The 62,640-nt window shown below is 41.4% G+C and overlaps 1 protein-coding gene across 1 annotated transcript; it reads left to right on the forward strand.

The window, feature by feature from the left end:
* The first annotated feature begins 967 nt into the window (after positions 1 to 967).
* On the forward strand, positions 968 to 36,301 carry LOC128745150 (zinc finger protein 660-like). Its single transcript, XM_053842151.1, has 3 exons — positions 968 to 1,063; positions 1,115 to 2,178; positions 36,053 to 36,301. Exons 1-3 carry the CDS (start codon positions 1,040 to 1,042, stop codon positions 36,183 to 36,185), a joined length of 1,221 nt encoding a protein of 406 aa, XP_053698126.1. The 5' UTR covers positions 968 to 1,039; the 3' UTR covers positions 36,186 to 36,301.
* The last annotated feature ends 26,339 nt before the right edge of the window (positions 36,302 to 62,640 follow it).

Below are 62,640 nucleotides of genomic sequence, written 5' to 3' on the forward strand. Positions count from 1 at the left end.
CTCTTTAACAAACCTGTGCACAGACTTCACAAATAGAACAAACTTGGGAAGGTGGCAGCACCGTTTCGCGCACATAGCGAATAGCGCACCCCATCGGCAGACAACCATGTTTTCGCTGCCAACATCTCGTGTGTGCGAAAATGAGATAGCATGTCAGCACTGCGTTTCACTCAACTGCCAGCAGTCTGATTTGGGCCCGCTGTCAAATTTTGAGCCCCGGACATGCTGTCACTGACGTTTACTGCAGTTCGATATAGAGATGTCGATGGGTTGGAATAGCGCGTGAAAAGCTGATGGATTCGCTATGTGCGCGAAACGGTGCTGCCACCTTCCCAAGTTTGTTCTATTTGTGAAGTCTGTGCACAGGTTTGTTAAAGAGTGAAAAGGATAGACAAAACTTTGCACCAAATCTTCACAAACTTTCCATATGGCAGCAGAGCTGCCATAAATACAGATATTTGTGCATGCATAAATTTGGGACCCTGCCGTTTTCTCCGGAGTATTTAATTTTCTCGATCTAATCTTTTAAATAACATAAACAGTTTATGGACTACTTTAAAATTCAGGAACATTAGTAGAGCCAGAAATCACAGCAACTGAAATAATTGATGGGTCCCAAATTAATGTATGCACAAATATCTGTATTTGTGGCAGCTCTGTATGGCAGTTCCATGAGAGTACAAGAGATCGATTTGTGCTTACATTCGCTATGTAAGCACAAATCGATCTCTTGTACTCTCATGGAACTGCCATATGGAAAGTTTGTGAAGATTTGGTGCAAAGTTTTGTCTATCCTTTTCACTCTTTAACAAACCTGTGCACAGACTTCACAAATAGATCAAACTTGGGAAGGTGGCAGCACCGTTTCGCGCACATAGCGAATAGCGAATAGGCCCAAAAGTATCGATTATTTTTGATACCGACACAGGACACAGTATCGCGCATCGCCTAATGGTATTTACCACCGGCTGGAAAATATAAACGAAAAATTTATTCAGTTGTTTTTGTTTATTGAATACGTTTCATATTTTAGCTAATAATGGCATCTGACACAATTCCCGAAGTAAGTAGTGATATGGCTTGGTAAATGTGACTTGAAATGTTTTGTTTTCAGCATCCTATTCGTCAAAATCTTGTTCACTGTTTTATACCTGGCTGTACAGCTTATGTTGGTTGGAATGATGTCGCCTTTTTTAATATGTCCTTTGGCGATTTACCGCATTGGTGGAAAGGTACAGCCTGGGCGGAAAAATATCAAACTGAGCTGCCGATAGATGCAAAGATTTGTGAAATGCATTTCGAAGAACGCTTTATTGATCGCAGCAAGAAAAAACCTCGTCTTATAATGGGCACTATACCTACATTGCGATTGGCTCTACTGGAAAAAATAACTGAGGATAGTAATTGCAAAGAATACCTTTGTCGTTTGTGTGCCAAAAAGAGCAATCAAAGGCTTAATGCTAGACTGGATAAACTACCAGGCTTAGAAAAGATTGTTGAATGTTGCTTGGGAATGTATAAAAATCAATTTGGTCTTCCCATAGAAGTTTGCGATCATTGTATGCAAACTATAAACAAATTTTCAAATTTTGTTAAAAATTGCGAGAAATCGCAAGCATTGTTGTTACAGGCTATGGAGACTGATATGGAAAAAATAACTGAAGAGGTGAAAAACGCATCATCTACCACAAATGAAATCGATGAAAGGTTATCTATAAACATAAGTCGCGAAAAAAATACTGAATCAGATATGCGAAATGCAAATAATTCATTGTCCAATGTTTGTGAGAATAAAATGAGAAGAAAATCAGTTTGGAATTCATGTTTAGATTGTGGAAAAACATTCAAAAATTCAACAAATTATTATATTCATTTGGAGACTCGCAATGACAATGAAAATGATTTCGTGTGTCAAGTGTGCGATAAAAAATTCAAGCAGCGATGTGGGCTTGAGTATCATTTGCGAAGAAATCATAACGAGAAACAATCTGATTGTAAAGATACGCGTGGGCAAAAGAACAATTCTAATGAAAAAGACTCAAATTTTGAACCAGTTTCGGACGAGCACAAGTGTACTCAATGTGCTAAAACGTTTTCTTCTCCAGCCAATTTAAGAGTTCATCTTTTGTCTCATAATGTACCAAAATTGAAGTGTGAAATTTGTGATGCAGTTTTTCGGTAAGTGTAATTGTAATTTATAATATTAAAATCAACGAGTTAGCATGCATATCTAGCCTATAAACATGAATTTCTGTCTGTTTGTATGTAAGGTGGGACGGGGCAAAGTGTTCAATGAAGCTTTCTAAGTTCTATGACATTATTCCAAGTTTGAAATATTTTCCTTTCGAATATCTTATCAGCACCCTTTTCTACCAGGGAAGTTTTGAGTTTCTATTTAAAAATCATTGAAATTTTTGGCACCGTCGCTTATGCGATACTTCAAAACGGAAAACTAGTAATCATATGATAATTCAATGTCTTCACCCCATATTATAGATACATTATTTATTTAAGTTTAACGACTGCATAGAAAAGTGATTTATCGGCTATTTATTTGCAAGCAAGCGTTAGTTTTCATGTTTGTTCAAATAACATGCTTCGGGACAGGTGTTAAAGGTAAAGTTAGAAAAACATTGCTTTGAATACGTTTTAAACAACTGCTGTTTAATCTAGATTACCTATATGGCATAAGTGTGTACAACATAACAACGATTGAGAAAAGAACGCATGAGCTGCTAAATAGACCAAGCGATAAAATGTTCAAAACAATGTGTCGAAAATATTGAATGCACGTTGCGGGAAACTGCAAGGCTTGCATTGATTGACTTGAACATGCAACTACAATTGTTTTCACTATTTTAAATAACTTTGTTGCATACTACAAATTTAAACCATCCTATTTAAGAACGTGACACTCTACCCTATTGATTGACACACTTTGCCCCGGTGTTTTTCTACTACCAGAAAAAGGGTCTTTTTCAAATCTCTTGGAAAAATAGAAAAAACATCTAATGCTCAATATTTCCAGGATTGTTTAGAAAATATCCTGCAATGTTATATACATAGCGCATTGCGGTTAAAATACTGATATTTTTCAATCTAGCACAGTTGGAGCTTAAGTGACACTCTTTGCCCCGTCTTACCCTACATTGAAAATATGCTTGTCAAGCAAGGAGGGGTGCAGTGGGGAGGCAATAACGAAAAACTGATGGTTCAAATCGCTAAATTTCAAACATGTGTGCAACACGCAAAAAATAATCACACTAATAATTTTCGCGTGGGAGTCTGAAAAGGTGGAATCTCCGCAATAATTTAGATCTCTTTTTCCTTAGGTAATTTTTTTCCTGTAAACTACTGAAAATTGTTTTCTGTGATTCACTTTGTGTGACGATTTATCCCAAGAAATCCGCAAAATATAACCTATTTTTCACACATCCCTGGCACGAACGTCATTCTCATACATTTTTCTTGAAGCCGTTTGAGCCAGGCTTGCTGGCTCGATTTTACGTCAAATTTGACAGCAGCTGTAAGAATTACGCAATCATATGCGGTTTGATGCTTCAGAAAATTTGTTGCATGTGGGATGTAGATACTGAAACATGCTCGTTTTGTTTATTATCGGCAACGTAAGAAAGGAAAAATTCTGACTTTTGATAGTTTTATTTTTTACGATAAACGAAAGAGGGGAAAGAACACGCTGCATTCGTCATACTGCGCAGCATTAAATACATGCGTTGTCTCGTATAAATTTTGTTTAAAAGTTTGTTGTCTACCTCTATTACCACCACTATCGGAAGCGGCTTCAGCTGGCAACTGTCGTGACAGGGATCTGATTTTTCATAGATATCAGCCAGAACGCTTTGACATTAAGGGGAAACCGAAAATGGCTCAAAGATGGCAGGATAAATGGCTACCGTTTGGTGCATGTATTGTTTCGTGCCTTAAAAATGCATCTGTATTGGCAGAGCACGCTTTCGCCACGTAATCAGTGTTTCCAGTGCTGTTATAATTTCCTAAAACTTATCATTTCATTTATCGATCCGCTATATATCAACAAACGCTCAGCAAAACATAATTGCTAATAGAAAATAAATTTAACTGATCATATAGATCATTAAGTGTTCATAAAACGTATAATCTGGAATTATTTAATAGATATTTGCTTGCGCACATATTTCGTTGCACTAGCGATTTCCGCAAAAACAGCACCACGGTCTCAAAGTTTCGCCACATCTAGAGAGCCTTAGAGAGTCGCCATCTTAAACCGAAAATTCCAATCGAACAGAATCAGTTGTCAAAAGTAAGTCCAATCGAACCAATGAGATTTAAAAAGGTGTGGCAGATGAAGACATTTGATGGTATTAGTAGCGAAAAATCAGAAAACGACGTCCAACTACAAAAACAAACCGCGTCGGACAATGGGGTTTGTTTTTGGAGTTTGACGTCACGCTTCATCGTGATTGGTCGATTTACGATTTCACTCACACCATGATGAAATTTCTTCATTGCACTAACACCACTTAATCAACTTTGCCACACCTGTATATAACACATTGCAATCGAACAGGAGACTTGTCAAAACACCGATTAGAGAGCCTTAAAAAGAGTAACGACTAGAGAGCCTGTTAAACATAGAGAGACGCCATCTCAGATCAAGAACATTTTTTGAGTAGATTTTTCTAACTTTTTAGCAGCTTTTTATGAATTATCAAAGATAAACGCTTCAGAGGAAGGTTCCTTGAGGATGTTATTATTATATGTAGCATCGAGAAACTCGAAATCTTTAATTTAAATCGCTGGTTCTCAAAAGAATTGTTAATTGTTAATGGAAAATAGTATTCTGGCGATTAATTCCTTCTGGAGAATAGTATTTTGGAAATTAGTACATTCTGGATATTAGTTTTCCGGGGATTAATGCGTTCCGGTCAATGGTTTTCTGGTTATTGGTGCTTTCCGTGGTTTGGTTTTCTAGGAAAAAAGCTTCGGCGTTTAATTTTCTGGGGAATAGTTTTCCGGGAATTGTTATACAATCATGTACGGATGTTTAACATATAACAAATTTGTTTATTCAACCCGAAAGGAAATGAGATAAATTTTATCTATCAAATAGGAGCAGGACTGTCATTCGCTCACACTATGCGCCCAATGTTCCAAGATTATGCCTTGTCGCACAGAGCGATTCGGCAAGACGCCTCTACAGCTAATATGCACACAGCGTACGAGCGAAACCGGAGAACGACAGCACTCGGTGAAAATCGCCCAGTGAGTTATCATCCAAACAGCACTTGGTGCTGCCGTTTGTCACACTCCGTGCGGAATTAACGCAAAAAAAAATTGTTTTGTATTTTTAAATTTCTGCCCTTTTAAAAGAGAAAATGCACGCTGCACTGAACAACTAATATGGTCTATGTTAAGTTAGTACGGATCAGGTGACGCAACAATAAAAATGTTTTTTTTCAATCACACCGCTTCAATTGACCTAGCGCAGGGTGTACAATCCATTCGCGCAGAGTGCGTCTCTTGGTGTGGTAAAGCACGCAGCAAATTTATCACTTTGTGTTTGCGACTGCCTTTTCTTGGTGCGCGTAAAACACGAAAGAGCGTGTTTAGCAAAAGAGACGCTGAAGGGAATTTGTGGGCGAACACACACCGCATGGCGAGTGTTGTGTTGTTTAAGAATGTGTGTCTTTTGGTCTGTGCTGCGGTTTATGCCATCTCTGAATAGGAGCAAATGAACACCAAAAATTCATCCAACTCCAACCTGGACTGAATAAATAAATTCGCTGTTATAGAAACATAGAAACTCTCATTGAGTAAAACAACTATCATTCTGTCAAATATGCAAATCTCTAAATTAAGGATAATATGTGGTTCTTAAGTAATTTTGGCGTGCTGAGCCCGAATTTCAGGTTTATTTTGCATTGTGTTAGGGAGAATTTTCAACTATTTTTGTATTTTTTAAGTATAATGACGTATTAGAAATAAGGCTCATTTGGAAAACTATTGCAGATGGATTTTTACAGGACAAACCATTTTATAAAACAATACAAAGCAAGTATGTGCTTTAATAAACAATACAAAATTACATATAAGTTAATATTAATCAAAAATCAAAACTTTTTACTTTTTAATTTTCTTAAACTTCTTTATTTCCATCTTCTTTTTGTTGTTGTTTATTCTTCTTGGTATTCTTCTTCTTCTGCAGAATCACTCGTTTCACATTTCGTCTTCAATAGTAATATAGCGTTCTCAGAAAGATTTTTCTAATTACACTTTTCCGTTTCGAAGAAGCTATAAACTTTATCCGGAGAAATAAGAAGACGAATAATCTATACCTATAAAAATGGATTTCTGTCTGTCTGTCCTGTGTTCCTTATAGAATCAAAAACTACTGAACCAATCGGCGTGAAAATTTGCATGTAGAGGTTTTTGGGGCCAGGAAAGATTTTAGTGATGGTTAGAGACCCCTCCCCCCACTAAGAGGGGGGGCTCCCATACAAATGAAACACAAATTTCTGCATAACTCGAGAACTAATCAAGCAAATAGAACCAAATTTGGCATGTGGGTGTTTTCGGTGACAAGAATTTATTCTAGGGTAATTTGAGACCCCTCCCCTCTTTATAAGGGGAATTATAACTCCTCTCCCCTTTAAGAGGGGGGGTTTCCATACAAATTTCCTCATAACTCGTGAACTAATCAAGCAAATGGAACCAAATTTGGCATGTGAAGGTTTTCGAGGGCAAGAAAATTTTCTATGTTGAATTAGGACCCCTCCTCACTTTAAGAGGGGGGGCTCCTGTACAAATGAAATACCAATTTCCTCATAACTCGAGAACTAATCAAGCAAATGGAACCAAATTTGGCATGTGTGTGTTTTTGAAGACAAATTTTTTTTCTATGATGAATTGGGACCCCTCCCCACTTTAAGAGGGGGGGGGGGCTCCTATACAAACGAAATACAAATTTCCTTATAACTCGAGAGCTAATCCAGCAAATGGAACCAAATTTGGCATGTAGGTGTTTTTGGAGGCAAGAATGTTTTCTATGATGAATAAGAACCTCTCCCCACTTTAGGAGGGGGGCTCCTATACAAATGAAATACAAATTTCCTCATAACTCGAGAACTAATCAAGCAAATAGAACCAAATTTGGCATGTGGGTGTTTTCGGTGACAAGAATTTATTCTATGGTAAATTGAGACCCCTCCCTCTTTATAAGGGGAATTGTAACTCCTAAAGGGGGGGCTTCCATACAAATTTCCTCATAACTCGAGAACTAATCAAGCAAATGGAACCAACTTTGGCATGTGAAGGTTTTCGAGGGCAAGAAAATTTTCTACGGTGAATTAGGACCCCTCCCCACCCTAAGAGGGGGGGCTCCTATACAAATGAAATACAAATTTCCTCCTAACTCGAGAACTAATCAAGCAAATAGAACAACATTTGGCATGTGGGTGTTTTTTTGGTGACAAGAATTTATTCTATGGTGAATTGAGACCCCTCCTCTCTTTATAAGAGGAATTATAACTCCTCTCCCCTTTAAGAGGGGGGACTTCCATACAAATTTCCTCATAACTCGAGAACTAATCAAGCGAATTGAACCAAATTTGGCATGTGTGTGTTTTTGGAGACAATTTTTTTTCAATGATGAATTGGGACCCCTCCCCACATTAGGAGGGGGGGTCCTATACAAACGAAATACAAATTTCCTCATAACTCGAGAACTAATCCAGCAAATAGAACCAAATTTGGCGTGTAGGTGTTTTTGGAGGCAAGAATTTTTTCTGTGATGAATTAGGACCTCTTCCCACATTAGGACGGGGGGCTCCAATACAAATGAAATACAAATTTCCCCATAACTCGAGAACTAATCAAGCAAATAGAACCAAATTCGGCATGTGGAGGTTTTTGGAGGCAAAAATATTTTCTACGGTGAATTAGGATCCTTCCACACTTCAAGAGGGGGGGCTTCTACACAAATGAAATACAAATTTCCTCATAATTCGAGAACTAATCAAGCAAATGGAACCATATTTGGCATGTGGGTGTTTTTGGAGGCAACCATTTTTCCCATGATGAATTAGGACTTCTTACCTTTTTAGGAGGGGGGGGGGGGCTCCCATTCAAACGAAATACAAATTTGCTCATAACTTTAGAACTAATCAAGCAAATGGAACCAAATTTGGCATGTGAGAGTTTTAGATGGCAGAATTTTTTTTCTGTGGTGTATTACGACCCCTTTCCCTTTTAAGAGGGTGGGCTCCCATACAAATGAAATACAAATTTCCTTATAATTTGAGTACTAATCAAGCAAATGGAACCAAATTTAGCATGTAGGAGATTTTTGAGTCTTGAATTTATTTTATGATAGTTAGAGACCTCTCACCCCTGTGGTAGGGGGATATGGACTCTCATACAAATAAAACAGAAATTTTTGCGAAACTCAAAAACTAATCCAACTCGAGAAATTCGAGACTCTTCCATGAAACATTAATCAATAACAAGACCACAAAAACTATCTATAGTAACACTAGATCATTCAGGACGAGCCGGTCGCGAGTGTTGCCGGTGACCCGCCGTCGGAAGCGCCGCCCACTGGGGGGCTTGCAAAACTCGAGAAGTGACAAAGATCATCCGAGATTCATGATTTATGTACAACACAGGTTAATTTGTGGCAATACGAAGTTTGTCGGGTCAGCTAGTTTTATCAATAATTTTTACACTCATTTTTGCGTGTAAAATATTCGCTTGTATTTTTATCACTATCATAAGGCAATAACCTTATTTTAGTGGGGATCAATCCCGGTGTAGTGGTTAGAATTCACGCCTCTCACGCCGAGGACCTGGGGCCAATTCCCAACCCCGCAGAAGTCACGAAAGACCCAAGCTGTTAAAGAGACTATAATTAAACAAAAAAAACTTATTTTTGTACTTCTTCTGTCATTCGTTCTATCAGCAATATAGTTGTCTAGGTTCATTTATGACCGCGAATTCAAATTCCTAAATTGACCTAAAATTTTGGATTTGAACACTTCAATAGTATAGAATTATAGGAAAAATATAACGGAGAGTCGAAATGAACTTTCATTTTTTGGCTGCTGGCCAGCGATTCCCCACTGTGCGCTGCAGCGGAACGGCAACGGCTAGTGGGATACGGCATTTAGTGTCCTCCAGCTCAGTCATTAATCATCGGTTTATTATTCTTTCGAAAAGTTTACCTATACAACTGAAAAGCGTAAAGCGTTATTGGGTGGTATCCTTCCGGTTTGCTACGATCACCATCTGGTTTAGGTATGGGAATAATGATTCCCTGCTTCCACTGTGTTGGGAACTTCCCACTCGCCCAAATTTCGTTATATATTTCGTAGATTTCTATATGCCGTATTGCATACTACTGGCAGTTTTTGTAGTAGTAGGTAATGTTGATGTTGTCGCTCCCTGTTGAGGAGTTGCCGCATTTAGATAGTGCCCCAATAAGTTCGTCCATAGTTCGATCGACGTTATATCGTTTAAAAAGGTTTGAACGTTTATTTTTACAGATAATTTTTTGACGTAGGACTACTTCACGGAGCGTCACGAAAATTAGAAAGATTTTGAACGCTAATAGCACAGACAAACAGATGAGACACTCGCGATAATTCCATCGTCCAATCAAAAATCACTCATTTTCCAAAAAAGCATGTTTCGCAACATGACCACACCGCGGCGCGCGAGTGTTGCCTTGAGTTTTCGATATAAAACCATTCAAATGTACAAAACCCTACAGCATAAAACCCTGCAAATGCATGCTACTCCGGCGCGACATGCATAACAGAGGGTGCTAGCACAAACTATACAGACAACACGCGAACGATTTTTCCAGGTACCAGAAGGGACGTGAGAAAGTCACTCACGGTCCCTTCACTGGTACTCATTTGTCTCACTTTTCAATACAGATATTAGTTCATTAACAAGTTGCATAGTAACGTTAAATAAACTTTATTGCCCAAGTAACAATTTCAGTCTGATCAAACGCTTTTATAGCTGATTTTATTCAACCAGTGGCTTATCTATGGTTTAGGTTTAGAAATGAAAACCTTTTTTCAGATCTTAAACATCTAAATCTGGTGATTTTATCAAGCTTCAGGCTAATTAATAGCTGCATTCGAAGCCGCAATGAAGCTTAAAAGAAACTTTTTTGCACTTTTAAATAGCCAATTTGCGCAATGCTGTCAATTCTATTTTTAGAACGAGAAATAGTTTTGCAATCTACTTTTCCAATCGCTTAATCAACGCTTCATCAACCTTTATGCAGCCAAAAAAAATCTATTTTTAAATTTAAAAAAATGGAACGCGTCAATTTTTATTTCGCCGTGAACGCGATTATTTTTAGTTTCGACTAACTTTAATTCGTACAAGTAAGCTAAGCTAATTAAAAATGCATGTCTTTTTTCCGGGAATTGAACCCGCCATCTTTTGATCCATAAGCACTCACCGTATGATCCGCCCCATTTGCATCTGCAGAACAGACAGTGAGAATATCTTTACATCTGAAGCCTAGCCCGTCTAGCGTGTAGCAGTCGATAATGTCGATAACTGACAAACTTTTGCTGTCAGCCGAATTGCGAAATTCTATGATCTGACAGTATGTGTGCTGTGAGCCGAATGAAAACTTGGTAGAAGTTTGTAAAGCCACTTTAACACCCTTAAGCAGACTTAAGGTAGTTTGAAAGCTGTGAGCATAACGAAAGCTTCCACTCTACATTTTAACACCTTTAAGCAGCCGTAAAACGGTTTGATGTTTATGGCTGTTTAGAAGCAGATTGTTTAGCAAAAAAAATCCACTATTAAGCTTTTTTATCAGCTTTTGAGAGAGAACTGGTTTGAAAAACTTAAAGTAGCTTACACATCGCTTATTTAAACACCATTTGAGCGCTTACTTTATGCAGCTTTGATCGCCTTAAACCAACCCGTAAACAGCCATTGCTCTTGCAATTCAGCTACCGTTGTTACTTGGGTGGTTACCATGCAAAATATAAACACGCGGTTACTGGCAAAAGAAATGGAAACGCATGAAGAATGTTTTCCTGTGCATTAAAATCCGTATCAATAGTATCGACACGGATTTTATGTCGGAACTGAGACTCCAGCCGGGACGATTGCTACCGTCCAGGTAGAACCGGCATGGCAAAGGCTTTAAATTATCAAGCATGTGGACCCGAAACAAATGATTACAACTAGGCAGGTGATCGAGAAAGAGATGCAGCTGATGGTGAACCAATCATCATCAGTCGGCAGCATAAATCACAGCTAATACCAGATGCGCACATCTTTGCACCAGCAAACCTACAGTATAGGCAAGCACTTTCAACAAACAAATAGCTGCGTAGGTGGAAACATCAAGCTGCCACCGGAATGACATTGTCTCAAGTGAAAAAGTATCAGCAATCAAAGACAACTCCGAAAAAGTGGAGGCAAAATTACTGAAATCACCCAAATGACCAGAGAGGCAGGCCAACCGATACAACTTTAAGTGCAGAATCCAAAGAGTCTACCCGCAGGAACGGTAACAGTTTTGCAGATACGCAAGTCATTTGAAACACCCAACCGGTTTTCTTTGAAAACGGCGGGCAGATCGTATTTGGTAAAACCAGCGTAGGAAAGGCTATTCCGGTCTCCATTTTCCAGCAAACCAACCAACGCCTGATTAAACCGTCTATATCTAATCTACATCCCGGACAAAGAGGCTGTTGGGCCATACAAGACTTCCCCGTATTATTTCCATCTCACAGCAAAAGGACACTTTCTGAACAATCTCTGAAAAACTTAGAGCAGATGCCCCCAAGAAAAAAGCTATATGTGGCAGATGTGGCGCTATCCTGCCGCAGTGCCGATCGATGTTCAAGTTAAACAGATTATAATGCAAATAATAATGTTACTTCCAAAGTCTATAATTGCATGAATTCCCTTCGAATCAACGGCATTCGCGAGCAATTCGAGCTAATTTCTCTAGTCGATAGATACGGATTCAGCACGATCCGTCGTGGTATCTTCTGAAAGTAATCCGGTATACGCGATGTCGTAGCCAGTTTGATGACTGTCGTCTTTTCGTACCAAACAACAATCCTGTCAGGCTTCGATGCTGTTGTCAAATTTATTCTGGCTATAGCTGCCGCTAGTTCCGGTAGCGCAGTCACTAGATATACAACTGCCCGATGAGCTACCAGCTCCAGCCGATAGTATTGGGACTTCTTACAGTCGACTTTCAGACTTTCCTAACCGAGTGGCCCGAGTGGATAATTGTATCCTGGTATTCTTGAGCCCGACACATTCTAGCAGAACTTCTTCGATTTTTGATGCACGTCGCTGTAATTGAAAGTTAGCGATTGCTTACAGAAATCATTTAGTTGCTGCGTCTACATATAAAAAGGTTAAAAGGTAATTAGAAAAACTGCAAATATAGTATTAATTTTGTTAATGATTTACCTTGTCATTTCGTAAAAAATGCTCATTTGGGGTAAGAAAACAACATGTAAATAACCGGGTTACTGAGTTGTATACGCGACCGAGTTTCCTATTTTGCTGTACGAGTAAAAGGGATAGATAGCATTTGAGACATGTGTAGGAACGAGGGAGGGAATCTAATTACAAACGAGCGCGAGGTGGTCGACAGGTGGAAGCAGTTCTTCGATGAACACCTCAATGGCGAAGTCGCAGAAGGAGGCGGAACGGAAATTAACCTAGGAGCGCCCATGGAAGATAGTGATGTCCTAGCACCTGATCTCCAAGAAGTCAAACGAGAAATCAGGCTGCTGAAGACCAATAAAGCCGCTGGGAAGGACCGCCTACCGGCAGAGCTTTATAAACATGGCGGAGAAACGCTAGCAAAGGCTCTACACTGGGTTATTTCTAGGATTTGGGAGGAGGAAAAGCTACCGGAGGAATGGATGGAAGGAGTGGTTTGTCCCATCTACAAAAAGGGTGATCGGCTAGACTGCTGCAACTATCGTGGTATAACGCTGGTAAACGCCGCCTACAAGATACTCTCCCAGATCCTGTTACGCCGGCTGTCACCGATAGCACAAGGTTTCGTAGGGAATTATCAGGCGGGTTTCATGGGGGCTCGCGCAACTACGGACCAAATTTTTACTATCCGACAGATCTTGCAGAAATGTCGGGAATACAACGTTCCCACGCATCACATCTTTATTGATCTCAAAGCAGCATACGATACAGTCGATCGAGACAAGTTATGGCAGATAATGCACGAATACGGTTTTCCGGACAAACTGACGCGACTGATCAGAGCTACATTGGATCGAGTGATGTGTTTCGTACGCATCTCTGGGACACTCTCGAGTCCCTTCGTGACGCGACGAGGATTGAGACAAGGTGACGGTCTATCCTGCATGCTGTTCAACATCGCTCTTGAGGGGGTGATCCGACGAGCGGGCACGAGAGGCACGATTTTTACCAAGAGTAGCCAACTTCTAGGCTTTGCAGATGACTTCGATATCATTGCCAGGAACTTTGCGACGGCGGAGGCAATCTACGCCAGACTGAAAGTGGAGTCCAGGAGAATTGAGTTAAAAATAAATGCGTCGAGGACCAAATACATGAAAGGAAGAGGCTCAAAGGAAACAAATGCGTGCTTCCCACGGACGGTAACCGTTGACAGCGACGAACTAGAAGTGGTAGAGGAGTTCGTGTATTTGGGATCGCTGGTGACCGCGGACAACAACACTAGTAAGGAGATCCAGCGGCGCATCCAAGCGGGAAATCGGGCCTACTTTGCCCTTCGTAGAACGCTACGATCAGGAAGCATACGCCGCCGCACGAAGCTAACAATGTACAAAACCATTATTAGACCGGTAGTTCTATATGGACTTGAAGCCGTGACGCTGCTTACGGAGGACATACGCGCCCTTGCCGTGTTTGAGCGGAAAGTGCTGCGGACGATATTTGGCGGAGTACAAACTGAAAGCGGAGAGTGGCGGAGGCGTATGAATCACGAGCTGCAGGCACTGCTTGGGGAGCTTCCCGTCGTACATCTAGTGAAAGTTAGCAGGCTACGGTGGGCCGGACACGTCGTAAGGATGCCGGACGACAGTGCGGCGAAAATAGTCCTCTTCAACAACCCCACCGGCACCAGGAACAGGGGGGCCCAACGTGCACGATGGCTCGACCAGGTCGAAAGCGATTTGCGACTTCTGAGACTACTAGGAAATTGGCGATGAGTGGCCCAAGACCGAGTTGAATGGAGACGAGTGCTTGAAACAGCAAGAGCCACCCCGGCTCTATGCTGCTGAAGAAGAAGAAGAAGAAGAAGATGTCCAGGATTTGTCCTTTATATGAATATAAGTGTATATGTGAAAATAAATAATGTATGCTTTATAGACACAATAAACAACCCGACCTCTACTGTTCTTTATTACTTTACTTACTTTACTTTACCGTCGTGCGGGGCTTCTTTTGAAATGCGGAGCTACTTTGGACACTTTAAATTTTTAATTAATTTCAACAGAAAGCCTGATAGATGTCATGTTACATCCATGTCATTTTATGAAACAACATTTAATCTACCTCTAGGCGTACAATTAGTTTTAAAAATCTGCCGCCGCTGTTTGTCAAAGCAAAAAGAACTCTGAAAGTCGCACGGAGGTAATTATCAGCTACTGGAACTTCTTCTGTGTAAACATTGTTCACGCTATTCCAGATAACGGTAATATCTCAATTTAGATTCAAAAACTATTCTTTTATCATATTCTGGAAATTGCTGTGTAAATTGCAAATCGAAATCAATTGATTTTTTGTGAAAATTCCAAAGCGCTCAATATTTCGTTAGCAGCCATATTGCACAGTTATATTTGTTTACTTCCTCTGGGTTGAAAAAATAGTGCGGAATTATCGTAAAGCTAACAATAGTCTCTCCATAGTTTTTGCATCGCAATAGTTTTTGCTCCATTGAAGCGGCAATGGCGAAAAATTATAGGGCGATGGCGCGCTTCTAGTGAGGCGTCAAAGAATCAACGGTACTAAAAATCCGACTCCGAAGTCTAATAAATGAGCTGTTGAAAGCACTAGCACCACATACTAGTCGTATTCTAGTTTCAGGCTACAAAAAGTGTGGTATCGTACCATGGAGAACGCTGAGAGCGATTTGGCTGAGGAATCATTCAAGGAATTTCTAAAGAGTCATCGGGACGACGTCATTGGCTGTTCAGCTGGCTCTAAACCAAAGAAAAAATTGAAAGTGCTCCCTGGAAAAGCGTTTCGCCAGATGAAATACCTAAACAAGACACGAAAATTTAATCTAAAACTGCCAACAAGCAAACAAAGAAGTCCAAAACGGTGGCGTTGTGAAGAATATAATCTAACTCAAATGTGGTTTTCTTCTAAATGAAATAAAGTCAGCTAATAGAAAATATCTAGAAATATATGAATCTTAATTAATTCTTTAAAATTAATCATAATTTGACCAAATAATATTGTTGTTATAATAAAATTTATTCATTTACTTAGAGGTGTCAAAAGTAGCCCCCAGCTATCTCTAAAGGAGATTTTTTAATCGCTATGGGAACAAAATTTTTATTTTTCAAGTAGTTTAGCTAATATTTTGCCTAAGTGTTGCATATACATACACAATGAATATACATTAAAATTGTGGCAATATACCCATCATTACGAAAGTTACATTTTCTTAAAGTCAGAAAATTTGAAAAAAGTGCCAAAAGAAGCCCCGCACGACGATACCTCAAAATATGGTTTAAATTGATTTGAAATAGATGTCTCAGTATGCAATACTCGTTGCCTCACTCTTCCCCCCTATTGGTTCACAATGAGACAAGTAACACCTTCACATTTGTGGTTGTAACTTATTTAGCTTATAACCAAAGTGAATGAAACTTTTTGACGTAGGACTACGTCTTTGTTTACCATACTGGGACTGGGTAGCACTTTGTGAAAACGAAAATACAATTTATATGTCGTTGGATAGATAAAATGATCAGCAATTTTATGGAGCGGGTAAGAGAGCAATTTTATGGAGGGCGTAAGAGGGGGGCTCCTATACAATTGAAACACAAATTTTCTCAGAACTCAAAAACTAATCAAGCAAATGGAACCAAATTTGGCATTGGGGTTTTTTTGAAGGTAGGATTTTTTTCTATGGTGTACTGAGCCCCCTCCATTTCTAAGAGGGAGGGGGGCTCCCATACAAATTAAATACAAATTTCTTCATAACTCTAGAACTAATTAAGCAAATGGAACCAAATTTGGCATGTGGGGGGTTTTGGAGGCATGCATTTATTTTATGATGGTTTGAGACTCCTCACTCCTGTAGTAGTAGGATAAGGACGCACATACAAATGAAACAAAATTTTTTGCGTATGCGCCATATTTTCTGCTATTTTCTGCAACCTTTATGATGCACACAAGTGATTTTTAAAAGAAATCTCTATGTCTCAATGGTTGCAGGCGTTGTACTTATGAACCCCCGTCCACGTATTTTCAAAGCCACCATTGCATTCAATGAAGAATTGAATCTGAATATTTCGCTCTTCTCTTTTAAACATTCACTCAAACAATGGCACTCACAGATTCTTATAAACCTGCATATGCTAGAAATGCAGTTAACATTAGTCTTTGATCTAAGGATCTGATATAGTCCTACGTCACCCTTTCGTACAACCCTAAGGGCTGTATACCTAGTAGTTTTTTCAAACAACTAGAAGGATATATGGATGGAAGAGCTCGTTGGTAGCTATCATCAAAAAAAAATTTTAAATTTTTGGAAAAAAGTGGCTCACTGTAGACGTCTCTCCCCTACTGTAAACATGAGAAATTTTATGACGAACAACTTTACCGAAGAAAGTATGGACCTATGTTCAAATCTCGCTGAGACATTCACGTTTATCTGAGACGGAACAAAACATATTTTCGCAATTTTTAAATTTTAGCAGTTCCACGTGAAAAAGGTAAATGATAAAATTTAAACTATTTATTCTAAACGTTCCTACGTGTTTGATGGGAGGAAAAGTGCACCTTCCATAGAATTTAGGGCCACTTAGGCTGTTCCGTCTCCAGCCGAAAATAACCCGCACCCAGCAGCATACACTGCTGGCATCGCGCAACACACACTGTCATCATACCGCAGCTATAAAAGCAGCCCACCCAGCGAAAATCACCCCATTCCATTTTTAACCATCCAGCCGTTCACCTCGCAGCAATAGCAATAAGCCGAAGAAGAGTAGAATAAAGTTTTGTTAGCATAGCAGCCGGTGTTTGTTTGGTCCACCGTCCACTTCCCCACTGGATTTTCCCACTGAAAGGAGAGCGAGCAAAGTCAACCCCCAGCCCTTATAAGCGCTATATGAAGAGTTAATTTCTCACCGAGACTTTTGCTTTTGCTTTCGCTGCCGCTACCATACAGTCCACTGCCAGAAGATCGTTCAAAGGCGAACATCTTTTTGGTCCAACCCGAACCGGATTAGAAGCCATCCCGACGCCGCACCTAGGCGTGCCGGAAAGGAATGAACCTGGTGGAAACAGACAGAATTCGGATCTGTGCTAACAACTTGTTACCGAACCGAATTGCTACCGCTGCGGCGTGCACGCACGAGTTTGTTTGAACGTGTTCGCGTTCGAAACGTGCCACACCGCTACCGATATTGAAGTGAACTTGTTTGAACGTGTTCATTCATACCGAATTGTGTTCGTTTGCGCCCGCGTTCGAAACCTTCCACCATTATTGAAAAGTGAACTTTTTGAACGTGTTCGTTCCTCCTGGACGTGTTCGATCGCGTTTCGATTTGTCGAGGAAAACCGACAACCGTTATTGACTGAACATTTTGAAAAAGTGAACGTGTTTAAACGTGTGGCGTGTCACGATTTTCGCTTGTCGCGTTGCGATTAATTCGTCAAAAATATTTTTGATTAAGCGATGCCCGTAATGCATTCGCCGTCGCGTTCGGAAAACGGTGAAAAAGAGGACTCAGCATCATTTCACGGATTTGAAGAAGCTGTTGCTGTTGCTATGGATCCTGTCACCGGAAAGGAATATCATGTGGTCTGCCGCCAGCGCTCTCAAGTAAAGCAGAAATTAGTGCGTATTCAACGAACGCTCATCACCAGTGCAGCAATTGGTTTAGCACAATTAAATGTGCTATCCAAAACGCTTTCTGCTGTATACACGGAGTACAGTGGATTCCATAGCAAGGTGCTATCGTTAGTATCGGATGAAGGCCTGTTCCAGGAGGAAAATGAATATGCTGCCTTCGAAGATATCTACAACAATGTGGGCAACGCCGTGGAAGAGCTGCTGCTGGAAGCAAAGAACCGTGCAGTACCAACATCTGCATCTAACCCGTCATCTCAACAAGTGATTATCCAGCAACAAGCCGTCAAGATGCAAATTCCAACGTTCAGTGGAAGCTATACTGAATGGCCGAAGTTTAAGGCCATTTTTACCGATCTGATGGCCAATTCGGGTGATACAGACGCCATAAAACTGTACCATCTGGACAAAGCGCTTATCGGAAATGCCGCAGATGTACTAGATGCCAAAATCCTGAGTGAAGGGAACTACCAACAGGCCTGGAACGTCTTAATGGACCGCTACGACAACAAACGAGCCATAGTGGAGAGCCATTTCCGAGGACTACTGACATTAAAAAAGATGTCTTCCACCGCCAATAAAGAACTTCGTGCCCTTGTTGATGAAGCAGTCAACCACATCGAAAGCCTGCGCTACCTGCAGCAGGAGATCAATGGAACGGCAGAGCTTCTTCTTCGTTTTCTTGATCGTGTCAGCTCTCGACAAGAGTGCACGCCAGGCTTGGGAAGCAACGCAGAAGAAGGGTGAGTTACCGAATTACCAGCAGACCATCGACTTCCTGAAATCCAGATGCCAAGTTCTGGAGAATTGTGAAGCCTGTCCAGCCAGCCCCGTCGAATCCAAAGCCCCATCCACCATAAAGAAGTGTACCACAAAGAAGCCATGCTGCATCGACCGGCCCATCCCAACCACCAGTCTCCTGTGAAATTTGCGGCGGTCCCCATCGAAACGTCCAGTGTTCGGCCCTATCTAGCCTAACCCCAGCCCAGCAGTACGAGAAGATCCGAGCAGCTGGAGTCTGTTTCAACTGCCTGCGCAAAGGCCATCGCTCCAAAGATTGCCCTTCCGATAAGACATGCCACAAGTGTCAACGCCGATATCACACGTTGCTCCATAAGAATGAAGAACCCAGCCGAGGTACGAAGCCCAACGTATCACTTCCCACCGACACGATGGCGATCCCGCCACCGATACCAGCTGCAAGATCATCGCAGATGCCAGCACCAGTGAACCAACCGGTTTCAACAACGTTTCCGGTTTCCGCAAACTTCGCCCAATCCACCAAAACTGTACTGCTGTTGACTGCGGTGGTTCAGGTCTACGACAGGAGAAATCAAGCACATCCATGCCGTGTGCTGTTGGATAGCGGTTCCCAGGTCAACTTTATCACCGAAGAGATGGCCAACCGTCTTGGAATCCCAAGGAAGCCAGCCAACATCCCAATTGTTGGCATTAACGCCCTACGAACCCACGCTCGTGATAAGGTGACCATCAAGTTTCGATACCGTGTATCAACGTTCCACGCCAGCCTGGAGTGTCTGGTAACTCCAAGAGTGACTGGGATAATTCCAACTTCCAAGATCGACATCGCCCATTGGATGATCCCAGAAGGACTGGTTCTTGTCGATCCCAAGTTCCACATTCCCGACAAAGTGGACTTGCTGATTGGTGGGGAATCAATCTTCGACTTGCTGAAGCCAGGTCACCTCAGCCTAGCAGATGGATTACCACAGCTACGTGACACACAGCTTGGGTGGATAATAGCTGGCGTCATCATCGAACCACCACATAGTTCCAACGTTTTTCCCATGTACGTCCACGCATCGGTTGCAGACATCGAGCGTATCATGCAACAGTTTTGGCAAATTGAGGAAGTACCAGACGTCCCCAACCTGTCGGCCGAAGAGATGGCATGCGAAGCCCACTTTCTACTTAACTATCAGCGTGATGAATCTGGAAGATTCATGGTCCAGCTCCCGTTCAATAGTGATCTTCCCCTCCTGGACGACTGTCGTGCTCTGGCCCTAAAGCGTTTTCTGATGTTGGAGAAACGACTCGTCCGCAATCCAGAACTTCGAATTCAGTATGTGAATTTCATCCGGGAGTACGAGGCTCTCGGTCACTGCCGGGAAATCATGGAATCTGAAAACCCGCCCAACCAGTAGAGCTACTACCTTCCTCACCATGCCGTACTTCGACCTTCCAGCTCGAGCACGAAATGCCGTGTCGTGTTCGACGCAAGTGCCAAATCTTCGCCGTCGCATCTTTCGCTGAACGAGGTACTCCACGTCGGTCCAGTAATGCAAAACGATCTACATCACATCATGCTACGATTCCGTAAATTCAAGGTAGCATTTACCGGAGACATCTGTAAAATGTACCGTCAAGTAGTCGAAGCCCCATCGGATCGTCGATTCTTGCGCATTTTCTGGCGAGAGCAGCCGTCGTTGCCTTTGCGTGTCTTGGAGTTGTGCACTGTCACCTACGGTACCGCATCGGCTCCCTATCAAGCAACCAGGTGCTTGGTACAGCTCGTCAAGGAAGATGGCGAGAACTTTCCCATCGCCGCTCGTATTGTGAAGGAGGAGACCTATATGGACGACGTACTGTCAGGAGCTGACTCGGTGGAAGATGCTATCGTGGCAAAAGAGCAGTTGAAGAAACGGTTGTATAACATTTCGCCGAAGACCATATCGCGGAGTATCGTTTTGCGGAATACCATTTCGCGGAAAGTACCAAAACGCCGAAAACCCTTTCGTGGAAAGGACTATTCCGCGGAAAACTGTTTGGCGGAAAGAACCATTTCGCGGAAAACCATTTGGCAGAAAATATTGTTTCACGGAAAACCATGTTAGTAGCAAACGTTTCCTAGATGATTCAGGGTGAGCCGGCCGCAGGCAACGGCGAGTGTTCGCCGGTGACCCGCCGTCGGAAGCGCCGGCCACTGCCGGGGGGGCCGCCCCCCCGCAGAGATCACATCTGCAGGCCTAGACATTCGTTTTCCTAGGTCTACTGACCTCTAGTTAGTTTTCCCTAGTCCTCGCATCGATTTAACTTTCGTTGAATACAAAGCGGCAAAGCCGCTTTTTGCGGCTTCCAAACTGAATGAGCGGTGGTTCTCCGCCAAATAGTACTTTCGGCGAAAATTTTTTCCGCGAAATAGTACTTTCCGCAAAAATGTTTTCCGCGAAATGGTACTTTCCGCGAAATGGTTTTCCACGAAACAGCATATTCCGCGTTATGGTCATCCGCGAATTGGTTTTCCGCGAAATGGTATTCGGCGAAATGTTATACAATTGAAGAAACTCCTAGGTCGAGGAGGTTTTCCTATACGGAAATGGTGCTCTAACCCCCAGCAGCTGATGGAGAACATTCCTATCGATGAACGTGAGATGATGACCTCGGGGGAGCAAGGAGTGAACGAAACCATAAAAGTGTTAGGCCTGCGTTGGGACCCAACCGCCGATACGCTGAAGATCGCCTATCATCCGAATCCACCTGTGAAACAACCACCAGCGAAACGTACGGTGTACTCCGAGATCGCCAAATTCTTCGACCCCCTTGGACTGGTTTCGCCGGTGATCGTCTTGGCGAAACTCCTCGCGCAGAAGCTGTGGCAGTTTAAAATCAACTGGGACGATCCGGTGGATGAAAATATTGCCAAGCAGTGGCAAAATCTTCAACTTTCCCTAATGCATCTCCACGACATCGAGATCCCTCGGTGTGTTATTTTGGACAATGCAGTCGCCTACGAGTTGCATGGTTTTCGGATGCCTCCACAGCGGCATACGGAGCATGCATCTACCTACGGTCCCTTTTTGCTGATGGTTCGGCAAAGCTTCGTCTTCTCACCAGCAAATCCAAACTGGCGCCTTTGAGTGAGCTCACCATTCCACGGAAAGAATTGTGTGCCGCCCTCCTGTTGACCCGTTTACTGGCGAAGGTACTGCCAGCGCTAGATATGCCGGTTCAGAAAGTTGTGCTGCGGAGCGACAGTACGATTGTCTTAGCCTGGCTAAAGAAACCCCTCAACCAGTTGCAGCTATTCGTCCGAAATCGAGTCGCTGTGATCCAGCAGCACACAGACAAGTTCCGGTGGGAACATGTCCGATCCCATCAGAATCCAGCCGATGTCATCTCTCGCGGGCAGCTTCCAAAAGATTTAGCAACCAACATCCTCTAGTGGCATGGTCCGAGTTACCTTGAAGTGGTGTGCTACGAAGTGGCTATTCCGGACGAGACACCTGAGGAAGCGCTACCGGAACTCAAACCTGCCGTCGCCATCTCCGATGTAAGAATGGATATGCCTTTATTCTTCTCCAATTACAGCAATTTCCGCAAACTACAACGAATTGTTGGCTACATCTGTCGGTTTGCTAATAATTGCCCTAAGCAGAATCCAACCGACCGAGAACTGAGACCCCATCTGACCGTCCATGAGCTTCGCCGTGTAACAGAATCCATCATCCATGTCATACAACATGCACACTTTGCTGACGAAATCAAACGAGTCCTCGACAACGAACCCTGTAAGAGGTTAGGAAATCTTCGTCCTATTTACACCAATGGTTGCTCCGTGTTGGTGGCCGACTTGACCGATCGCAACTACCATTTGAAAGTCGCCATCAAATTATCTTACCGGATAAGGATCCGGTGATTCATCGTTTTATCCAGCAGATGCACGTCGAACTTCTTCACGTTGGGCAAACAGGTTTGCTGAATGCTCTTCGCCAAAGGTACTGGCTCCTGAAAGGTCGATCCATCATCCGTTTCATCACCCGTAGATGCGTTAAATGCTTCCGAACCAACCCTACGACACCCAATCAACTTATGGGAAACCTGCCATCGTCGAGAGTGATGCCATCGCCCCCATTCGCCATAACCGGTGTGGATTACGCCGGCCCCTTCTGGATTAAACAAGGGTCACGTCGTCCAACGCTGACCAAGGCGTACATAGCAGTCTTCGTTTGCATGGCAACTAAGGCTGTGCACCTTGAAGCCGTCTCCGATTTGAGCACCGATGCTTTCCTAGCATCTCTAAGAAGATTAATTGCTCGCCGTGGAATGATTCATGAATTGCACTCGGACAACGCCACCAACTTCCGAGGTGCGAATCATGAATTGAACAGCTTATATCAACAGTTCCAGAATCAGCAGGCTCTAAACGCCATCGAATCCTTTTGTCGCAGCCGTGAAATCGAGTGGCACTTCATCCCGCCAGACGCACCGGAGTTCGGCGGCCTCTGGGAGGCGGCCGTGAAATCCTGTAAAACACATCTGAAGCGTGTCGTCGGCAACGTGAAGCTGACATTTGAGGAGCTTTCAACTGTCATGGCTCAAATCGTGGCCGTCTTGAATTCCCGCCCTTTATTCACCATCTCGAATGACCCGGCGGATCCACGAGTTATCACCTCGGCTGACTACCTCATCGGACGACCACCCACCGCTCCAGCTGAGCCCTCCTTAGAAGACGTCAAGGTTTCCCGCTTGGCGCGCTGGCAACATCTTCAACTACTTCGTGAACAGTTTTGGAGTACTTGGAGCAGAGATTATCTGAACACTGTAACCCCGAAAGAAGAACCAACGAGAGATGCCAAATGTTCGCGAGGGCATGATCGTCCTGCTTCATGACCGGAACCAACCACCCCTCAACTGGAAATTAGGACGCAGTCTACCCTGGTGACGATGGACTTGTTCGTGCAGTCGATGTATTCTCCAAAGGCTGCAAGTATCGTCGTCCAATCAACAAGGTATCCATCCTGCCTATCGAAGACAACGAGTTAGTTGAAAAACCCGGCGATGTCCAGAGAACCGCGGATCCTTCAGCCGGGGGAGGATGTTCCGTCTCCAGCCGAAAATAACCCGCACCCAGCAGCATACACTGCTGGCATCACCCCATTCCATTTTTAACCATCCAGCCGTTCACCTCGCAGCAGTAGCAATAAGCCGAAGAAGAGTAGAATAAAGTTTTGTTAGCATAGCAGCCGGTGTTTGTTTGGTCCACCGTCCACTTCCCCACTGGATTTTCCCACTGAAAGGAGAGCGAGCAAAGTCAACCCCCAGCCCTTATAAGCGCTATATGAAGAGTTAATTTTCTCACCGAGACTTTTGCTTTTGCTTTCGCTGCCGCTACCATACAGTCCACTGCCAGAAGATCGTTCAGAGGCGAACATAGGCACAAGAATCACTTTTAAAAAAGGCGTATTCATTTTAATAGGTACTCTGTTTGAAAAATCGTATCTCCCGAAACTAGGGTTACTCCAAAATGATGCCTAAGCGTGAGTTGTAGAAAATTGATTTTGAATTTTTTTTACCCGTTTTGTACTATGGTTGATGGTAGAATCAGCAAGATGTATTCGGACAAATTGAAAGGTAATATTTATTCTAGTTGCTAACAATTTCATAGCTTGGTAATATAACACAGATCTACCTATAAAAATGGTTTCTGTCTATCTGTTTGTCTGTCTGTCTGTCCCTATGTTCCTTATAGAATCGAAAACTACTGAACCGATCGGTGTGAAAATTTGCATGTAGAGGTTTCTGGGGCTACGGAAGGTTTTCTCGATGGCAAAAGACGCCTCCCCCCACTAAGAGGGGGGGCTCCCATACAAATCTATGCCTATAAAAATGGATTTCTGTCTGCTCTATGTTCCTTATAGAATCGAAAACTATTGAACCCATCGCAGTGAAAATTTGCATGTAGGGGTTTTTGGTGCCAGGGAAGGTTTTTATGATGGATAGAGATCCCTCCCCCCACTAAGAGGGGGGCTCCTATACAAATTTATACCTATAAAAATTGTTGTTGTTGTTGTTTTTTATTTACGACACTTTACACTCGTTAGTGCATTCGTGTCGGATCTACAAAAATTGTTGTTGTTGTTGTTTTTTATTTACGACACTTTACACCTATAAAAATGGATTTCTGTCTGTCTTCCCGAATGTTCCTTATAGAATCGAAAACTACTGAACCCATCGGCATGAAAATTTGCATATAGGGGTTTTTGGGGCCAGGGAAGGTTCTTATGATGGTTAGAGACCCCTCCTCTCACTAAGAGGGGGGCTCCCATTCAAATGAAACACAAATTTCTGCATAACTCGAGAATTAATCAAGCAAATGGAACAAAGTTTTACATGTGGGTCTCTTTGGAGACAAGAATTTTTTTATGGTGAATTGACCCCTCCCCACTTTAAGAGGGGGGACTCCTATACACATGAAATACAAATTTCCTCATAACTCGAAAACTAATTGATCAAATGGAACCATATATGGCATGTGGGTGTTTTTGTAGGCAATTTTTTTTCTATGATGAATTGAGACCCATCCCCTCTCCCTTTTAAGAGGGGGGGGGGGCTTCCATACACATGAAATACAAATTTTCTCATAACTCGAGAACTAATCAAGCAAATGACGCAAAATTTGGCATGTGGGTGTTTTTGGAGACAAGAATGTTTTTTATGGTTAATTGAAACCTCTCCCCACTTTAGAAGGGGGGGATCCTATACAAATGAAATACGAATTTCCTCGTAACTCGAGAACTAATTAATCAAATGGAACCATATTTGGCATGTGGGTGTTTTTGGAAGCATGAATTTTTTCTATGATAAAGTAGGACCCCTCTCCCTTTTTAGGAGGGGGGCTCCCATACAAATGAAATAAAAGTTTCCTCATAAGTCGAATAGTAATCAAGCAAATGGAACCAAATTTGGCATGTGGGGGGTTTTGGAGGCATGAATTTTTTTAATGATGGTTTGAGACCGCTCACCCCTGTGGTAGGGGGACTAGCATACAAATAAAACAGACATTTTTGCGTAACTCATAAACTAATCGAACTCGAGAAATTTTAGAATCTTTCATAAAACATTAATCAATAACAAGACCACCAAAATTTTCAATAGTAATCTTAGATAATTCAACGCGAGACGGCCACAGGCAGGGGCAGTCCCCCGTTAAGATCACCTCTAGCTAGGTTTATTTATTTTCCTAGATCTACTGACCTCTATTACTTTCCTTCAGTTGGGTCACCCCTGCGAAATGGTACTTTCTACGAAAAGATTTTCCGTGAAATGGTAAATACATCCCGCGTAAGCTTTTCGCGAAATGGTATTCTGCGAAACTCTATATTCCGCGTTATGGTCAACCGAGAAGTGGTGTTCCGCAAAATGGAATCGGGAGAAATGGTTTGTAATGATGGCGAATATTTAAATGCTATCCGCTATATTTTATCAGGCTAAGCAATGGAGGGAGTTGTTTTCTACTTTACTGTGAGGAAAATTTGTATATTAAGACACCCATGAACTCCTCAGAAACTTGCTAAACTCAAGATTGTGACAAAGGTCACCAAAGATTCACGATTTATGTACAACACAGTTTAAATTGTGGCGATACAAAGTTTGTCGGGTCAGCTAGTTTTTTATAAATTATGAAAAATAATTACACTACATTTTGTAGGGTCCAACGGGGCAAAGCGTATCATTTAAGCTTAACCTGTGCACTGAGAAGGCATTGCATGCTTTTCATCTCGTTTCAATGTGTTCCAGCGAATTTTTACAATGATCCCATGTTTATGTGCCAAACACGTATCTTTTTATACGCATAAAATTTGCACATAATCAAATGCGTCTGTTTTCTGGTCATATCACTTTTCCCCAAAAACTTTTTTCACGAAAACGATTTTCCCGAATAAATTACCCTAATAAAGTCTTTCCCTAATAGACTACTTCATCGAATTTTTCCTCGAACTCACTGTTTTTTTCCGAAGCTGTACCTCGAATAATATTGATAAGAATAGTTTAACCCCCTTTACTGAATAAGTGCAGTATTTAGCTTGGTGAGCTCAGTAAGCTGTCATCAAAATAATCAAAAGTTATTTTCGTGCGTTTCAGTAAGATAATGAAATGAATTGAAACATTTCGTAAAATTCTGCACCTTAGTCTCAGAAAAACGAGATACACATACACTACACCTTATTTTTATTTTACTTTTTTTGTGTAGTACAAACAGTAGAGTATAGATGATTAAGGCTTCTTTTATTCCCTTAAGCGCAAATGAGTTACGCTAATTCAGGGTGCGAGACCTATTTGTCGGTTCAGTAGTAAACGTTTCCTAGATGATTCAGGGCGAGCAGGCCGCGAGTGTTCGCCGGCGACCCGCCGTCGGAAGCGCCAGACACTGCGGGGAGGCAGCCACCTCTATTTAGATGCAAGCATTTTCCTAGGTTTACTGACTAGTAGGGGTTATTCCTTAGTTGAATTCGAACGAGCGGCAGCGAGTAAGGACAGCATATAACGAACACTTGACCAGGCAGAAAGCCGCGAAAGTTTTATATGACATACTCGCCCGTATGAATAAACAGTTCTGTTTGCTTTGCTTTCCCCTGGCAAACCTTATAGACGAAGTAAAGCATACTCATTCACAGGCATCAAATTGTTGTCATCGATACTCAATCACCGATTCAACTCACACAACCATCACCTTTTATACGCTCACTCAGAGAGACCAAGCGTGCTCTCATAGCAGTTTGCATCATTTGTTGCAAACGAACCAAATTGAATATGTGCTGAACTGATTGCGATCATGCCTACTCTGTTTTTTCACTCTCTGACCCTAACAAAGTGCCACTGAGCAAATCTGATCCGATTGTACCGAAAATGATTGCAATCATCATTTGAATCAGCTTTTGCTGATTCCGAAATTTTGCTCCAATAAGTTATGTAACTTCTGATTAAGTTACATAACTTATTGAGTGTTTGAATATTTGAAACATATGGAGAATAATTACAATATATTTTAATAGCAGAAGTGTGAATACCATTGAGTTAAAACTGAACGATCAGTGAGCGTAAGTGAACCAAGTTCAAACCGATTCCCTTCGCTTACGTTCGTCTTGCTATTGTGTCGGTTCTGATCCAATCACTATTTTTTTATATCACATATGAATTATTTCTCTTTCGTGACCGGTTCGTGCACAGCGAAGAGCGAGAGCGAATCAGCACAGTTCTGGATCACTGCTGAGCATTAGCGGTAGTAATCTTTTTGCCTTCGACAACTTATGATCGTAAATCAGCGATGCTCACTTGAGTGAATGACTTTCCATCCTTGCTCATTCGCTCATACGGGAATTTTTTAACTGCCATAGTTAAATCCATCCGAACTATTCCATTCTATAAATCACAAATTAATGCTTTGCCACTGCTTAACTGATTTTTGGGACGCTGTTGATCAATAAATATTTTCAAAGAAATTTTGCACGAAAAAGCGAGGTTTAAAGAACTGTAATGCAATAGGTCAAGTTATATGTTCTGAGAACGATTTTTTCTTAAACATTTGAAAGTATAAGTATTAAGGGACTCAAGAAAGCTAAGTATTTTAACTGAAAATTACCTTAAAGTACTCAAACACGAAACAGCACTACCTTGGCGGATATTCTATTCTCGTAACGAATTGCAATGTTATAATCTTACTGATAATATATATTTAGCGGTTTATGGGGTTTTTAAGCGAATTTCAGGAATTGCGCGATTTTTTACGCGAATTCTGAAATTTACGCATCTTTTTACGCGAATTTCGGGATTTTCGCAGAACGCACTCTTTGTGTAAAAGGTGACTTGACTATACAATATTACCGCGTAGCGCCACTTATATTGCTTACTATTAAAAAAGTTTCTTGGAGAAAAAAAAGCATGGAATTGCTATTTCCTAGCAAAGTAAAATATCGCTTCCAAGTCTAGAAGGAAAACCTATCCGTTTTAAAATGGTGTTCTATGAAAGTAGTCACTCATTTTCAACAACCTGCTTTCCGGGGAACTGGCATTCGAGAAACTTATACTTAAAATATTTTTCGGGGATATTGTTTTCGAGAAAAAGCGTTTCGGGAAATATTCGCGAATACGAAACTGTAAGGTGGCGGACACGAATTTCCTATAGACGGGCATGTCGATTCTCGTTTGTCGCTCCGTCTGCAGAGTGCTTTAATTTTAATTCCGAACGAGCGGCAGTGAACAAGGACAACACGTACTGGGTCATTGAACAGGCCAGCTGGCGAATATTTTCTGCTAGATTGTTGAAATTTGGTAGAAACAGCAATCATACTGCATACTGATTACAAGTATTACTTCAGGCATTGACGGCTTATTACCGGGAGAGAGGGGTGGGGCTGGCTAATCCTCCGCAATTTTTAACGTAGAACTACGTCTTTGTTTACTATACTGGGACTGGGTAGCACTTTGTGAAAACGAAAATAGAAGTGTAACGTTTGAATGAAAGATTTCAAATGCTAATAACTACTAAATTACTGAACGAAACTGAACAATTTATAAGTCGTTGGATAGATAAAATGACCAGCAATTTTATAGGGAGCAATTTTAAGGAGGGCGTAAGAGGGGGGCTCCTATACAAATGAAACACAAATTTCTTCCAAACTCGAGAACTAATCAAGAAAATGGAACCAAATTTGGCATATAGGGGTTTCAGAAGGAAAAAAAAATTTCTATGGTGAATTGAGACCCTTCCCCTCTTTAAGAAGGGGGCTCCCATACAAGTAATATTCAAATTTCCTCATAATTCGAAAAGTAATCAAGCAAAAGGAACCAAATTTGGTATGTAGGGGTTTTTGGAAGTGAGAATTTTTTCTATGGTATACTGAGAACCCTTCCACTTTTAAGAGGGGGGGGGGGGGTTCCATACAAATGAAATACTAATTTCTTCATAACTCCAGAGCTAAATAAGCAAATGGAACCGAATTTGGCATATGAGCATTTCAGAAGGCAAAAATTTTTTCTATGGTGAATTGAGACTCCTCCCCTCTTTAAGAAGGGGGGCTCCCATACAAATAATATTCAAATTTCCTCATAATTCGACAACTAATCAAGCAAAAGAAACCAAATTTGGCATGTGGGGGTTTTTGGAGGTAAGCATTTTTTCTATAATGAATTGGGACCTTTGCCTTTTTTATGAAGGGGGGATCCCATACAAATGAAATACAAATTTCCTCATAACTCTAGATCTAATCAAGCAAATGAAACCAAATTTGGCATGTGTGGGTTTTTGGAGGCATGAATTTGTTTTATGATGGATCGAAGCCTCTCACCCCTGTGGTAAGAAGATAAGGAATCTCGTACAAATAAAACAAAAATTTTTGCGGATGTGCCATATTTTATGCTATGTAACAAGCGGTAAGATGTGAAAGTAAACTAGTAAAGCCTTCTCGTAGCAAAAGACAGTAAAACAACGACGCTAACCTATGTGTCTGTTGCCATTCATGTCAAAAGAGAAGCACATTCGAATGGCACGTCATATTTGCGATGAACGTGCTTTGGCTTTAATGTTATTTGTAACCAATGGCCCTTTTAAAGGCCACAAGCGTTAAAGTTAGATTATTGAAACATATCAACTTACGCATAATCATACTTACTTACTTAATTGGCCTAACGTCTTATGACAAGGCCTGCGCAGTATAATTTCTCCATCTGTTTCGGTCCATGGCAACTGATCTCCAGTTCCGCGGGCACCCAGTGCTCGCCAGATCTCGCTCCACCTGGTCTTGCCACCTCGCTCACTGTGCCCCTCTTCGTCTTGTTCCTACCGGATTTGATGCGAAAACCATTTTTGCAGGATAGTTGTCCGGCATTCTAGCAACATGTCCTGCCCAACGTATCCGTCCAGCTTTAACCACTTTCTGAATACTTGGTTCGCCGTAGAGACGCGCGAGCTCGTGGTTCATTCTTCGCCTCCATACACCGTTCTCTTGCACTCCGCCAAAGATGGTTCTTAGCACCCGCCGTTCGAAAACTCCGAGTGCTCGTAGGTCCTCTTCTAGCAGTGTCCACGTTTCGTGCCCGTAGAGGACAACCGGTCTAATTAGCGTTTTGTACAGGGTGCACTTTGTACGGGGGCTCAAATTGTTCGACCGCAAGTGTTTGTGGAGTCCGTAGTAGGCCCGGCTTCCGCTGATAATACGTCTTTTAATCTCACGGCTGGTATTGTTGTCCTCTGTTGCCAGTGAGCTAAGGTATACGAACTCGTCGACTACCTCGAACTCATCCCCGTTGATTACCACGGTACTGCCCAAGCGAGCCCTGTCGCGCTCGGTCCCGTCCGCCAGCATATACTTCGTTTTAGACGTATTTATCTTCAATGCAATCTTCTCTGCTTCGCGTTTCAGTCTGGTGTGCTGATCTTCCACCGCCTCAAATGTTCTGCCGACAGCATCCACGTCATCAGCAAAGCAGATAAATTGACTGGATTTATTGAAAATCGTGTCCCGCATTTCGATCGCCGCTCGCCTTATAACACTTTCAAGCGCAATGTTGAATAGCAGGCAGGAAAGACCATCTCCTTGTCGAAGTCCCTTGCGAGATTCGAATGGGTCCGACAATCCACCCGAGATTCTCACACAGCACTGGATCCCATCCATCGTATCCATGATAAGTCTAGTAAGCTTACCCGGAAAGCCGTTTTCGTCCAAAATTTTCCATAGCTCTTGTCGGTTTACGCTATCACATGCGGCTTTGAACTCGATGAACAGGTGGTGCGTGGGAACTCGGAATTCGCGGCACTTCTGGAGGATCTGCCGCAGGGTGAAGATTTGGTCCGTTGTAGACCGACCCTCCATGAAGCCGGCCTGGTAACTTCCCACAAATCTATTGGCTATTGGCGATAGTCGATGAAAGAGGACTTGGGACAGCACTTTGTAGGCGGCATTCAGGATAGTGATTGCTCGGTAGTTCTCACAATCCAGCTTATCACCTTTCTTGTAGATAGGGCAGATAATCTCGTCTTTCCACTCCTCCGGTAGTCGTTCCGTATCCCAAATCTTGACAATCAGTTGATGCAGACAGCCGGCCAACTTGTCCGGGCCCATTTTAATAAGTTCCGCTCCAATGCCATCCTTTCCCGCTGCTTTGTTGTTCTTCAGCCGCTGGATGGCTTCTTTAACTTCCCTTATCGATGGGGGTGGCACATCTTCGTCGCTTGCTGCACCAATGTGGTCACTTCCTCCGCTATCATGGTCTTCCGCCTGCACACCATTCAGGTGTTCATCGTAGTGCTGCTTCCACCTTTCGATAACCGCACGGTCGTTAGTCAAGATACCTCCTTCTTTATCTCTGCACATGTCGGCCCGCGGCACGAAGCCTTTGCGAGATCCGTTGAGTCTCTGATAGAACTTCCGTGTCTCGTGAAAGCGGTACAGCTGTTCGAGTTTTTCGCACTCCTTCTCCTCTTGGTGGCGCTTCTTCTCCTTGAAGAGTCGGGTTTGCTGCCTCCGCTTCTGTTTGTATTGCTCCACATTCTGATGGGTGGCTCTACGCAGCATTTGTACCCGCGCTGCGTTCTTCTCAGCCAATATCTGCTGGCATTCCTCGTCAAACCATTCGTTACGTCGACTCGGTTCCACACTGCCTAGGACGTTCTCCGCTACGCTGTTAATGGCTGTTTTCACGGCATTCCAACAGTTCTCAAGAGGGGCTTCATCCAGCTCACCCTCTTCCGGCAGCGCGGTTTCGAGAGATAACGCGTATAGTTTTCGGCGACCTCCGGTTGCTTCAGTCGCGCTAGATTATACCGTGGCGGGCGGCGGTATCGTATGTTGTTCACAACAGATAGTTTTTGACGTATCCTTACCATCACTAGGTAGTGATCCGAATTAATGTTAGCGCCCGGATAGGTTCTGACGTCGATAATGTCTGAAAAGTGCCGACCATCTATCAGAACGTGGTCGATTTGTGATTCTGTCTGGTTGGGTGATCTCCAGGTGTACCAATAGTAGAGGTTATGCTGGAAGAAGGTACTACGTATGACCATGTCCTTGGAGGCGGCGAAGTCGACAAGTCTTAGGCTGTTTTCGTTCGTTTGCGGGTGGGCGCTGAACCGTCCAATCACCGGTTTGAATTCCTCCTCCTGACCAACCTGAGCATTACAGTCCCCGATGATAATTTTGACATCATGTCTTGGGCAGCGGTCGTATTCACGCTCCAGCTGCGCGTAGAATTCGTCTTTGTCATCATCGGTACTTCCGAGGTGAGGGCTGTGCACGTTAATTATGCTTATATTGAAGAATCGGCCCTTGATTCTTAATCTGCACATTCGGGGGTTGATCGACCACCACCCGATCACCCGCTTCTGCATCTCGCCCATCACTATAAAAGCTGTGCCCAGCTCGTGTGTATTACCGCAGCTCTGGTAGATGGTATGACCATCTCTATACGTACGTACCATCGTTCCTTTCCAGCATACCTCCTGCAGCGCTACGATGTTGAACTTGCGGCTCTTCACTTCTTTAGAAAGCACGTGAGTACTTCCGAGGAAATTTAGAGACCGACAGTTCCATGATGCTAATTTCCAATCAGTCCGTTTTCGTCGCCTGGGTCTTTGCCGATTGTTCCGATTAGAGTTATTATTATTACTTACGGAGTCCATTGCTTTGGTTTTTTTAGTGGTTCAGGCTTTCAAAGCCCGCAACCAACCCCACAGTATCGCCGGAGGGCCAACGTAGCTCGAAGCTCGCATAATCATATTTAATATCATTCATTACTATTTCAACCTTTATGATGCACTCAAGTGATTTTTAAAAGAAATGTCTATGTCTCGATGGTTGCAGGCGTTGTACTTATGAATGCCCGTTCACGTATTTTCGAAGACACCATTGCATTCAATGAAGAATTTAATCTGAATATTTCGCTCTTCTCTTTTAAACATTCATTTAAACAATGGCACTCACAGATTCTCAAAAACGTACATATGCCAGAAATGCAGTTAACATTAGTCTTTGATCTAATGATCTGACATAGTCCTACGTCACCCTATCGTACAACCCGTAGGGCTGTATACCTTGTAGTTTTTAACAGTTTTTCGACAGCATATTAAAATTAAATGCTAAATAAGAGTAGAATCAATATATATAGAAAGCCAGTGTCGCTGCAGTGCTCGTGGTAAACATCACACATTTGAAAATTATGTATTTACATTGTATGCGCATATGTGTGAGTGATCGATTCGAAACGGGAATCTGATTGTCAAACTAAAAAGGCAACCCAATAAAAAATCTTTCTGCTTTTTCGTAAATCACGTAGGATAAATCACCCGATTTGGTCGTTTTAAGGTATTTCGTCGGCAGGAAAATTTTCTATTGGGCAATTTGACAATGTAGTTCCCGTATCCAAGACACGAACCAGCAACATGTTTGCCACCAAAATATCCATGAAACACCAGCGACACTGGCATTCTATATATATATTGATTATACTTAAATAAGTAATTGAGTCTTATTACAGCGACTTAATTTTGCGTCTTAATTTTTCATTTAAGGGGACATGAACGACGAAAAATTTTGAAAAATCTATTTTTTTATTTCAGATTTTGATTTTGCAGTATTTTCCGCTTATTTTGATACTAAATTTGTAATGATCCGACCACGGGAAGTGGTTAAAAAACGATCATACACATAAGCATTCCAGTGCGGCGTAGAACAACCTCGACGTAATAACACGCCGCTCCTGGAAAACCATGATTCTTAAACTTTATGTACCTTTTTCTCAGAAACTATACAACGTATCGGTACAAACTTTTTTTTGTTTTGTTGGTAGTAGCTTGGCTTTTATAACTTTTCAGTTTCGTAAACAAAATACAGGTTGAGGAAAACGAAAAAGAAGAAAAATAGATGCCTGTAAAAATAAAATGTTGTCTTCTTTTTCTTTTTTCGCTGGCTGTGTTTCGTTTACAAACCTCAAAAGTTATAAAAGTCTTTGCCAAGCTACTACCAACAAAACAAAAAAAAAAAGTTTGTTCCAATACGTTGTGTAGTTTCTGAGAAAAAGGTACATAAAATTTGAAAATCGTGGTTTTCCAGGAGCGGCGTTTTATTACGCTGAAGTTGTTCCACGCTGTACTGGAATACTTTTGTGAATGATCGTTTTTCGGCCACTTCCCGTGGTCGGATCATTACAAAATTAGTATCAAAATAAGCGGAAAAGACTGCAGAATTGAAATCTGAAATAAAAAAATAATGAATTTTTCAAAAATTTTACTCTTATGTCCCCTTAAAACAATTAGCTAAACTTATACTTATGTCTTAAGTTTTAGCCCAAATTTTTCTATGGGGGCTAATTCTTTTCTATGAATAGCAAGGAATTTTTCAACTGTTTCAAAAACTTAACGTTAATTTTTTTTGTATATTTGTGTGTACTCCATCCAACTATGAATGGCAAATAATAACTGTAGCAGAAGAATTTGACTGAGAAATAATCTTTATGTTAATAAAGCTGTAATATTTGGCAAAAGTCTGTGAAACAATGCGCTTCTTTTCAGCCTTATGATGTTTCAGCCTTACGTAATATTCAGCCTTTTGATTTTCAGCCTTTCGTAGGTTACAGCCTTTCGAGATATACATGCTTTATTGTTGAATCCTCATGATCCTTATTGTTTACCTCGTCCTACTAACACGATCCTCTGTTTTCCTGTAACATCTATGAAAGTAGTATGGGTTGCTTGCACTTTCAAAAGTAGATGCTATCACTAATATTCCTACTCACTTCCTCTGCGGTTGTTCGGACGTAGCCAGGTATATACATAATGCGATTATATAGCCATCTATGATGTGTGCAACCTCGTATGCTAATGGTGAAAGCTGCTTCCGAAATTGGGCTCTCTGACGAAAAGTTTATGACTACTAGTTTGCCGTTAAACGCTGCTAAAACATTAGATGTATTTTTGAACGTTTTTCAGTTTATAGTTAAGTACACGTGTTTTATTTTATATAATAGTAATACCTCGAGCAACATATGAGGCATTTATGTGCAAATGAGAAGTTCTCTTCGTGTCTCCTCTTTTCCGCTTATCGCAGCGGTGCAAATGCACTGCGTCAGCGTGATAAGCGTAAGAGAGTAGACACAGAATCCCTCATTTGCACATAAACCCTTTTCGAAATACGTTTTATTATCAATTTTTATTTTCTTCTGTTTCAGATCTAAACACTTGCATATGCAACATATTCTTCAAGTGCATACTTTGGAAATAAAAAGAGACAAGGATCTGGAAACTCCACGAAAACGGCCAAAGAAAGGAATTCAAATAATTCGTTTGGCAGAGAAAAAATGAAGTGTTCAATAACTTGATTACTCTCATATACTGCGAAATTTCGATTGTCTTGAAGAATTACTTCTAATAATCATCATTAACATTAACAACATAAACATGAAAATGACGTTGTACAATAAAATGGTTAACTTTGTAATTTCTAAACAATAAAATTGTCGAACATTTCCGTTTCCTTCTATCTGCAAGGTTATGATTTTTGAGCTACTAGCTGTTTCTTCCGACCTTTGCCATCTATCTATCTGAAAGTGATTGGATGGTATCAACACCAGAAAATATTTGGTGGGGGAGACGGGGGGCGGCGGGGAGGGTGCTGAGTTTTCTTAACAAAATCTGAAATAATCCAACTTTAACAAAAGTCTAATCTCATGTTTTTAGTCTTGACCTTGAAATTCGGTCATACATATATATTATTATTTTTTGAAACGGTGGTTCTACAATTGATGAAGGGACGGTAGGGGAAAGAAAAGAAAAAACTGGTAGGAGTCAAAACGACTACTTGTGAAGCGTTGCTACCAATACCCCCCCCCCCCCCTCCACACTTTTCCGCTTTTTCCCCTCCTTTACCAAAAATTTTCATTTCTTTCCCCTACCGTGCCGTAGAACCACTGTTTCAAAAAATAGCAATTTTAACAAGTTTTTTCAAAAATTCAGAGTTTGCTTTTAGTCAAGAAATTTTTAGACTAAATCCCATTTTCGTTTGCAAATTGCAACACAAAGCAGGACAATTAGAGCCAAGGCTGAGAGAAGGAGTTAGCGATAATGGCGAAAGACTCCGGACCACACTAGCGCCAAAATGAGTTGATGATGAATTGCTCAGATATAGGAAAGGACAGAACTTTTCCCAGACCCCTCAATAGATTATATGACCTTTTGTATGAATTTTTTTTATACATATTGTAATCCCCAAGAAACAGGGTATGAAATGGGGAAGGCACACAAGAAAGCGACCAACATAGCTCTTGCCATCTCAAGCCCCTACCTAGCGCCTCCACGCGGCCATATACCCGGTACTGCTCTTTTGAGTAGCTAAGCTAGGAGGTGCGATCCTGCGTGGCTTTCGATTGTCTGATGTCAAAACAGCGATTTTGGGCAGACGGCTGAGCTAGGTAAGCGTAATATGTTATTCTAATGATTTATTTCGTTCTAGCTCATCAAGCACCTCCTACTGTACAGTGAAAACTTTGGCCGTACAAGTTTAAATAATGCACATGGGTATCAGAAGGAAAAATTAAATTTATTGTTGGATATTAGATGCACTGATGGAAACTGAAATGTCGCAATTATATTTCATTCGAAGGATTGCTAGTTAGATGGTTCTACCCAGGTAATATATTCATATGAGTTGAGCTCGAATCTTACGATCCGGAAAATATAAATGTTTGTTCAGAATTCCGAAGACTGCGGATTAGAGTGTCCCAAAATAGCACTATGTCAGAAAGCCCGGGGGCTCACCCCTCAAATGATAGCTTGAGGTGTCGCAACAAAACTTTTATATGACGTCAACATTGGTTGCCGCGATTTAGGGGTCGCACATTTGACTTTTATGAAAAAATGGCATTTTCCAGGAGTAAATTCAGAAAAATATTTTTAGAAATGCTAAAATAGGTGAAAAAAGCTTCTTAACTATTTTTTTCACAATCATTGGGATCTGATACATTCAGAAAAAAGTTATGATGGCATGTCTGGAGTCATATTGGGTTACAAAAATTTATTGAATTTAACAAAAATTTAAAATTTCATTTAAATAAACATCAAAACAGGGTATTAAACAGTATCTCAGAGTAACGTACGTATACTGTATAGATGGGAAATTTAATGTCGAACAACTTTGCCGAAAAAAGTATGGACGTATGTTCAAATCTCGCTGAGGTATTCACGTTTTTCTGAAGGCGGGACCAAACATATTTTCGCAATTTTCAAATTTTAGTAGTTCCACGTGAAAAAGGTAAATGAAAAAACTTGTAGTATTTATTCTAAACGTTACCTAGGTGTTTTATAGGAAGCAATATGCACCTTCCACAGAATTTAGCACCATTTAGGCTCAAGAATCACTTTAAAAAAGGACGTATTTATTTTAATAGGTACTATGTTTGAAAAATCGTATCTCCCGAAACTAGGGTTGCTCCAAAATGATGGCTAAGCGTGAGTTGTAGAAAATTGATTTTTAAACCTGAAAAAATAAACTGAATTTTTTTTGACCCTTTTTGTACTATCAGTAGATGGTAGAATCAGCAAGGTGTATTCAGACGAATTGAAAAGTAATATTTATTTTAGTTGCAAACATGGTAATATAACACGGATAACATATGAAAAGGACACATTTAAAATAAAAAATAAAATATATTAACCTTTTTTTTTTTAATTATCTTAAATACGGCACCACTATTTTTCCAAAAAAATCGAAGTTACTATTTCCTGTATATTTTAATTTTACATTTTTTCCTGACTTTAGAACTTAGTGAATTTTTTTTCAGTGTTTATTTTTTCATGTTTAAAACTAAATTTTCAAAGCTCACGCTTATTCTTCATTATGGAGCAAACCTAGTTTCAGGAGATACGATTTTTCAAACATAGTAACTATTAAAATATATACGCTCTTTTTAAAAGTGATTCTTGAGCCTAAATGGTGTCAAATTCTTTGGAAGGTGCATTTCCTCTTATCAAAAACGTAAGTGACGTTTAGAGTATATAGTTCAAGTTTTTTCATTTACCTCTTTCATATGAAACAGCTAAAATTTGAAAATTACAGAAATGTGTTTTGTTCTGCCTTCAGAAAACGGCAAATATCTCAGCTACTTTCTTCGGCAAAGTTGTTCGTCATAAAATTTCCCAACTATACAGTATAGTTACGTTGCGCTGAGACACTGTTTGATACCCTGTTTTGATGTTTATTTAAATGAAATTTCGAAAATTTTTAATTTTTGCCAAATTCAATAAATTTTTGTAACCAAATATGACTCCAGATATGCCACTATAACTTTTTTCTGAATGTATCAGATCCCAATGATTGTGAAAAAATCGTTAAGCACCTTTTTTCACCTATTTTAGCATTTCTAAAAATATTTTTTTGAATTTACTCCTGACAAATGCCATTTTTTCATAAAACTCAAATGTGCGACCCCTAAATCGCGGCAACGGTTGAGCAATGGTTGACGTCATACAAAAGTTTTGTTGTGACACCCTAAGCTATCATTTGAGGGGTGAGCCTCACCCTCTACTGCGGATACATTCCATTGGCCAGTGTTTGCGAAGATGTTTAATCTTTGTATTAGTTCTTTGAGTTTTTATATTGCATAATATAGCTCTAAGATGTTGTACATAAAAGAGGCATAGCCGTAAACTGAAACAAATAGTTTTCATGGCCGTATTGGATTTTATTTAACTGAATAAAAACTATTTCCACTGTGCTAATTCTATAGGTGGGCAATATGGCTCTTTTGTGTGATTGGCTCTGAACCGTCTATTGTCTGCCGCAAACCGATTCATATGGTCGTTGTTAAGTCAAACAGAACAGAGTTGCAAAATTCTGACATCGAGAAAAAGGTATTCAAAGTTTGCTGGATTCGAAATCATCTATCTCTGGCTGTTTGCAACATTTATGTAGTCTGATTAGAGTAAAATGTTGCTTAGAAAATTCTTGATTGTTTGCTATCATTAACTTATTTTTTAAAATTTTGCAACTTGGTCCGGTCTGATTTAACACTGACCATATGATATCGCGACAAGCAATCGAGGTGAGCAGGCAAGTCGAGCAGTCGAATCAATCAATCAAGTCAAGCAGTTGGGTCGAGCAGCCGAGTCGAACAGTCAAGTCGAGCAGGCAAATCAAGCTGTTCAGTCAAGCAATCCGGTCGAGCAGTTTAATCAAGTGGTTGAGTCAAGTAGTCAAGTCGAGCAGTGAAATCGAGCAGTCCAGTCGAGCAGTTTAATCGAGCAGTTAAGTCGAGTAGTTCAGTCGAGCAGTTCAATCGAGTAGTCTAGTCGAGCACTTCAGTCAAGCAGTCGGGTCAAGCGGTTTAGTCGAGCAATTCATTCCAGCAGTTGAGTCGAGTAGTCTATTCGAGTAGTCCAGCCGAGCAGTCGAGTCGAGTAGTCATGCCGAGCAGTTGAGTCGAGTAGTCCAGTCGAGCAGTTGAATCGAGCAGTTAAGTCGAGCTGTCGAATCAAACAGAAGTCTAGCAATTGAGTCGAGCAGATTTGTCTGCAAATTCCAGATTTTTGGAACGGTCTTGCAGATCATTATAAATTTGCAGTTTTTATGACTTTTATTGTTTTGGTGCAGATTTTTGTTCGAAGCTCTTTAAACTTTCACAGACTTCCTGAAAAAGTGTGAAGATTTTTGCAGATTATTTTTAAACCAGAAAATTCGAGTAGCCGGAAAACTGCTCGATTTTTTCGGTTTTCGAGCAGTTCCAGACATTTTTTAGAAAATATGGCATTTCTGGTCGAGTGTCTAGTCAAGTTGTTGAATCAAGGTGTCAGTTGAGTCTAGCAATCAAATCGAGTAGTCTAGTCGAGCTGTTGAATCGAGCAATCGGTTTGAGCAGTTGAGTCGAGCAGCCGATTCGAATAGTCCAATCGAGTAGTTGAGTCAAGCAATTCATTCGAGTAGTCGAGTCGAGCAGTTGACTCGAGCAGTCCAGTCGAGCAGAATACCTGATCCAGATATTTTTGGTGAATAACTGCATATCTGAATTTGGTGTTGACGAGCTTGACATAAGAGGTAAAATAGCTAAAAATGTTCTACAAACACTTGAATAATAACTGGTTTTGTTATTGCAATATCCTAATAATAACAAATGGTTTTACGACACGGGACGACATTTGTCGTAATATCCCGAGCAGGAGCGAAGAGCAAACTAATATCAAGATATGTCATGGAAATCGAATAACACATCAAAATTTGATCTTGTTTTGACTGACATAGTTGGTCAAATAACGAAAAATAATATCAAAGTTTTCCTCCTTTAAGGCCAAAAGAATAACTACTTGTGTTATTTGAATAACAAAGCAATAACATGACTGTATTCAGAGTTTAGAATAACATATTTTAAGGTATTGAATAACAAGTGCAGTAGCATGAGATATTAACAAATCATTTTATAAAATATTTATAATCTAAAATCTCTTTAATCAATAAAAAAAAATCATGGAATATATCGAATGTCATTTTAAGGCGTAATATGTTATTCTAATTCTAATGGGTATGAAATGGAGAGAGTTACCTGGAAGGAGCGTCAAACATAGCTCTGGCTCTCTCAAGCTCCCACCTGGCGCCTCCACGCAGATCTAAGTCAAATGATGACGGTCGATGGCCTTACCCGGAAATGCTTCACGTACTTACTGAAGCAGCTAAGCTAGGAGGTGCGAACTAGAGCGCCTGTTCTCCAGGTGAGGGGCGGCTCACACAGCGTCTGTCTCGTAACGGGCGGCTGAATATGAAATGCTGTATCCCGCAAGCTATACCTAAGATGGCAGACCCATCAGCGGGATGTAGGTATCGCGACCCCGGTGAGGTAGTATACCGAAAACTCAATTACCACGAACAACGAACAAAGAAATTCAGGACGGAACAATCGGTATAGGACACGGCAAGGGACAAGGAAACGATTAAGGGATAACGATTGGAAACTTGGTACCTGGAATGTCCGAACTCTCCATGAACCGGCACGGGCTGGCTTGCTTGCTCGAGAGCTGCATCAACTCGGAGTGGAGATCACTGCTATTCAGGAAGTTCGGTGGCCAAATTCCGGAGAAAGGGAGTTCCAGTTATTGGAAGACATAGCCTGCATCTGTCGACCAATGATAACGGTCTGAGGCTCATAAATTTTGCCGCGGCCAGAGGGATGGTGATCTGTAGCACCTACTTTCCACGTTTGAATATTCGGAAACAAACCTGGAGGCATCCAAATGGAGACTCTAGCTCTCAGATCGATCATGTCTTGATTGACGGTCGACACTTTTCGGATGTTATCGATGTACGGTCTTTTCGTGGACCAAATATCGACTCTGACCACTATCTCGTAGTGAGTAAGAGTCGCGCAAGGCTGTCGAACACGGCGAAAGCTCGCATTGAAAGGACGCTGCGTTTCAACATCCAGCGGTTAACGGCAGACGGCGTTGCAGTGGAGTACGCCAGGAAGCTTCACCAGCGAATCGCAGAACAGCAGGTAGAAGAAGAAGAAGATATAAATGGGCTGTGGAGGAACATCCATGGTGCCATCCAAACAACAGCGAGAGAGGTGGTAGGCACGACGCGTGGAAGACAGCGTAACAGCTGGTTTGATGCCGAATGCCAGAGAGTGACAGACGAAAAGAACCAGGCCAGGAGTCGCATGCTCACTGCGGCAACGCGTCAAAACAGAGAGAGATACAGAGAGACTAGAGCTGCGGAAAAAAGAATCCATCGTCTAAAAAACGCGAGTACGAGGAGCACGTGCTTGCCGGCGCAGAGGAGCGATACGCCAGCAACGACACACGGAGTTTCTATAAAACGGTGAGAAGCAGGAATTTTGCCATGCCTGTGATGTGCAATGATAGTGCTGGCAACCTGCTTACCGACAAAACGGCGGTAGCAGCCAGGTGGAAGGAGTACTTCCAGACACTATTGAATGGAGAGGTAAATGAGGAGATCAGCAGGGACAGGGTAGAAATTGTAAGCGATGGTCAAGCTGTGGAGCCACCAACACAGGAGGAGGTTAAGAAGGCAATCAGTGAGCTGAAAAACGGTAAGGCTGCTGGGAAGGACGGTATCCCGGCTGAACTTCTAAAAGCGGGGAGCGAGCGGCTGTACGAAGCAATCCACCGGATCATTGTCAGGATCTGGGAGGAAGAACAAATGCCGGAGGAGTGGTTGGATGGCCTCATTTGCCCAATTTTCAAAAAGGGACATCGAATGGAGTGTAAAAACTATCGAGGAATTACATTGCTCAATTCTGCCTACAAGGTGCTTTCCCGTATCCTGTTCTGCAGACTGAGACCGTTAGCGGAGTCCTTCGTCGGCGAGTACCAAGCTGGTTTTCGAGAGGGTCGCTCCACGACGGATCAGATGTTTACCCTGCGCCAGTTGCTAGACAAGTTCCGGGAATACAACTTGCAGACACACCATCTGTTTGTGGACTTTAAAGCGGCGTACGATTCAGTTAAACGAAATGAGCTGTGGCAGATAATGCTAGAACATGGTTTTCCGACGAAACTAGTTACGCTGATTCGTGCGACGCTGGATGGATCCAAATCATGCGTTAGAATAGCGGGTGAGACCTCAGCTGCTTTCGTGACGTTGGATGGACTGAAGCAAGGGGACGCACTCTCTAACCTGCTATTCAACATTGCCTTGGAAGGTGCATTACGAAGAGCAAACGTGGAAAGGAATGGAACTATCATCACGAAATCTCACATGCTTCTTGGTTTTGCGGATGACGTCGATATCATCGGAATCAACCGTAGAGCAGTAGAAGAGGCCTTTAGGCCCTTTAAAAAGGAAGCTGCGAGATTGGGACTTACCATTAATACCGCCAAAACGAAGTACATGGTTGCTGGTAGGGAACGTGGGAGCTCAAGTGGTGTTGGTGCCGAGGTGGAGTTAGATGGGGAACGATATGAAGTAGTGGAGGAATTTATATACCTTGGTACACTCGTGACATGTGACAACGATGTATGCCGCGAAGTGAAACGACGAGTTGCAGCCGCGAATCGGGCTTTCTACGGATTACGTAGCCAGCTGAAGTCCCGTAGTTTCATATTCGCACAAAACTGGCGCTCTACAGAACACTAATCCTCCCGGTGGCCCTTTACGTACACGAATCATGGACGCTAAAGGAAGCTGATCGGCGAGTGCTTGGGGTTTTTGAGCGTAAAATTCTGCGATCTATACTTGGTGGCAAAATTGAAAATGGAGTGTGCGCAGACGCATGAATCACGAGCTGTACCAAGTATACAAATATGCTGATATAGTGACGGTAGTGCAATGTGGCAGGCTGCGGTGGGCTGGACACGTGGCCAGAATGCCCGATGAAAGAGTAGCCAAAACTATTTTCAGCAGAGAACCAGGAAGAGGCCGTAGACTCCGAGGCAGACCCCGCACCCGGTGGGTGTGTGCTGTCGAAGACGATGCACGTTCAGCTGGTGTTCGTGGGGATTGGAGAACGGCAGCCCAGGACCGACGGTACTGGAGGATTATAATTCGTTCGGCGCAGGATCGGTAACGGACCGTTGCCACTAAAGTAAAGTAAAGTAAGTATGTTATTTTAATGATTTGTTTCGTTCTAGCTCATCAAGCACCTCCTACTGTACAGTGAAAACTTTGGCCGGAACAAGTTTAAATAATGCACATGGATATCAGAAGGAAAAATCAATTTATTATTGGATATTAGATGCACTGATGGAAACTTAAATGTCGCAATTATATTTCATTCAAGGATTGCTGGTGAGATGGTTCTACCCAGGTAACCAATAAGCATTAGTATAAGCAGTAAATCAATCGTTTATTAGCATCCCTGGCGTTTTATACTGCAGGTTGCTGTTTATCAGCCTTTTGGCTGTATAACTGTTGTAAATTGGTATCCTCAATTCTATTTAAATTCTTCTTGTCGGTAACTAGCTGCAAATAAGCATTGTCGGCACTATAACTGTGCTAGCAGTAAACGAAAACTGTGAGGTGTTTACATGTGATGTGTATGCAAGATTCCATCTTTGTATATTCCTTCCCCTTAACGATAAAAATGCTTGCAACACTGTCATGCGAGGCTGGTACTTTGCGCAATTGTCACTGGCAACATTGCGCATGTATCTCCCCCTTTTCAGCAGACGCTTGGACAGGTAAGACGTATAGTTTGTTTGCACAGCAATCCTTCGTGTCGAGTGATTCTACAGCGGGACGTTCAAAGGGCGTCAGCAGCGATGCCAGATCAGCGGTTTTCCCGCTAGATTTAGCGGGATTTCAAGTCGGACAGCGGGACTTTTCAACCAAACAGCGGCTAGCGGGAATCTAGCGGTTTTCTTAAATAACTCAGCGGGATTTTAGCGGGATCTCGAGTTAGCAATATTTGGTAGGCAAGAAGAATGCTGAAAGAAAGGTTGTCAGCAAAACACTTCGTTTAGTGACATTCTAATATCTGCTCATGCATTGGCAGATGGTTCAGTATATTCTGTTGATTAGAAAACTCCGTGGTTTTTACCTAGAATGGGATGAGTTCTGACAAATACTCATTAGAACTTTCTGAAAAAGTAGACCACCAAACCAATCCGTTTTGCGTATTCCTAATTTTTCCACAAACTAATACGTTGTCAATGGCAAAATCCAACTGATTCATGAATTGGAAACAAAAGAACACTTATCTATATCTATTATCTATATATATTATCTGTATCTATATACATCATAGTTTCCTATATACCGCAGCATTTGTGTGATAACAGATCCAGAATAAATCGGTACATCAGACTTGCCATACACTTTATCCCTTCGATTTTGCTCTTTTGATTACTGCATCTCAGCCAAGCAAAATTTGAACAAGTGATGTATGGGGCTTTTGAAGCATTAGTTATTATCTACAATACTGTTGAAGTGCTATGCCTATTACTATGCCTTTTGTATTTATGGCGCTATAAGGCTGCCCTCTTGGTAGCAAAAAGTGTGCTCTTTTTGCCACCAACGGCATTACAGCCCTACAGCGTCGTAAATATTAAAGATAAAACTTTATTTTCTTCGGCAATATTGTAGATAATTAATAGCTCTACAAATGCCCTATACACCACTTTTTCAAATTCTACTTGGCTGAGGCGCAGTAATCAGAAGAGCAAAATCGAAGCGAAAAGTGTATGCCAAGCTGAGAACATTTTTCCTAAAACAAAATATCAGCGAGAACAAAGAGCCGATGCGCTTTACAGATATTTTTGATTTTTGGGTACTTATAAAGATTGAAACATATCTTCTTTTGTCACCAAAACCCATAACCATTTGCCAGCGTTGCTGAAATTTTGCATGATTTTTATCGTAGCTAGACACAGAAAAAGAATTTGTACTAAAAGCTTTTTTCAAAATTTTCGCATGTGTTCTTAGACTCCTTAATCTTATAATTCTTGCGAAATTTCGTATTTCATTATATGAGGGATAACAAGATATTTCTTTTTCTGTTTCCTGAAGCCAAAAACCTCGTCAAAATGAATGCAGCAAATTTGCATAATGTTCATTTAATCGCAACGGCTCAATTTCAGCAGATCATCTTAATTTCAAATACAAGCCTACACTGAAACGAATATTTTTTATTTTTTAATCTGCACCAAAAACGAAAGAATAATGACTTTTGATTCAGCGGGATTTCTAGCGGGAAATAGACTCTAGACAGCGGGATTTCAGCGGGAAATCAAACTCTGGGCAGCGGGAAAATAGGTAATCGACCTGGTAACACTGGGCGTCAGGCATGAAACCGTCGTAATTGAATATTCACATTGGCGATCCTGTCTACTATTTCGAACAGTTGGTTGTTTATTTTGCTTCTCGTAGAGTCACTTGGCACGGAGATGTTTTTTATTTGTTTAACTGACGTGTAACGAAAACCGTCAGAAATATGGTCTGTAAAGAAAACGATCACAGAGAACAAAATGGCGTGCCGAGACGACCGCCGTGTGGTATATGACGTGTAAAGAAAACCGTCAAATGTTAAAGGTGTGTAAATAAAACCACCGGGGAAAGAGCGAGTTGGGACAACCGCTGGTGTGTAAAGAAAACAACAAAAAAATCAACGGCGAGTTGGGACAAGCTCTGGTGTGTGTAAAGAAAACCACGACAAAATAGCGAGTTGGGACAACCGCTTAAGTGAGTAACGAAAACCACGGGAAAATCCAGGTGCGTAAGGAAAACCATCTGGACTAATTAAGTGGCGTGTTGAAGACGGCCGTTGGAAAGTAAACTTGTAGCGGAAAGCTTACTTACTTACTTATGTGTCCATGTCCGCCGGTCCGGCAGAACAAAGGGATGAAATCAGAGATCTCCACTGCTGACGGTTACCCGCCATGGCTTTTACCTGTCGCCAGGACAGGTTCTCGTCTACAGCCCGGATGTCGTTGGCTAAGCTCCGTCGCCATGAGCCTCTGGGTCTGCCTCTTCTACGCTATCCTTGTGGATTCCAGTCGAGTGCTGCTCTGCAAACCTCGTTCGCTCCTTTCCTCAAGGTGTGTCCGATCCACTTCCACCTACGTTCACGAATTTCTGTGGCTATCGGTCGTTGATGACACCGACGATGGAGTTCCTCATTGGATATCCAATTATCAGGCCACCAGGCACGAATAATGTATCGCAGGCACCGGTTAATGAATACCTGCAGTTTTTGCGTTGTCTCCGCTGAGACGCACCACGTTTCGCAGGCATACAGCAGTACGGATTTAACGTTTGAATTAAAGATTCGGGTTTTCGTACGTAGAGTGATCTGGTTTGAGCGCCAAATGTTTCGCAGACCTGCAAAGGCACCCCTGGCCTTCCTGATCCGTGTGGCTATATCAGTCTTGGTACCACCATCGGGCGTTGTTTGGCTACCAAGATATTGAAAGGCGTTGGTGGCATTGTCAGTGTTCACTACCATAGACTTAGTTTTCGCTACATTGACTGTGAGACCTGCTGCTTGGGAGCTCTCGGAGAGGTCATCTAACTTGCTCTGCATGTCGTTTCCGCGTTGTGCGAGCAAGACAATGTCGTCGGCTAGGTCGAGGTCATTTAGCTGCTCCATCGTTAGAGGATTCCAAGGCAATCCTCTATTTGGTCCACTGTCAATTGCTCCAACTAATATCTCATCCATAACGATGAGAAACAGAAGCAGTGATAAAATGCAGCCCTCTCTCACGCCAGCAGTAGCCCTTATGGGGTCAGACAAGACGCCGTCGTGCAAAACCTTGCACGAGAACGCCTCGTACTGAGCCTCGATGAGATGGACTAGCTTATCTGGAACTCCTCTACGCCTAAGTGCGCCCCAGATGTTTTCGTGATTGAGTCGGTCGAACGCCTTTTCGAAGTCAACGAACACCAGCAGAAGAGAGTCCTGGAATTCGTTGATCTGCTCCAATATAATGCGGAGCGTTGTGATATGGTCTACACATGATCGGCCAGCACGGAATCCAGCTTGCTGCCGCCGGAGAGTAGCGTCGATCTTCTGGATCCGGTTGAGGATTACCTTACAGAGTACTTTGAGAGTAATACAGAGCAACGTGATGCCACGTCAGTTACCGCATGCCGTTAGGTCTCTTTTCTTAGGGACTTTGACCAATATGCCCTGCATCCAGTCCACCGGAAAGGTTGCGGTTTCCCAAATATTGCTGAAAAGCTGATGCATCATCTGGGCTGACAAAGATGGGTCAGCTTTGAGCATTTCGGCTGAAATACGATCTATCCCTGGCGCTCTATTGGATTTCATACTCTTGATGGCTGCTACAATTTCATCCAGCGATGGCGCCTCCGAGTTCACGCGATTTATTCGACGAACTGTAGGCGTCGTACGCTGCTGGTTTTGTTGGTCTCTGACATTTGAAACTCGGAAGAGTTGTTCAAAATGTTCAGTCCATCGCTTAAGCTGTTCTGTAGTGGAAAGCGCGTTTTCGAAATTGTTAGCGTTAGGTGATATGTATGCGTTAGCCAAAAAAGACGTCGTTCACGGTGTTTCGGATTGTGGTTCGGACGTAATAGAATTAGATGCCGGGAAATATGTTAGTACCCCGAAGTTTAATAATGACAAGTACGAAGAACAACGCAGCGATGAAGACGGAACCGACCAGTTAGAACATCATCGGTGCACAACGGATTTGAGCCAAGAGAACGAGTTTTTGAAATAAGAACTCGCCGAGATGCAAAGATGGGATATCAAAGCGCAGCAGTTGGCAACATAACAATGCCGTTAATACTGCGGAGCGTCTTCCACACATTTCCAACGTCACCGGCAGAAGGGGGTGGCCCAAGCATCCGATGAGACCAAATGAAACTTCTACAAGAATGTTCCAGCGAGCAAAATGTGGGAATAGTGGATGAAATACTATTACTTTTTTCGTCTATGGGGAGGAGCACTTGTATTGCATCGTCCGAGCAGCGAAAGATCGTCCGGAATAAAATAACAAATAATGCTACAAAACCTTCATCAAAAATATCGAAGTCCATCTGCGGTCCATGATGGACATCGCTGCGGAACATAACGCCTTGTCGAACATGACGCAATTTAGAGAAAAGTCTACTATGAGCTTCCATGCCAGCTTAGTAGAAAAGTAAGTCTGTGTCAGTATAGTATGAAAGACCAGGAACGTTTCGTCCACGCCCAACTTTGAAAAGGCATGTCAAGTCAGAAGATTGCAAAGACAGCCAGAGTATACGGCCACAACACTAACCTCACTGTGCAGGCGGCAACACGGGCGAAGCATATCAAGGGGAAACATTACAAGCAACCCGCGTGGAAGATGAGACAATTACCCAAATACAAAGCCGCATTTCCAGAAACACAAAACGTAAGAATCTGAGCGAGCCAAGTGCATCCCGAAGCAAACAATATCGTTCAGATAGATTTCGCTTCAGCAGTCGCCGGGATACATGCTCTAGATAAAACAAATGGATGCATCAAAATCGTCGTTGTCCGACCCTAAATCTCAAATGCAATACATGTGGGAAATTTTGACCACTTTGCTGTTGTATTCAGAAGCAGTACCGCAAGAAGTAGAAGCAGATGCTAAAGAAGTGACTGCGCCAAATCGACCATCTAGAGTTAGGAAGGCTCCGGTCCAACTATCAGATTACGTACAACAATGTGAATAAAATTGACACCATGCATACACATAGAACAGAATAGAAGCTAAAATTACAAGAAAAGCATTGATCTATACCTATAAAAATGGATTTCTGTCTGTCTGTCGGGATGTTCCTTATAAAATGGAAAACTACTGAACCAATCAGTGTGAAAATTTGCATGTAGAGGTTTTTGGGGCCAGGGAAGGTTCGTTAGAGACCCCTTCCCCCACTAAGAGGGGGGCTCCCATACAAATGAAACACAAATTTCTGCATAACTCGAGAACTAATCAAGCAAATGGAACAAAATTTGGCATGTGGGTGTTTTTGGAGACAAGAATTTTTTCTATGGTGAATTGAGACCCCTCCCCTCTTTAGAAGGGGAATGATGACTCCTCTCCCCTTTAAGAGGGGGGGGGGAGCTTCCATACAAATGAAATACAAATCCATACCTATAAAGAAGGATTTCTGTCTGTCTGTCTGTCTGTCCGTATGTTCCTTATAGAATCGAAAACTACTGAACCAATCGGCATGAAAGTATGCATGTAGAGGTTTTTTGGGGCCAGGAAAGGTTTTAGTGATGGTTAGAAACCCCTCCCCCCACTAAGAGGGGGGGCTCCCATACAAATGAAACACAAATTTCTGCATAACTCGACAACTAATCCAGCAAATAGAACAAAATTTGGCTTGTGGGTGTTTTCGGTGACAAGAATTTATTCTATGGTAAATTGAGACCCCTCCCCTCTTTATAAGGGGAATTATAATTCCTCTCCTCTTTAAAAGGGGGGGCTTCCATACAAATTTCCTCATAACTCGAGAACTAATCAAGCAAATGGAACCAAATTTGGCATGTGAAGGTTTTCGAGGGCAAGAATATTTTCTATAGTAAATTAGGACCCCTCCCCACTTTAAGAGGGGGGGCTCCTGTACCAAAGAAACACAATTTTCCTCATAACTCGAGAAGTAATTAAGCAAATGGAACCAAATTTGGCATGTGGGTGTTTTTGGAGACAAAATTTTTTTCTATGATGAATTGGGACCCCTCCCCGTTTTAGGAGGGGGGGATCCTATACACATGAAATACAAATTTCCTCATAACTGAAGAACTAATCAAGCAAATGGAACAAAATTTGGCATGTGAAAGTTTTCGAGGGCAAGAATATTTTCTATGGTGAATAAGGACCCCTCCCCACTTTAAGAGGGGGGGCTCCTATACAAACGAAATACAAATTTCCTCATAACTCGAGAACTAATCAAGCAAGTGGAACAAAATTTGGCACGTGGGTGTTTTTGGAGACAAAATTTTTTTCTATGATGAATTGGGACCTCTCCCCACTTTAGGAAGGGGGGCTCCTATACAATTGAAATGCAAATTTCCTCATAACTCGAGAACTAATCAAGCAAATAGAACCAAATTTGGCATGCGGAGGTTTCTGGAGGCAAAAATATTTTCTATGGTGAATTAAGACCCCTCCCAACTTTAAGAGGGGGTGCTTCTATACAAATGAAATACAAATTTCCTCATAATTCGAGAACTAATCAAGCAAATGGAACCATATTTGGCATGTGGGTGTTTTTGGAGGCAACCATTTTTTCTATGATGAATTAGGACCCCTTACCTTTTTAAGAGGGGGGGCTCTCATACAAACGAAATACAAATTTCCTCATAACTCTAGAACTAATCAAGCAAATGGAACCAAATTTATCACCCACATGATAAATTTGGTTCCATTTGCTTGATTAGTTCTAGAGTGTTTGTAGGCAAGAATATTTTCTATGGTATATTTTCTATGGATTTCCCCACTTTAAGAGGGGGGGGGGCTCCTATACAAATGAAAAACAAATTTCCTCATAACTCGAGAACTAATCAAGCAAATGGAACCAAATTTGACATGTAAGTGGTTTTGGACGCAAGATTTTTTTCTATGGTGAATTGAGACCCCTCTCTTCTTTAGAAAGTGAGTTATGGCCCATCTCCCCTTTAAGAGGGTGGGCTTCCATACAAATGAAATGCAAATTTCCTCTTATCTCGAGAACTAATCAATCAAATGAAACCAAATTTGGCATGTGGGAGTTTCAGATGGCAGAAATTTTTTCTATGGTGAATTACGACCCCTTCCCCTTTTAAGAGGGGAGCTCCCATACAAATGAAATTCAAATTTTCTTATAACTTGAGAACTAATCAAGCAAATGGAACCAAATTTGGCATGTGGGAGATTTTGGAGTCTTGAATCCCCCTGTGGTAGGGGGATATGGACTCTCATACAAATAAAACAGAAATTTTTGCGAAACTCAAAAACTAATTGAACTCGAGAAATTCGAGACTCTTCCATAAAACATTAGTCAATACAAGACCACAAAAACTATCTATAGTAACACTAGATCATTCAGGACGAGACGGTCGCAAGTGTTGCCGGTGACCCGCCGTCGGAAGCGCCGCCCACTGGGGGGCTTGCAAAACTCGAGATTGTGACAAAGATCATCCGAGATTCATGATTTATGTACAACACAGGTTTATTTGTGGCAATACGAAGCTTGTCGGGTCAGCTAGTTTCCTCATAACTCGAGAACTAATCAAGCAAATGGAACCAAATTTGGCATGTGAAAGTTTTTGGAGGCAAGAATATTTTCTATGGTGAATTAGAACCCCTTCCCACTTTACAAGGAGGGGGGCTCCTATACAAATGAAATACAAATTTCCTCATGATTCGAGAACTAATCAATCAAATGGAACCATATTTGGCAGGTGGGTGTTTTTGGAGGCAAATTTTTCTATGATGAATTAGGACTCCTTACCTTTTTTGTCTCCCATACAAATGAAATACAAACTTCCTCATAACTCCAGAACTAATCAAGTAAATGGAACCAAATTTAACATGTGGGAGTTTTTGTAGGCAATTTTTTTTTCTATGGTGAATTGAGACCCCTTGCCTCTTTAAGAGAAATCTTATGACCCCTCTCCCCTTTAAGAGGGGGGGCTTCTATACAAACGAAATACAAATTGCTTTATAACTCGAGAACTATTCAAACAAATGGAACCAAATTTGGCATGTAAAGGTTTTTTTATTCTATATTAGAAGGAAGAGGGGCTCCTATACAAATGAAATACAAATTTCTTCATAATTCGAGAACTAATCAATAAATTGGAATTATATTTGGCATGTGAGTGTTTTTGAAGGCAAGAATTTTGTCTATGATGAATCAGGACCCCTTACCTTTTTAGGAGAGGAATTATGACCCCTCCCCCTTCAATAGCGGAGGGCTCCTATACAAATGAAATACAAATATCCTCATAACTATAGAACTAATCAAGCAAATGGAACCAAATTTGGCATGGGGGGGGGGTAGGGGGCAGGAATTTTTTTTATGATGGTTTGAGACCCCTCACCCCTGTGGTAGGGGGATAAGGACTCTCATATAAATAAAACAGACATTTTTGCGTAACTCAAAAACTAATCGAACTCGAGAAATTTTAGACTCTTTCATAAAACATTAGTCAATAACAAGACCAACAGAAACTATCAATAGTAACATTAGATGAGGTGAGACGGACACAGGCCGCGAGTGTTGCCAGCGACCTGCCGTCGGAACCGCCGACCACTGCGGGGGGCAGCCCCCCGTAGAGATCACCTCTATCTAGGTTTATTATTTGTTTTCCTAGATCTACTGACCTCTATTAGTTGGGTCACCCCTGCGAAATGGTACTTTCTACGAAAAGATTTTCCGTGAAATGGTACAACCCGCGTAAGGTTTTCGCGAAATGGCATTCTGCGAAACTCTATTCCGCGTTATGGTCAACCGAGAATTGGTGTTCCGCAAAATGGTATTCGGCGAAATAGTTTGTAATGATGGCGAATATTTAAAAGCTATCCGCTTTATTTTATCAGGCTAAGCAATGGGGGGAGTTGTTTTCTATTGTACTGTGAGGAAAATTTGTATACTGAAACACCCATGAACTTCTCAGAAACTTGCAAAACTCGAGATTGTGATAAAGGTCATCCGAGATTCAGGATGTATGTACAACACAGTTTAATTTGTGGTAATACGAAGTTTGTCGGGTCAGCTAGTTATGTATAAAAAAAGGGGAAGGTTGTTTTCAAAACTCAACCACCTGTTTAAAGTAGGACTAAAGTTGATGTAATAAAATGCTGGTGCAAATCACAAAGCCTGCGGTACTGTTCACCCGTTATGATGCCTCAATGATCTTCAGGCCAATTAGCAGATTTGTGATATTTGCCTAGTTTATAACAAGTACTAGCGCCTTACAAAAAATCAGAGGGGTTGTGTACAAGACACGACCGCATATATAGGTGACGCAGGACTACGTAAACCTCTTTGTAGTGATAGTAGCATGTATTCATGCTTGTAATCATTCGATTCTTCATGTATACATGCTATATGCAACATATATACATGCTACATGCGTTGTATGTAACATTTATCAAAGTAGTAGCATTGCATACGTTCAATTCTCAAAAGATTGTGCATTTGAAAACAATTTAACAAAATCAAGAACACAAACTATTGCTTTCCTGCTACCTTACTGAAATTAAAGATTATTTTTATTACCCATGGTTCCCCACGTTGAAGGGATTTTACCAATTCAATCCTATTTTATCAACAGCACATCTTTTCACTACACTTCTAATGAAACGGCAAGCATGCGTATTCATACAGAGTCCTATTATAACCGAACACTACAGCTGTAGCACATTTTTCCAACACAGATATCAAATTCGCCTAGATTTAATCGTCTCGCAGTAAAGAATTTGCCATCTGTTGGGAAAATGAACTTGTGTCATTTTTTCTGGCACACTTCCCTAACACAGACATCAAATTGGACTAGGTTTAATCGCGTTCGTAAGAAATATGTTGGCACGAGGGGGCTTTGTCACTCTTTCTGGCGTACTTCCCAAGCAAGGACATCAAAATGGTCTAGGTTTAACCGCGCGGTGATAAGAAATCTTGTTAAAATGAGGAAACTTCGTCACTTGTGTTGGCTTACTTCCCAAGCACAGATATCAAATTGGTATAGGTTTAGATCATCGTAGAGAATCTTCCAACCAATCACGAAGCGAGAATTCTGGTAAAACATAGGTTCATTATTTTCAATTTTTCAATAGTTCAACATCAAGAATCCATACTTTTCTTCATTTGGGTCGATTCTTAGAAGATTTTTCGATCGATTGGTGTAAGAATATTGAAAATCTATCGGAAAACCGCTGAGCTATTAGCGCTCAAAACCTTTCATTTTTCGTGACGCTCGCATTTTTCGATTTTTTAGAATGACACCCTATCTCAAAACTTGCCGTAAGACGTAGTTCTACGTCAAAATTAATCTCATTGGGTTTTGGACTCGAAACTACATCCGATAGATAGCATCACCTTTTTTGCTTTATTTGCGGGAGAGGTTTCCTGTTTGATTTAATAAGGAAGGATTCTGGTTAAAAAACTATTTTGCTAAGCGAAGAAATGAAATAATTTGAAGTCTCGTATGGCCCTTGAAAAGGCCAACTGATGATTCATAGAGCTTATTCTAAAACATTAATTTTGAGTGAGTGTACTTGGTAACAACCTTGGTAGCTTCAGAGACAACCAGCTTACTCAATTCATTTGATCTTGATGACAGCAAAGTAATAGAGATCTAAAGCCCGTGAGAGCTAATCGTGAAGCACTTCTGGTAGTAAGCCATAACCATAACCTAGCGGCGGTGCATTTGAAGATTTTTTTGACGTAGGACTACGTCTTTCAGGAAGGTAGCTGGTAAGGGGGTAATTCCAAAAAATCTTTCTCGAAAAGTGGTCAGGTTTTGAACGCTAATAGCTTAGTGGTTTCCCGAACGATTTTCAATATTCTTACACTAATCGATTTGAAAATCTTCTAAGAATTGGCCCAAATGAAGAAAAGTATGGATTCTTGATGTTGAGCTATTGAAAAATTGAAAATACTGCACCTATGTTTTACCAGAATTCTCGCTTCATGATTGGTTGGAAGATTCTCTACGATGATCTAAACCTACACCAATTTGATATCTGTGCTTGGGAAGTAAGCCAAAAAAAGTGACAAAGTTTCCTCATTTCAAAAAGATTTCGGCGATTATCTAGACCATTTTGATGTCCTTGCTTGGGAAGTACACCAGTAAGAGTGACAAAGCCCCCTCGGGCCAACAGATTTCTTAGGAACGCGATTAAACCTAGTCCAATTTGATGTCTGTGTTAGGGAAGTGTGCCAGAAAAATGACACAAGTTCGTTGTTCCAACAGAGCGCAAATTCTTTACTGCGAGACGATTAAACCTAAGCGAATTTGATATCTGTGTTGGAAAAATGTGCTATAGCTGTAGTGTTCGATTATAATATGACTCTGTATGAATACGCATGCTTGCCATTTCATTAGAAGTGTAGTGGAAAGATGTGCTGTTGATAAAATAGGATTGAATTGGTAAAATCCCTTCAACGTGGAGAACCAATCTTTAATTTCTGTAAGGTAGCAGGAAAGTGTTGAAATGAATTGCCGCACCAATTTGTCGTTCAGTGTAGCAGGGAAACTGTTATACGGTTCCAGCAGAATGCCGGCTGTCAACATAACGTCAGCTGTCAGTACGACTCACTATTGTAGGATCATGTGTTTATAGAATTATAAGTGTTGTTTCCATATCAATCGCTATTATAATGTGACCAAGAATCATGATCTCGATACGTGTTATCAATAAAATTTACCTTTTACTCAGGCTAGATATATAGTAGTTTCTATTAATCTACCTAGGTCTAACAGGTTATAGGCCCAACCGACCTCAAGATCATCTAGTGGAGACTAGAGTTTTTGTGGATTAGGGTTACTAATCCTTAGGAAGAAATTCCTTTATTTAAAAAGCTGGTAGAGCAGACCCAGTAGGTAACTGGCGGTCCACGAATCCAGTAGTAAACTGGAAATCCACACACCCAGTCGTTAACTGGAGATACCGGCGCACCTAGCGGCAACTAACGGAAAAGCAGCCAACCGGTGAAAGAGGTTCAATCTGGATAGTTCCCGTGCTAAATTTACTTGCCGGACTTCAGGTTTTTTGACCCTGGTGCAGTACTGCTGCTGAACGTGATATTTTCGGTGGTAAACCGGATGGTTCCCGAATTCATTTTACTTGCAGCGGGAGTCACATCTTTTGATTCGACTGCAGCAAAACTGCAGAACGTGATATTGTCGGTAGTTAACCGAATGGTTCCCGAGTTCGATTTACTCGTGGGACATCGGACACTGGACGTGATATTTTCGGTGGTTAACCGGATAATTCCTGAGTTCACTTTACTCGCGGGACGTCAGACCCTAGGATCCTGTTGCAGCAAAACTGCTGAACGTGTATTTTCGGTGGTAAATCGAATGGTTCCAGAGTATAATTTACTTACCGGACTTTACATCTTTTGATCCGATTGCAGCAATACTACTGTACGTGGTATTTTCGGTAGTTAACCCGGTGATTCTCGGCATACTTCGATTCTGCCAACATGGCGGAAAGGATCAACGGCAGCAGCGATCGTCGGAACGGTGGCTACGAGAGGGGCACTCTCGAGTTCACATTGCCGTTGACCAGTACGAGGCTTCGATCGGGAAACAATCTTCGATGGCAAACGAGCCACCTTCCCAGTCTGGAAGTGGCGTGTGGAGCATCGCCTGGCAAAAATGCAGCTGATACACACACTGCTGCGTACGCCGATGGAGGAAACGTTCTATAAACCAGTAGAGGGAGCTACTCCTGAGCAGGAGGCAGCAAGAAAGAAAAAGCTGCAGAAGCGATTATTCGAAGACATTGAAGTCATTGGTGAAATTATCATGCTGATCAACAACGAAGTGTTGAATAAGGTCATCGGTCTGGAATATGCAAAGGAAGTCATGGACGTTCTTGTAAAGACATACCAGAAATCCGGTACAGCCGCAATTATTAATATGCGAGACCATCTCTTTGGTATAAAGCATAAGAACTTACAATCGCTGGAAAAGGTATTTGAAGAGTATGATTTAGTACTCAGGGAGCTGGATTGTATGGGTACCAATATCTCGCATGTAGAGAAGGTGCATGCCCTGCTAATTGCTATACCGACAAAGTACAAATTTATCAAGGGGTCACTAATGATCCAATCTCATGAAGAGCTCTGTAAGAAAACAATCCTCGAATTAAAGCCGATATTCCTGGACGCAGAAGTTGATGAACCCGAAGACGAGAAAAGTCACAACTTTGCATCGAAGTCTAAGAAGTTACCCAGCAGATGTTTCTTATGCAATGAAATTGGACACTATAAGAGTAATTGAGGAATTGACAGGAACATCAATAGGGGTAGAAAAATAATCAAAGCCATAGCAGATTCAGGAGCATGTGACCACAGAGCGAATGACGAGTCGCTGTTGGAAGAAGAAGAGTTGTGTAAACCAATCAAGGAAACAACTGCAAAAGTTAATGGAAACCTTCGGGCTACGAAGCGTGCATCACTTTCGATAATTAAATCGAGTGAAGATAATAAAAGTGTTACTTTTACGAACGAAAAGGTCATTTTCGAGAACGAAGTTGATACTTCGGGGAAGTTTGTCAATGGATTGAACAAACAAGATATCTGCTCAGCATTGGATAGATATCAAGTGAGTCTTAACGCTTGGCATAAAAGACTAGCGCACTTGACAAATCCAGGAATATCACGAAGGGAATCACGAAGGGAATGACTGAGGGTATCAACTGCACTTCAGAAGTGATAGAGATAGCAAATGAATGTAATGGTTGTTTGGCGGGGAAGCGGGTAGCTTTCGAATTTCAAAGCATAAAAAAGCCAAAATCAAGCAACCATTAGAATTGGTAAAATTCAGATATTTACAGCAGCATAGAGCAGTAAACCTGACACAGTTATCGTTGTCTGATGAACGACTGTCGGAGGAAATCAAAAAGAAGGAAATAGTTGAGGGTATCAACTATACTTCAGTGACAGATACAGCAGATCTACGTTTGGTAGGGAAGCAGGCAGCTTTCAAATTCCAAAGGTTGAAAAAGCTAAGATTAAAACGGTCATTAGAATTGGCAAAATTCAGATTTTTACGGAAGCACATCGCAGTAAACATGCGACAACTATCATCTTTTGAAAGATTTTCGGAGAAAATAAAGAAAATCAACATTCAAAAGAGGAAGCAAATGGTTGAGGGACTATACGTCAATAAAAATGAATGTAGCGGTTGTTTGGCAGGGAACCACGCAGCTCTTAAATTTCATCTTTGGAAACAACCAAGACGAAGCCGAATATTAGTACTACTACATTCTGACATTTGCGGAAGCATAGAGCAGGAAACAAACGATGGCTATCGTTGTTTAGACACCTCTAAACATAACTACATGCACTTTGTCAGGTTTGATAATGGTGGGGAAGTCGAGAATTATGATCTTCGAAATGATCATAAAGAGCAACAATCATTACGACGAAGAAAGAAGGCTAAAAGACAATGGTTCTGGTATCAAGAATATACAGCCAAAACAGCCACTATGACTAAAGAGGGGGTACCTCAGAGCAAGGTTGGTTCGAATCGGATCAAAACTCACTCACTCCCCGTTCATTTGCCGATTCAATACATGCAGATCACGGCACGCTTGTATCTTCTTGCGAAAAGAGAACCAAAGACACAAAAGAATGAGGCGAAAAAACAACACGTGAACCTCTATCGCCGATAAAGCTTTGTGTGTGTATCGCTGCTTGCGTGTGTCATATTTGATTCTCTCCGAGTGAACGGATCGGCGATAATTATCGTTTCCCGATACGAGTGAGTGATGAGTCTTGAACTTCCGATCGAATCACTTGGCGATAATGCAGTACAGCGATCGGAATAAAATTTTATCGCAAGCAGCAAACACAGGAAACAATCCACGAGCGGCGGGTACCTACGCATAATTTTGAATTGAAATTGGCAAATAGAAGCCGTATACCACTAGCACAGCTGTGTAAACACTAAGATGACCGTTATTACATAAAAATGAGCTTGATAATTTTGACGTAGAACTACGCCTTTTAACATAATAGACTTCATTTTAAAATATTTTACTAGGTTTGAAATTGCTATCTTAACGTGTGATTTGCCTTTGCAGGTAGATTTCTATCGAACCGCGTTGGCGGATGCAAAAGAAGAAGAGATGACAATTGAATTTTGAATATTTCTAGTGTGATTTGAGATCACGGATGATGTGATTCGGTTCAGGTCGTAAAGTAGTCATTCCCTCAACGGCAACTTAACCCGGCTCAAAATTTCTCGCCAATGGGCTTACAATGGGATTTCGAATTTGGCATGGTTCGATTTTGGCATGCCTCGATTTTGGCAACAAAAGTATCCATTTTTGGCAACATAAAATATTTTACTTCCAAAAATATGCTTAAATATCAATCAATTTCCGCATACATACTTTAAATGACGAAAAATTATTGCCCTAAGTGTGTCCATGAAAAAAAGTTTGCGATTTCGAACAATAATATTTTTATTGCCGTAGGACTACGTTTAACCGCAGGTCGCCAAAAACTGACATGCACCACACGGATAGCTCTTGGCGGATTTTATAAACATAAAAAGGTTGCAATCGTTGATTAATAACCTTTAGTCAATTTCTAACGCACTTCCATTAAATTTTTTCATCATAAAAAAGGGTCTCGATTTTGGCACGGTTTTGATTTTGGCAACATAGGTGACACGCATTTGTTGCCAAATTCGAAATCCAACTGTATTTTGCAAAACAGTTACAATACAGGCTGCGATTTATGTTCATTGCGGAAGTGTAATTGATGATTTTTATTTACTTTATATGAGCAATCTGCCCTTTAAAACTTTAAAAGGACGTAACTAAATACAACTTACCTATACTTACTCAGCAATTTATTGTAAGAAGGATCTACCAAAATTCAAAAGTGCTTTGATTATGTTCAAATTTAGTAAACTTTTTCGTTTTTAAAACAATGTTAGATTTGTATTTTTTTCGTTTTTTCGTTATATGGAATAAATTGTAAAGCGTCAACTAACAGTTGAATTATGTTCCCAAGATGTTTCGAGTTCTGTATCAAATAACATGTAAGATGGTATAGCAAAGGTTCCTTTCACCAGCAGGTGGATTAAATCCGGTTTTTTAAACGAATTTCGGAATTTACGTGGTTTACGTGATTTTCGGAATTTACGTGGATGTGCTCAAAACGTTTTTTTTTTATACGTACCTAGGTTTGAAAATTACAAGGTTTACGTGGTTTTTACGCGAATTCACGCGTTTTACTAATCGAATTTGGCAACAAATGCAGGTGCCCTATGTTACCAAAATCGAAACCGTGCCAAATCGAGACCCTTTTTGGATATGAAAATATTGACTGTAGATGCGTTAGAAATTGACTAAATATTATTAATCAACGATTCCAAGTCCGCCAAAAGTTATCCGTCCGGTGCAAGTAAGTTTTTGGCAACCTGCGGTAAGACGTACGTCCTACGGCAATAAAAATAATACATTCATTTTTTAGTCATTTAAGGCTTGTTTGCGGAAACTGACTGTTATTTAAGCATATTTTTCGAAGTGAAATATTTTATGTTACCAATACGGATTATTTTGTTACTAAAATGCCAAATGTGAAATCCCACTTATAATGGCCCTAAATTCACAGAGGTGGTGATATGGATAACCAGAATAACAGTATATCAACACAACTGAGTACACAAAACGGTTTTATAAACGTGCAGTGCCATTCAAATCTTTGCTTTCCACGCGCTGCCTCGTTCTTAAATTGCAAAACTTGCTGAACATTTCTTTAATTCAGCCATAATATTTTTTGCAAACATTTTATTAAACAGCAAGTTGCCTGCCTTGTATTTATATTAAAACAATATTAGACATCACCATATCCTCCATTCGCCAACACAATTGCAGCAAAAATATCCATTACCGAAAAATCTTACATTTTTTGCCAATCAAAAAAAGAACGATAATCATCCAATGATCGCAATCCTTTCTCATCTGCGAAAATTATCGCTTGGCGATCCTTTTCCGTGATATTGCGATTATTATCTAAAATTTTTCTTTCGTAGGTTTAGTTGTGCACCTAACAGTTGCGCGCAGCTCTGTTCTGGTTGCTCGCAGTCAACCCATCGACATCTCTATATCGAACTGCAGTAAACGTCAGTGACAGCATGTCCGGGGCTCAAAATTTGACAGCGGGCCCAAATCAGACTGCTGGCAGTTGAGTGAAACGCAGTGCTGACATGCTATCTCATTTTCGCACACACGAGATGTTGGCAGCGAAAACATGGTTGTCTGCCGATGGGGTGCTCGCAGTCAAATTATCTCTTTTACACTCACACGAAATCTCGTAAGAAACTGTCAACGCAAGAGTGATGAGAAAGGCAACAATATTTCTCTCTCGCTCATCAGCTGAATGCTAGGGTAGCTTGCTTCGTGTTTGCCCGTACAAACATGGACAAATTTTTACAAACGCAATCTGCATTTAAATTTTATCATTTTCGGTTAACGTAAGACATTGTAACTGTGTTGTTTGTAAGTCTGTACGTAATAGAACAAAACAAAAGTTATCTAAGCAAAGAATAAGAGCATAAACATAGAAAACTTACACGTGCTTACACTGTCAATAATACATGATTTACCTTTGCGCACAACTATACAAAGCTGAAAAACGAAATATTATCTCGGGAAGCACAATATT

This window comes from Sabethes cyaneus, chromosome 1, assembly GCF_943734655.1.
Source record: "Sabethes cyaneus chromosome 1, idSabCyanKW18_F2, whole genome shotgun sequence".
NCBI classification, from domain to species: Eukaryota; Metazoa; Arthropoda; class Insecta; order Diptera; family Culicidae; genus Sabethes; species Sabethes cyaneus.

Coding starts and splice junctions, on each gene's coding strand:
- LOC128745150 (XM_053842151.1), top strand. CDS start 1,040: ATGGCATCTGACACAATTCCCGAA. Junction 1,064..1,114: donor CATCTGACACAATTCCCGAA/GTAAGTAGTGAT, acceptor TTTTGTTTTCAG/CATCCTATTCGTCAAAATCT. Junction 2,179..36,052: donor ATTTGTGATGCAGTTTTTCG/GTAAGTGTAATT, acceptor CTTCTGTTTCAG/ATCTAAACACTTGCATATGC.